General features: G+C 29.7%; 5 protein-coding genes, 2 long non-coding RNA genes and 1 pseudogene across 14 annotated transcripts; 5 read left to right on the top strand and 3 right to left on the bottom strand.

The window, feature by feature from the left end:
• Positions 1-4,283: 4,283 nt before the first annotated feature.
• On the top strand, positions 4,284-6,101 carry maf-S (MAF bZIP transcription factor K). 2 transcript variants are annotated; one of them, XM_011070613.2, is made up of 2 exons: positions 4,284-4,457; positions 5,446-6,101. In XM_011070613.2, the coding sequence occupies exons 1-2, from the start codon at positions 4,431-4,433 to the stop codon at positions 5,809-5,811; spliced, it is 393 nt and encodes a 130-aa protein (XP_011068915.1). In that variant the 5' UTR covers positions 4,284-4,430; the 3' UTR covers positions 5,812-6,101. The 2 variants fall into 2 exon arrangements, with proteins under 2 accessions (XP_011068915.1, XP_011068916.1); XM_011070614.2 differs by lacking the exon at positions 4,284-4,457 and adding an exon at positions 4,484-4,592.
• A 1,011-nt stretch (positions 6,102-7,112) lies between these two features.
• Positions 7,113-10,165, bottom strand: Mt2 (tRNA (cytosine(38)-C(5))-methyltransferase). Its single transcript, XM_011070615.2, has 2 exons — positions 9,871-10,165; positions 7,113-8,517 (listed from the first exon to the last, which is right to left on the bottom strand). Exons 1-2 carry the CDS (start codon positions 9,923-9,925, stop codon positions 7,493-7,495), a joined length of 1,080 nt encoding a protein of 359 aa, XP_011068917.1. The 5' UTR covers positions 9,926-10,165; the 3' UTR covers positions 7,113-7,492.
• A 245-nt stretch (positions 10,166-10,410) lies between these two features.
• On the top strand, positions 10,411-11,364 carry LOC147909119 (uncharacterized). Its single transcript, XR_015545645.1, has 2 exons — positions 10,411-10,886; positions 11,199-11,364. It is a non-coding gene; the product is annotated as an uncharacterized LOC147909119 (long non-coding RNA).
• Positions 11,365-19,819: 8,455 nt separating this feature from the next.
• On the top strand, positions 19,820-28,135 carry ema (C-type lectin domain containing ema). 3 transcript variants are annotated; one of them, XM_087407651.1, is made up of 15 exons: positions 19,820-20,310; positions 20,379-20,441; positions 20,533-20,661; positions 20,788-20,921; positions 21,940-22,097; positions 22,276-22,505; positions 24,500-24,689; positions 24,923-25,579; positions 25,660-25,786; positions 25,884-26,038; positions 26,133-26,294; positions 26,402-26,540; positions 26,691-26,994; positions 27,066-27,196; positions 27,262-28,135. In XM_087407651.1, exons 4-15 carry the CDS (start codon positions 20,807-20,809, stop codon positions 27,705-27,707), a joined length of 2,814 nt encoding a protein of 937 aa, XP_087263777.1. In that variant the 5' UTR covers positions 19,820-20,310; positions 20,379-20,441; positions 20,533-20,661; positions 20,788-20,806; the 3' UTR covers positions 27,708-28,135. The 3 variants fall into 3 exon arrangements, with proteins under 3 accessions (XP_087263777.1, XP_087263776.1, XP_011068918.1); XM_087407650.1 differs by having other exon boundaries at positions 19,820-20,441; XM_011070616.2 differs by having other exon boundaries at positions 19,821-20,441; positions 21,940-22,088.
• Positions 28,136-28,842: 707 nt separating this feature from the next.
• Positions 28,843-36,539, bottom strand: Hrs (Hepatocyte growth factor regulated tyrosine kinase substrate). 4 transcript variants are annotated; one of them, XM_087407652.1, is made up of 12 exons: positions 36,267-36,539; positions 36,116-36,200; positions 35,875-35,950; positions 35,486-35,674; positions 35,134-35,408; positions 34,987-35,062; positions 33,874-33,921; positions 33,294-33,470; positions 30,922-31,277; positions 30,520-30,833; positions 30,129-30,427; positions 28,843-29,870 (listed from the first exon to the last, which is right to left on the bottom strand). In XM_087407652.1, the coding sequence occupies exons 1-12, from the start codon at positions 36,301-36,303 to the stop codon at positions 29,292-29,294; spliced, it is 2,511 nt and encodes an 836-aa protein (XP_087263778.1). In that variant the 5' UTR covers positions 36,304-36,539; the 3' UTR covers positions 28,843-29,291. The 4 variants fall into 4 exon arrangements, with proteins under 4 accessions (XP_087263778.1, XP_011068926.2, XP_087263779.1 ...); XM_011070624.2 differs by having other exon boundaries at positions 28,843-29,903; positions 36,267-36,537; XM_087407653.1 differs by lacking the exon at positions 33,874-33,921 and having other exon boundaries at positions 28,843-29,903; positions 36,267-36,536.
• Positions 36,540-39,486: 2,947 nt separating this feature from the next.
• LOC105143179 (histone-lysine N-methyltransferase SETMAR-like) lies at positions 39,487-43,901 on the top strand. Its single transcript, XM_087408294.1, has 3 exons — positions 39,487-39,586; positions 39,999-40,184; positions 43,639-43,901. Exons 1-3 carry the CDS (start codon positions 39,487-39,489, stop codon positions 43,899-43,901), a joined length of 549 nt encoding a protein of 182 aa, XP_087264420.1.
• A 20,308-nt stretch (positions 43,902-64,209) lies between these two features.
• LOC147909118 (cytochrome c oxidase subunit 1 pseudogene) lies at positions 64,210-68,182 on the top strand (annotated as a pseudogene). The gene is made up of 2 exons (XR_015545675.1): positions 64,210-67,553; positions 67,968-68,182. The product of XR_015545675.1 is annotated as a cytochrome c oxidase subunit 1 pseudogene (transcript).
• Positions 68,183-68,486: 304 nt separating this feature from the next.
• Positions 68,487-69,542, bottom strand: LOC105154853 (uncharacterized). Its single transcript, XR_847249.2, has 3 exons — positions 69,253-69,542; positions 68,915-69,093; positions 68,487-68,825 (listed from the first exon to the last, which is right to left on the bottom strand). It is a non-coding gene; the product is annotated as an uncharacterized LOC105154853 (long non-coding RNA).
• Positions 69,543-72,089: the final 2,547 nt, after the last annotated feature.

Below are 72,089 nucleotides of genomic sequence, written 5' to 3'. Positions count from 1 at the left end.
TCCATTGTATAATAAGAATATATTACGCACTGTTTCGCCAGCATGTTCATTGCCATTACTTCCTCAGGATAAACTATTTTGCACTTAGTGTCTTCACTCTAATCCTCATTCTGGTCACTATTATAGCCATTATCTTCCGATAATGCGTCCTCATCATTGTCCATTATTGCCTCAAAATTCGCATCTTCGAATACTTCGTCGACGATATCCATTAGATCTTCTTCTGTATTACAATATTATATTTTCCATTATATTTTCCATCGGTATACTGTACGACTTTAAGAAAGCTTCTAGACTGTACTCTTCGAGACCCAAATTCATACTGTAACCCTTCTCTTCAACCGGAGTAGGTATCGTTTTTTCTAACTTTTTTTAGGAATGCTTCAAAATTATATCCTCATAAACTTAAGAAATTTTAAAATTCTAAAGTTTCATTTAAAGTGTTTCAATTCCATTTGTCTCATATACGTATAAAAATACAATTACTGATACTTTAATGGCAGCCTGATATTGCTCGAAATTGCCCTTCTCTTCAACCGAAGTAGGTATCGTTTTTTCTAACTTTTTTTAGGAATGCTTCAAAATTATATCCTCATAAACTTAAGAAATTTTAAAATTCTAGAGTTTCATTTAAAGTGTTTCAATTCCATTTGTCTCATATACGTATAAAAATACAATTACTGATACTTTAATGGCAGCCTGATATCGCTCGAAATTAATATCAGTCATTTCTATCGCGACCAATTTTTATGTATTTATCTTAGACATGCTTCTACCCTCATAAAAATTGATGAAAAATACAATTCTATCGCATTAGAGCAATTAGTATTATTTCAGCTAATAAAAATAATATTTTACAGTATTATTAAAAACAAGTTATTATCATAGTTGTCATCATTTGTACATTACTACTATATTTAACATTAATTATATTTTTTTTAAGTGTTTCGCCTCTTTCACAACATCTTTGAACAGATATATTCTATTACTATACATCCATTAGCATTATAGGTGTTTATGGTTCTTCGACGAAAGCCGAAGTTCTATATTCCAGTTCCCGTACGATTACAGAAATGAAGGATAGTAAGTGAAAGTTCGGATTCGAATGGGTGACCGCGCATGGGTATTACATCATAAAATTAGTTCTCGAATTCATAAAATAAATTTTTTTTATTATAATTTTGTCGTATATCCTGAAATATGATGCTAATTAATAATACTTATTTTCACAATAAAATTTCAATGAAACTTTAACGAAATTTTCTCCACCATTATTACACTATTAGCTCTTTCGCTACGGCGGTTCGGTCTGCCGTAGCGCCACCACTGAACCTCGCGCCCCCGCGCCGAAAGTGTATACACATTGCGCGTGGACAGTGTATCTTGGAAGAAAAGGGATTTTTCTTTAAAACAATATATTCATAATTTCTACATAAAAGATATAAACTTATTTAATGGGTATAAAGATAAAAATTTAATGGGTATAAAAATGGCTATCCAAAAAATATCGCGATTGTTGTCAGCTTTTAGCTGGCGCACGTCGCTGTGAGTCACATCGTGCATGCCAGATATATCCGTTCGTCTCCAGGAGGCTATTATGCGGATGCCGAATATATCCGGCGTTCGGCTCCGCGGGTTATCATATGGATGCCGGATATATCCGGCGTTTGGAGCGAAAGGATTAGTGACACTACTTGTCGAATTTACTTATTGCATTAGTGACACTAGTAGTATATTTTTATGCTGACTAGATCAATTCAAGATTTTATTTCCAACTCGAAAATTAATCGAAATTGGAGTAAAAAATCCGTCGAAATCAATAGAAATTTCGAAAACTTTCAACTTTTATTTTCGACATCGAAACAACGTCTTTTTGAGAAATTATTTCTGACTGGGTCTGTGTCAAAACGCTGTTGCGTATGAGGATTCGAGCTTAATGTAGAGGATTCTGTTTTCAATCATTAACCAAACTTTTCTCTATAATTAAAATTTTTAAGATTTTGTAAAGTATTTGTAACGTAAATTTTTAATTTTTTTCTCGTAGTGAATAACAGAACGCAATCTCTATAATAGCTTGCCGCTAGGTCGGAGTGAACAATGTAAACTATCAATAGATCAAAAAATTAATAGTTACATTGAGTAAATTAATTAGATAAAAGGAAGAACCCTTGAGCATCCGTGGTCGATTTCAGAAGAAGAAGCATATCTACATCTAATAAGGACCTTAAGCATCTGCAGCGGAATACCCTGCCACGCTATACCGCAATACTAACTTTTTTCCGTACACGGGAATTAAAAATTGCCAGTAACAAAATACCTCTGATTTTCCTCATTTATAATACCTCATTTATAATAAAATCAAATACACAAGTTGAACTTCGCAGAAACTTTGAAAAGTTAAAGATGATACACAAGCAAGAATTACGTTCATTCCAGCCTAGTGGCAAGCCATCAGCAGAGATTAAAATTGAAATTGCATTCATTATGATAAAATTTGAAATTCACATATTACGTACGTACATTTACTTTATGAAATTCTAAGAGAGAAAAGTTGAGTGCCACTCGAGATAATCCCCTTAAACATTAATCTAACTTTGACGAATGTTAAACGCTAGGGTCATTCACGGATCTGTAAACGCTAAGGCGCTCCACACAATAAAAAGAATAGGGAACAGAAAACAGAGAATAAGAATTTCAACCTATCAGAAACTGTGAATTCCACAATACATGATTTCGGATAAATTGAAATTTCTTATTCTTTGTTCTCTGTTCCCTATTCCTTTTATTGTGCGGAGTCCTTAACGCTACCAATACACTACCTCGGAAGGAATAGCGTTGATAGCGCGTAATTGTGACGTAACATACTACCATTAGTGACGTCATGATCGTGTTTATTATGTGCAGCTAAATAGCACGAATAGCGATTCTGCCCGAATGCACCCATAATAGCATCAATGATTAGTTCCGCCGTTTTACTTCAAAGCCAATGAAAATTTTGACAAGATTAACGTGACTCTCTTATAGGAACTCTAGGTGTAAAATCAATATAAATAAGCCAATTACATGCCTTTTTATGAAACTTATTTTCAAATATTTAAGGATATTCAAGGGATCTTATGATTGACTTATTGATCACTAAAAGACGTGAATATGCTCCATGGGACACTCGAGGTTTATTCGCATCGCATGTTCCAAATTAACCCAGAGAGCACTTGGATCACAGGTAAGATGGCGGTTGGAGCACTTGCATTCATGTGCTCCAATGTTCATGAACGGAGTTAGGACAAGTGAGCATGTCACCTAACCTTATCCATGAGACTACTCGACAGGTCAAACATGTGCCTCGTTTCGTTTCAGGTATTTTGTTACCTCGATAATTTGAAAAGCGTTTTTATACAAAATAAATGTGCTTTTACTAAATATAAAAGTTACATTATATTTTTATATTATATTATATTTTATTTTATTGTATTAATGTTTTTAATATTTTTATTATTTTTTATTATTTTATTTTATTTTCTTATTTTATTTCATTAATATTATATTATTATATTATATTTTTATATTTATATCAAAAACACATTTATTAAATGCGTTTTTATGCAAAATGAATCTGATAGCGTTTTCATCTTCACTGCACTATCGCCCATCAGTGCAACTCTCAGACAGTGTAGCATGTTTCCTTGGCTGGTGTAGGCGAACTCATTCAGTGTAACATGTTTCCGTGACTATAGTGCAGTGCAAATTTTATGCACGAAGTAGGTTTTACTACACGATCTCAAAGAAACGATATAGAGCCAGTGTAACATTAAAAATTTGAAAATGAAAGTCAACCGGCAGCAGAATTAAACACGATGCAGCATGAAGTAATGTACACTATGATATATACACTTTTGTAGTGCAGCACTGATGCAACACTTACACGCACTGGTGTAGTGCGAGATTACACTCAGTGTATCCCAAGAGAAAACGCTATTACAATATTAATGGAATATGTAACGTCAACCAATAGTAGTACATTATCCAACACAAATGGAAACAAATCCGCTCGGGTCGCTATAAGATAATTTAAATGAAAATTACTAATTTATTATCCATTCGTCTATTCGATTTGCTTACACTTTTTTACACTTTTTATATTTAAAATAAGATAGATAAATATTTGTCGTTGAAAAGAGAGAAAGCGAAGATGTTAAGTATAAATGGCGTAAGCAAGTCGAACAGACCTCATATCTCCACATAAGTCCGCGGTGTAACTATATATAGGCTATTGATGTTTTTAGAACGGTATTGGTAGCAGAAGAGCGTCTTTCAGATCTACAAGAATGACTAAGCATATTTATCGAGAAAACGCAAAAGACGGAAGGATTTGGGCATTTTCGAGGCTATTTTGTTCTCGGCCCTGAAAAATTATCAAGTTGAAAATAACCATGGATGGAAAGAGATCGATTAAGATGGTACGTAACCATGATTTACTTAGCATCTTTTTTTTCTTTCTCTCTCTCTCTCTTTCTCTCTTCTGATATTTTAAAAATACAAACATTCACAAGGAGCAAGAGTTACATATAATTTTCCATTATTCACCTTAAATGGTAATTATGAAGGATATGTGCTTTTACTCATCGATTTTGATGAAATTAGGCTGATTTGACGCATTTTTTTTTACGAAATAAACAAATCTAACAGAAAAAAGTTGCTCTATCCCGCGAACCAAGATATAAAGTATTAAAATTGACGACTATTCAGGTTAGGAAATCTGTCATATCAATAGTATAAATAGAGGAATATAAGTGTGGCTAGAATGAGACTTTCTGTTTCAATTACACAAATTTTCTGCTTTAAAAACAAATTCTACTGCATAAAAACAAAAATTATATTAAAAAATGATTTGTCTTTAAAGCAAAAAATTTGTATTTTTGAAGAACTTTGAAGCAGACAATTTGTATTTTTTAAAACAGAGAATTTATTTTTAAAGTAAAGAATTTGTGTTTATAAAACTGAAAATTCATGTAACCCTTTATGCTATCGTTATGACAGATCTTCTAATCTGAAGTCAGTACTTGTTAGAGAATTTTTGCAATATCATTTATCCAGATACAGTGAATGCTAAGGTCAAATTCTATCTTCTTAACAACTAATTAAGGAAAGGATAACGTGACTTTAGCGTTCATTATATTTGGACTCATGTTATTGCAAAAACTCCTTAATATCTTGGTTTCTGGAACAGGTGATACTTTTTTCTGCTAAATTCGTTCATTTCGTACAAAAACGTATCAAATGAGCCTAATTTCATCGAAATCAGTAAATAAACCTGTCTCCTTCATAATTATCTTTTGAATATAGAATAATTTTATCATATTCAAATAAAGTAGTTCAATATTACACTCCACATAAGATTCTTTGTTTCCATTAAGTAATTATATTTTTTGTATTACCTGTTGATAGGATCCACTGTCGCCTGGCCCATGTCTAGACATTAGTGACGATGAGCTTGTTACGATATCAGTACGGGATTTAAACAGACAGTTGAAATTACGAGGACTGTCCAGAGAGGAAATTGTACGTATGAAACAAAGAAGGCGCACACTGAAGAACAGAGGCTATGCAGCCAGTTGTCGCATAAAACGTATCGAGCAAAAGGATGAATTAGAGTCTGAAAAGACTCAAGAGTATCGCGATATGGAAACTATGCAGGAGGACAACAACCGTATGAGGGAAGAGATAGATTCCTGGCATTCAAAGTATCAAGCACTCAAAAAGTTTGCTCAAGAAAAAAAAATTATTATCCCACCAGATCTGGAAAACATATAAGATATTTAGATACTAATTAACAAACACGCACACACACACAACATATATATATATATATATATATATGATTTAATAATAGAATGATTTGGTGAATGTGTCAATATTATAGTTATTTACAAAGTTTTTTAGTTTTAAAATTGTAGAAAAAATTTAATTTTGTACATATATGTAAGAACTTATAGAATTCAACTTATTATGCTGTAGGAACTGTACAATTTAGATAGGGGAGACTGGGGACAGATGTAATCATTTTTTTTTAGAAATATACATATATTTCTTTATTTATAACATATATGTTTATTTCTTTTAATGCACATAACGCAACAACTATTTAGATTTATGATACTATTTGCAAAGAGGTGTAATTTTAGACTGTTTATGAATAAAATATCAAAATCCGAATTAGTACATCTTGCTCTGATTTGGAACAAAATGAAACAGAGCTAAGGAAAGTAACATGTTCTAAAAACAAAATTATCTGTTTTAAAACAGAAATTCATTGCTTTAAAAACAAATTCAGTACTTTAAAAATAAATTATCTGTAAAATAAAAATTAAATCTCTAAAATAGAAATTATCTTCTTATTTTTGTTTTTAAATCAGTAAATTTACTATTGAAAAGCAGTGAATTTGTATTTTAAAGCAGAGAATTTGTTTCAAAACAGTGATTTTGTGTTTTTAAAACTGTAAATTTGTGTTTCAGAACAAATAATTTGTTTTTAAAGCAGTGAATAATATCTATTACAATAAGAAATATTTACGACGCATCCGCGACCAAAGAGCACGAAGATGTGACCTCAGCGCGTGCTTGCATCGCAATATTTTGTGGCTGAGAAGTTTCCTAACCTGAACAGTCGTCAACTTAAAATATTTCGATTCACGAAGCAGAGCAACTTTTTTCTTATCAAATCTTTATTTTTGTGCGAAAACACATTGATTCAATATATTTTTATCAAAATTTGAGGTGAGCAAATTCTTAACATTTATCATTAATTGCAATGGTGTTACAATGGCTGCGTTCAACGGACTCAACAATTGAGTGAGCACTCGCTGTTATTAATGTATTCTTCTAAATCTCATCCAATCAGCATTTCAGATCTGGAAGAATACATCAATAGCAGCGAGTGCTTACTTAACTGTTGAATCCGTTAAACGCAACAATGTACTCTGGTGATGCGATACTTTGAACCCCAAATGGATATTGTAAAATTTACATATGTAGATATATTTGAAACCACTTAAAAATATAAAAAAAACATGCACAAAACTTGAAAAAACGTTAGAATTAATAAAATGAAAACATGATAAAAAAACATTTTATTTGAAAATTTAAAGCAAAAAAGTATATCATAAATTTACACTTACATGGCTTATCTGAGCCCTACATATTCTTTTACATGTAACGCACATTGATGTCAAACACCTCGATACCGACTATTTTGGTTCTTCATCTCATCTCTTATCATTTAAAAGATATATGCATTGTTACAACTGTCCCTAGTCTTCCCTATTTTAAATTATAAAGATATCACTCACTCACTCACTCACTCACTCACTCTCTCTCTCTCTCTCTCTCTCTCTCTCTCTCTCTAAATGAAAGAATATGACTTAATATGTAAGAAATATTGCAAGAATATTAAGTTATGAGACGAAAGATGGAAAAAGCAAATCCATTGATTTTTTTATACATCTTCATGTTCAGTACATAATAAAAGTATTAATCTGCTAACTACATGAATATTAATTGAATTTCCTAGCAGACGGTATTTTTGTCTATCTGTAATATGTTCTGGAAAATGAAAATCTTCTGGGAAACACATTAATCGACATATTTCTTTAGGTGAGAAAAATCTAAGTTTCAAATCTGACAAAATTTGCATTTGCTTATTCGAATCATTTTCATAATTAGTAATTTCATTATATTTTGATTTGATTATTTCATCTGTAAATGGGCAATATACAGATCCTGTACCTTCTGCATAATAACTGTATCCTTTAGTGAAGCAACAGGAACCATTGCTCTCAGATGTTCGTATATCTAATATCCTTGCTCTCTTTTGTAATAACTTAGAAGGCACCAAATATTTTGAATCTTCAATATGTTCCAAAATATTATTTAATGTGTAACACAGTCTGCCAGATTTCTGATTAATTTTACCTTCTTTCTCCGCTAATACTGAGTGTTTACTTTTTGGTAGTAATTCAAATAATTCAGGAAGTAAATTATTCCCTAACGATGATTGTTTAAAACAGAATTTCAGATTATTTCTTTTCGCCAGTAAATAATATCTGTATCTACTGTTTGGCATACCAAATTGACATGGACTTAATATTAATTCTCTATAGACGTAACCACAACTTTTTATGCATTCTACTAATTCGTCTCTCATTTGAGATACTTCAAAACCTTTAACATTCTCAAGCAAAATATATTTTAAATTTTTCAATTCTGGCAACAAGTTCAAAATGTGTTTCAAGGAACAACTTCTGTTATCAAAAGCATCCTTTTTTAACCCTAATCTAGTAAAAGGCTGACACGGAGGACTCATAAACATAATGTCCACATTTAACTTGTTTAATTCCTGTGCATTAATGGATTGAATATTTCTATTCATAAGAACAGTTTCCGGGAAATTGTGATGGTAAACATCATTTGCAACAGGATTTATATCAATTGCTGCGACAACTTTAGCTGCAATTCCACTCTCTGAAATGATACAATAAAGATGAATTAGTTAACTTTATAGTAAACTTACATGTCGTTCACAATTGTCATCTTATAATTTCTGATTTCTTTTTCTTAATTATCTGCTAATTCCGAATTACTCTTAATGTAATGTCTTTAGATCTTTGGATTTGATTACTAGAACTTTTTTTTTACTTAATTGTATTGGAAAAAAGATTAGAACGATCAGAAATTTCTATCTCTTTATCTGTTTTTCATCGCATTAAAAAAGACTCGAACAATGAGTCAAAACATTTGCAAGTTTGAATTATCTGTATTATTCATGCTAATACTATGTAATTTGTTAATAATTTGTTCATATTTTTACATTAATTGCTATAACTTTTATTAGCATTTTTTATTTGTTCTTGATTTATTCTTGGAACCAAGAAAATGTATATCTGATTTTATTATATATACAGAGTGTCCCGAAATTTTTTGTCAAGCGCTCTTGTGTAGATAAAGTGGACTAAATTGAGTCAAAAAGTCCTCTATCATTTTGCATTAGTTAACAAGATATTAATTATTAAAAGTAGCTAAATATTGATTTTCAATAATTTTTTACTCAAATACTATCAACTTTGCAGAAAAACAGCGAAAGACAAAATTTCTTTATTTTCTTGAAAATTTTTTCAGAACTTTTTTTAATACCATATTTATTCATGTTGATAAAAATAGTTGCTAATATAAGAAAATGCACTAAAAAGTTGATAAAAAATTCAGAAAAAAATTTTTAGAGTTCTATGAGAAGAAAATAAACAATTTATTTTGATGATATTTGAAAAAAAATTATTGAAGACCAATATTTGGCAATTTTTAGTAATTAATATCTTATTAACTATTGCGAAAATTGCAAAATGGTAGAGGACTGTTCGATTCAGTTTAGTCCGCTCTATCTATACAAGAGCACTTAGCAAAAAATTTCGGGACACTGTATAATTATGTTAACTTACACTATTAAAAATTTCATAAAATTTATTATATATAGTTTAAATTATGTTTAATATAAGTATTTAAGTTACACAATTTAAACTTTATTTTATGACATTATATTAAATTTAATGTATTTATAACTGAAAAGTATATTTATGTACATGTACATAAAATTTAATGTATTTTTCATAAATTTAAAGTACACGTTCATTACATTTAAGTAATTACTGTAACTTAATTTTCAGTTAAATCTGTCATTACTTTTAATTTCGTTCATTATCCCGAACTTCATTTACATGCAAAGGAAGTTCGTGGTTACATTTCTAACAGTGTGCTATAATATAAAAACACGATTCATTATATATAATTATACAATAATATTTTTCGATTATTTAAATTTACCACGTAACGCATAATGCATCCCTCCAATCCCGCTATATAACTCCAATGCCTTCATTATTTCGGATTCACTTTAGGTAGGAAAACAATATTTTATATTATGGACGGTTTTCTTCTTTACAAGAGAATGGCCCCAACTCCTACCACGGAATCGAACGGTTAAGGCTGCGACACAGGCCTTTGCATAAAGCATAACGTATAAGAGAATTAACCAATCTGAATCCTTTCTTTCTTTTCACTTCAAGGAAAAAAGAAATTTTTATTGATTGATGCTCTTATGCACTGTGCATTATGCGTTATGCAAGAGTGTGCTTCCTGCTTTAGAATCAAGATAAATGGAGAGCACAAACTCTTTCATAAAGCCGGTTCTACATTAGTTGCAAGCCGATCGCAAGTTTGTTGCGACAGCCAATCCGAAGCTTGCATTTTGAAATCAACGCTTCATATTGCGATCGGCTTGCAACTAATGTAGAACCGGCTTAATGCATAAGAAATTGAACCAATCAAAGTCTTTTGTTTCCTTCCTTTTCATGAAATAAAGAACTATGATTATTTGAATTTCTTATGCTTTATGTGTTATGCATTATGCAAGAGTCTGTGCTCTCAGCTATAGCCACTCCCTGCGGCGAGTAACAGGAATTAGGGCTGCCGCACACAAAATTCCAGTATGCGTAAGTGGAGAGCCTATAATCAGAGTGGCGCTATACGAGAGATGACGTCATGTTTTAGCGAAATTCTGCGAGAGAAAGAGATATACGGTCTCAGTCTGTCAGTTTCAGGGTTAGGTGCAACAGTATTGAACGACATAGATACGTAAAGATAAAAATAAAATTATCGAAATTATTTTAGAAATATGGTTGGATGTACAATACCGTTTAACAATTCCGTGTAACAATTCATTAAAAAAAAGGATATGTTATGAAAATAATTCCGAAAGACACAGAACGCCAAATAAATTGGTTAAAGAGTATAAATGGCAAATATAAAAATGGGACACCGTAAAAAAATCTGTATGTGAGGTAAAGTAATTTATTTTTTATAAATAATATATTTAAAATATTAAAATAAAAATATAACATAAAATATACACAGATTAATTATAACATCTGAAGACACAGTAGTGTCTTGGCACTAAGTATATGTATAGTCACATTAGTTACCAATTTAATTCTTTCTCTTTTTGTCGTAATCTTTTCAGTTACATATCATTGCATTGTGAGTCTAAATCAAATAATATGATAATTACGATATTTAATATATAGTATTTTATGAAATGGTATATACATATATAATATTTTTCTGAATTTTTGATTTTTTTTATATTATTACAGATGCATTTTGCTCCTAAAATGTGGGAACAGAAAATGGATAATAAACTAGCATTTAATAGCGCAAATAATGTGCAATAAATAACGTTTTATATAAAGTAATGTGCAATATTAAAAAATGTTGCAATAGTACAAAATAAATGAAATTTTATAATAAATAATATAAAAAGTTTCATTATTTTATATACAATATTATATATATTATTATTTTATATACAATATTTATTTATTATCATTTTTTAATTTGTCACAATTTTTGAGCATTTTTTAGCATGAATTTAAAATTTAGAAAATAATGCGTTTAAAAAACTGGAGAGAATGGCTAAAACATGGCGGATCAATCACAAGTGATACCCGTATGACGTCACTCTGATTGTAGGCTCTCTATGCGTGAGATGTAAACTTAAGCCGATGAACCAATCAGGATACTGCTTTAAATTACGTAATCTAACAGAAATGGAAATAACAGTAAACTTATCCATTTAAGATTATTTCTATTTCCAATAGAATACGTAGACCTAAAGCAGTAACCTGATTGGCTTATCGGCTTAAGTTCATGTCTTACTGTTACTATTGCCAAATGTTGTGTGCGACAGCCCTAAGGCCTGTTCTATAATAGAATTACAAGCAGTAAGAAATTAACCAATCATAGTCCATTATTCTTCTCATACTTAACTGCAATTGGCCAATTTCTTATGATTTGCAACTCTATTGTAGAACAGGCATAATCCAGCTAGCAATTCGGCTGGAAAATAATCTGAGCCGCAGACTTCAAAAAGTAACGGGAGTGTTTATACTAGCCGTAACCGTATGCTGTATGTTGTAATTTGTAAGAATTAACTAACAATCGAGTATTCCCCTTCTTAGGAAACTAAATTCCTGCGGTTCGGAAATCACACATACAGGAACATTGCTCCGACTTCATATTGTGTACCCATATTGATTTTGATTTATATTTTTGTCTTTCTGTATACTATATATAGACATTCGTGTTCTGCTTATATTGACTTCTGTATTTATCTGAAGACTTAATTAATTACCTTCAGGGTTATGTTGAAATTCCATTATCATTCCATTCTTGTTATTTACTAAATGTTAAACAAGGATGACATAACATCCGGAGTCACTCAGATGGGAATCCGAACACGCCTTAGCATGTTAATTAACTATGCGCTTGTAGAAAATAGTTTTCTCCATTTAAACTAGCTTAACGAAGTTATAAGAATATCTATGTACACGCACACATGCAAGCATCGGCGAATCCGTAAAAAAAATAAATTTGCGCAACAGAAAACGACGGAATCGGTGGAATGAAGCCACGACCAATCACGAACGTTCCGCAGTTCCGCATCTTATGGGAGCACACGGTGCGGTCTCTTAATGGTACGGTCCCATGATGCAGAATTGGTGCAATACGGAATTGGCGGAACGCTCGTGATTGGTCATAGCTTCATTCCGCCGATTCCGCCGTTTTCTGTTGAGCAAATTTATTGTATTTCTTTTGCGGATTCTTTTGCCGATGTTTGCATGTGTGCGTGTACATAGGTATTCTTATCACTTCGTTAAGCTAGTTTAAATGGAGAAAACTATTTCGCATGGCTGAGGCGTGTTTGGATTCCCTGAGTGTTCTCCGGATGTTAAGTCATTCTTGTTTAACATTTGTTAAATAACAAGAATGGTAATGGAATTTCAACATAATCCTGAAGGTAATTAATTAAGTTTCCAGATCAATACAGAAGTCAATATGATCACAACATGAATGTTGCATATAAAGTATACAGAAAGGCGAAAATGTAAATCAAAATCAACATGGGTAAACAAAATGAAGTCGAGGCAATGTCCCTGTATGTATGTGTGATTTCCGATCCGTAGGAATTTAGTTTCTTATATCCCATAGAGCGGAATTTGCAGATGCACAATCAATGCAAGCCAATGACAAACGATCTAATGAAACTAATCTACGAGAAGGCTCTTGTGATTAATCAACGCTAATTGCGCATACCGGAAATTCCGCGCCATAGGAAAACACATTTTAATGGAACAAAATCGACGGAATGAAGCCATGACCAATCACAAGCGTTCCATCAATTCCTCATTCATCAATTGCGTCAATTCCGCATCATGGGATCGCACTCTAAGGGTGAAATCACACAGTGCGGAAAAGGGCTGCGGAATAGAGAATGCGTCATTGAAACAACCAATTAGCGCTATTCGGAATAAGGCAAAAGAACGCTAATTTTTTACTTCTATTTTCTTTACGTTTTCCATACCGTGTGATTTCACCCAAAGTCTTTAAACTACAAGGGTTTAATAATATTCTTCGCAATAAGCGGGATCTACAATAGAAGTCGTAGCGGTCGTAGAGTCTTAAGTTGTAGAAAATTAATCAATCGAATATGAGAAGAATAATCTACTATAATTGGTCAATTTTCTATAACTTAAGACCCTATAACTTCTATTGTATTGGGTCATCTAAAAAGTATCCGCGGTTTTTTGTCACTAGATGGTGTTGATGGTCAACACCATCTAGTGACAAAAAATCGCGGATACTTTTTAGATGACCCAATAAATCCCGCAATTAATAAACAATATTTATTATTAAGACCGTATATGTGATAATACAAACTATGACAACCAAAGCCTTAATGGCTGCGTTCAGTAGAACGTTTATTTTGGAACTGTTGGAAGTTTTTTTCGCACTGATTGGGTTATACTTTTAGATCAAGAGAAATCTCAGCATCCTATCTCAACAAAGAATCATAAAACGATTGCAAAACTGTTATGTTTTGCTGAACATAACCAATGTCTGTTCTACAATTGCGACAGGGTCGCAAATCGTAAGCCATAAGAAATTGGTCAATCACAGTTAAATATGAGAAGAATAATTGACTATGATTGAATAATTTTTTACGGTTTATCGCTTTCTATTATAATAAAACAGGTCTAAACGGTTTAAATGATCCGGGCCGACGTAATATTGGGTCATCTAAAAAGTATCCGCGATACTTTATCACTAGATATTGGGTCATCTAAAAAGTATCCGCGGTACTTTGTCACTAGATATATGACCATCAACACACATCTAGTGACAAAAAACCGCGGATACTTTTTAGATGATCCAATATTTTGATTCCCGGCCGAGGTAATACTTCCCGCATATGACGATTATTTGGCACAAAATCAGACATTTTCACACAACCAAAAGAATATGACGTAAAAACAAAATCACTGATGTTTCAAAGCGGTTTGTTTACCATATATCTAAGCTTGGTTCATGACGTTTAGGTTATGTCAGAATCGACCAGCACTTACTGCTGGAGCCATCTGTTGACAAACAGCGGGAACTTAGTTGCGCACCTAATATTTTTCGCAATAAGAACTAATTATTTAGAGATTTTAATGTCATTATAATTAGGATCGTTTCGAAGATGCAAAAAAGCATCAAAAATTGCTAAATTGCTAGTTAATTTTAACTCGTTATATTACTGTGGTAGTTTAATAAAATTAACATTCCAAGACCGAAAAATCATTTCGGTGCGCATTTCAAAAGGATTACATAGTATATATTGGGTCATCTAAAAAGTATCCGCGGTTTTTTGTCAAAAGTATCCGCGGTTTGATGTGTGTTGATGATCATATATCTAGTGACAAAGTACCGCGGATACTTTTTAGATGATCCAATAAATTCACACAGAACCATAGAAGCATTTAAGAACCAGCTTGACCGTTTAAGAGTGCCATCACATGAGGCACATAACCTGTATAAGCGTAACCTGCACATTCTAATAATTTTATTAGAATATGTTATATTTTATTTACTAGAATACGCCAGTCTAATTCGCTCTTCACATTGGGCGTATTTCGCGGAAGATTAGAGAAATGCGACCAATTGCTGATTAGAATTTCTGTTGTACAGAATTCTGATTACAGAAAGGTTGCAATACTTTTTCTTCGATGCGTTTCGGAACACGCAGTTGCTCTCCAAGTGATTGATTCTTGCTCATGGATCTATAAAGGACCAATCGCTCGGTAAGCAAGCTGCATTCCGAAATTGAAAAAAAATGCAATCTTTCTGTGACCAGCTGTACACCCTATAGAAATGCTAAACGAATTTATGACTGATTTTTGTAACTTACGCATCTCGAAAAATACGGCTCATTGGAAACCTGTTCATCGCGTACATATGGGCGAATGATCGAATGAATCATTAAAATTGAAGTCTTGTGAGACCACCTTTAAGCTTTCGATGTGTTTTTACATGAAACGAAAGAATCTAGCAAAAAATGCATCGCTTTGCTCTGTGATCCGAGATAAGCGTTAAAGTTGATGACTATTGAGGTTAGGAAATCTGTTAGGCCGGAATCAGACTATGCATTGATGATTGAGATTAAAGATTAAAGATTGAAATTCACTTCAATGAGGACAAAGAAGTTTTTGCTTGTATTCATAGTCAGACCTTGTACTTGAGGCTTCCTTAAATTTATCTTTAGATGCTCAGCAGCCAAATAAATAATTCGTAGAGTATCTAAAGATAAATTTTTTAAGGAAGTTTTAAATATAAGGCCTGATTATGAATACGAATATTTGGCTCCTTTTGTTCTGATTGATCAAACTTCAATCTTTCAATCTTTAATCTCATTCTTCAATGTGTAATCTGATTCCAGTTTCATAGAGGCAAAATGAGGTCTATAATTGTACTGTTCCACATGGGTTTCGACTAGTTTGGACTTTCCACACGATGCAAAGGCGCATGATTTCTATAATTGTACTGTTGCAAAATCGAAACCCATGTGTTGTTTCAGATAGAATAAGCTAAAATGAGTCAGAAATTGGATTCGACGCATGGTGGTTCCATCATGTTTCGGCGTAACAACAAAATAACGTAAAAAGCATAAAGTAACTAAACAGAAACTTTCAAGTGAATATGATTGGTCGGTGCAAGTTACGCTTACGTAAGTATATATGAGTATTCGCATCCGCCATTTTTAGTCCTTTTCCCATTCTTTTGCTCCTTTCCTCAATGTCTTGCTCTCTCTCCACTTTGCCGCTAAACTAAGAAGATTGAAAACAGAAGAGAGAAGGTTGAAGAGAGAACAAAGAGTGGGAAAAGTACTAAAAATGACGAATACGAATACCTATATTATTGTGCTCTAACGCAAGTAACGTCGCATATGACAGCACCCATATTCATAGTCCTTCCTTGAGGAATAAGAATTTCTTGTTCCTCATTTCACGTTTCATAAACTTTTCTTGACTAAACAAGAAGCCTTATTAACTTGCTTTTCTTAAGAGAGGTTACGAGTTTCCTTGAGAAAAAAGTGCAGCAATAATCAAGCAAAAAAAAATAAAAAAACTAATCAAAGTTTTTTATTTCCTTTCTTTCCGTAAAATAAAGGACTCTGATTGGTTGATTTTCTTATGCCTCATGTTTTATACGTTATGCAAAAGTCTGTGCTCCCCTAATCCACCCTAACCAAACTTATTTTTTACTTTCTCGTAGAAAGTTGTACATTTAAGAAGCAAAGTTCTAGTAGATTTATAACCTTCCATGCAAAATGAGGCTTGCCTCGCACCAACAAATGAATTTGATTAGGGTTAAGTTTTTTTGGAAAAATATTCAAGCTGACACTGTCTACGCTGCAACTTTTTAATAAACAATAGTAGGTTCGCGGAGCAGAGCGACATTTTTTTCGGCCAGATTCTTTCATTTCATGCAAAAACGCATCGAATGAGCCTAATTTTATTGATTTTTGAGGCGAATCCCCTAAACTGTATAATCACCTAAATATTATATAAAATATTATTAAATTATAAACTAAGTATTTTTAAAATTATTATATTTTATGTACCTGCACGCACATATGTGAAATGTCAAAAAGGCTACTCAAACTAGGAATGAAACCGATTCGGATTAATCTTTTGAAGAATTGATTTTTTTTTACTTAAAAAATCGATTTTCTTGTTTCGATTAAATTTGCAGATTAATTTTTTCATGGAAAAATCAAATTGATTACGAACATACAATCATTGTATTATTTATGACTAATTGTCCTTATTTTTTTTAAAGACGAGTCATGATTGGTTTACATATTTGTTTTGAGAATCCCGAGGCAGAAGTGTAAGAAATTTACTAGATATACACACATCAGAGATATCAACAGCGTCAGGGTTATGTGGTTCAGTGAGCGAAAGTCTACCAACTCGGAGGAGAGAACAGGCTTTGAGATGAGGAGCGCCCTGATATTTTTCTCTATTGTCATCAATTATTTACAGAAGTAGTGTGTCAGCATTGTTAGAGTGAAATCACACAGTGCAGAATAGGACTGCGGAAGAGAGAATGCGTTATTGAAACAATTACTCAACGCTATTCCGCATTTGATATTGTAGAATAGCGAATGTGTCACTGTCTTATAATAAATCATTGTATTTTGAGAGGTTAAAATAATTTGATGCTGATTGATATGATGGAATTGCGTAATATCGAGACGAAGCAAAAACTGAGTGCATAAATATAGATACCAAGATCAAAAAAACAATGATGCATTACGTACGATTTCAGTGTGCACTTTTCCATCATGCCAATTTTATGTGCTATGTTCACACAATGCGGAAAAACGATAGTAAACTGCGTTAAAACAGTTTAAAAAATTGTCATGAAATTGAAAATATTAATTGTAAAACATTAAATACTACAACTAATAATTGACAATTATGAGAAAACTTTTACAATTTGAGAAAAATTATTAGGTGTTGGAATTAATTCGTAGCGTTTTTTAATGAAAGAATGTTATTTATTTCACATGAGCATTAAAAAATACATTAATGAAAGTACTTCCCATCACTTGTAAAACGCTACGAATTAATTCCAACACCTAATATATTTTATTTTAATAAGCAAATTATTAACATGAAGTTAGTAGTTTTTAAATTATATTCATGTTGGATATATCTTTGACGCATCAAGTAACGCAACATAGCACACAAAACTTGCATGATGGAAAAGCACTGATTGGTTGCTTCAATGACGCATTCTGTGTTCCGTAGTCCTATTCCGGATCGTATGATTTCACCCTTAGCAATGTGTCGCGCAGACGCGCAATCGCGCTCGCTGCTGTTATTTTGCCTTTATATTGTACAATATATTGGGTCATCTAAAAATATCCGCGATTTTTTGTCACTAGATATATTGACCATCAACACCATCTAGTGACAAAAAACCGCGGATACTTTGTCACTAGATATATGACCATCAACACACATCTAGTGACAAAAAACCGCGGATACTTTTTAGATGACCCAATATGATCCATGTCATCTAGTGGAATAATTTGAATATGATCTCGCTGCTGCTCGCCACGCGTTGCCGTTATCTGATCGTAAGTTATCAGATCGCTTCCTTTTATTAATGGTACGCTTTTTGCTTCTTCTTTATTATTGGGTCATCTAAAAAGTATCCGCGGTTTTTTGTCACTAGATGGTGTTGATGGTCAACACCATCTAGTGACAAAAAACCGCGGATACTTTTTAGATGACCCAATAGAAAATATTGTATGTATTCCGCTATAAGCTTTGTAATTAAAACTATGTTTTAACAATAAATTTGTATAAATTTGTTCGTATATTTATTTAATAATTCCAAATTTAATCCCATCCTCGTAAGCGATGGGTTTAGTTTGTATGAAAGATTAGATTGAAAGATTGATTTTTTGAAAATCGATTCTTTAATGCTCGATTTTTTTCATGAATCGATCTTCACATTTATGATTCAGACCGATCTAAAAAATCGATCTTTTTGATTGAATCACATATTCCTCACATAACTCAACTAATACAATACGGCTTACACAATGTTATCAATCCATAGAAATTAAATTGTGTTGCCTAGGGCATTTTCGTCACTATCATCACTATCCCCTTTTTTTTTATGAAAATTATCGTGTAATCTCTTTATATTGTATATAGGACTCTAATGTCCGTATTCATAGTCAGACCTTGTATTTAAGGCTTCCTTAAATTTATCTTTAGATACTCAGCAGCCAATGAAATAATTCGTACAGTATCTAAAGATAAATTTAAGGAATCCTTAAATATAAGGCTTGACTATAAATACGAGTATAATATCTATGATGATTACAAGCGCGTGAACGTCCAATTGACCGCAGTAGGAGCTACGGTTGGAGGAAGCAAGAGCATGCGACGCAACAAACCTAAAGCCTTGTGTTCACGATGCTAGAAATTGGTTCTAGAAATCCAAGGCCTCGAATGAAGAATTGACCAATCGCAATAGTTATGTGATCAAATTGTTCAAATGTGATTTGTTAATTTTTTCTCTGTCCGAAATCTCAGACCGATTTCTAGTATCGTAGACATCGGGCTTAAAATCTGTTTTCTGTGATTGAACTAGTGTACACTTTTGGATCTTGAAGTGAGATAGGTATATGTTTTGTGCAGCACGTTCACACTTATCACACACACACACACACACACACACACACACACACACACACATTCTCATACTCTTTCAGTCATACTTCAACCATGCTTTCATACTCGCTTAAATTCACACACTCCATGACCAGATGGCGCGCTCACACAAAACACCTGAATTACCCATCTAGATACGTATTCCTTTTTTGGCTCTCTTAACGGTAACATACGAGTCGAGTTACACTGTCGCGATAGAAAATTGTATGTGCTATTGAATAAACGAACATTTTTGTTATTTTACAAATTCGAGTTTCCTCCAATACCATAATTCATTATATGTAGCAATCCGTTTGATATTTGTAGAAAGTGAGAAAGAGAATGCTAGTGCAATCTAGTGCAGGAACAGAAAACAGACCTCTAGAGTCAAGTTTTGGAACGCACCCCTGCGAACAGTCCATAGACGGGAGGGCAGAGATTTAGAAAGAGACATCATCTAACTGCACGCATCATGTTATCCCTTCCATGACCTAACTCAAATGGCGATGTAAAATATAATAAAGTTCTCTCGCGCGACAGTTATGCTGCACACGTTGCTATTTCATATGATGGACAAGATCTCGACAAAAGGGTACATCTCTACAATTGTGGCGTGAAAAAGAGAAAGAGAGAGTTGCTGCAGGTACATTAGGTACATACAGCTTGGGTGGAGTGCGAATGCAGGCATGTCTATACGAGATAACTGAAAATGTTTCGCAGTCGGAGCTGGTTTGGTGGCGGACTTTGGAAGCCCAAAAACCCACATTCCCCGGAGCATCTTAAGTATGTATATACAAACGATCGATCAATATACATAATACTTGTATCAAATGTAAAAACATTCTTGCAAGTGTGTATTTGTTTATGTTGTCAGGTACTTATACAATGTCTTGTCAAAGAATCAGACTGTGTCTGAGAACAATAGAGGTTTGCTGGTCGAAACATTACGTTCGATAGCTGAGATTCTTATATGGGGTGATCAAAATGATAGTAGTGTGTTTGAGTAAGTAGAGATAAGAATACTATTTTTTTTATTATTATATTATCATGAATGATATTATTCTAGAACCAAATAATAGTGCTAATATATAGTACATAAAGTATACAAATTAATATGATATATTTACAGTTTTTTTTTGGAAAAGAACATGCTTTCGTTTTTTCTGCGCATTATGAAGCAAAAATGTGGGAGCTATGTATGCGTTCAATTGCTTCAAACGTTGAATATTTTATTTGAAAACATACGTAATGAGACATCCTTATGTGAGTTTTATAAAACTTTCTTTTATGTTTATATAAGGAAAGTCCTCTATTATGAGATAGGCGCCTAATATAAGATAGCAGCTTTTCTGCTAAAAAAAGTAATAAATGCTATCTATTGATTCCACCATGAATTTATTGTTCTTGGATTGAAAACTTAGTAGAAAATTCATAATTAGATTATGCCTATAATCATTGTAAAACAAGATTTTAGAATTTGAATGTTTCAGTTTGATTGAGATGAGCATTTAAACCTTGTTTATTATTTAATAAATAAATATTTGACAATAAATTCATCATGTAGAATAAGGTCTAATAGAAAAATACGGGATGTTGAATTATTTAATTGCAGAAATTAGATTTGATAGAAAAATATGGAATATGTTGAATTGTTTAATTACAGAAGTTAAATTTGATGATCGTAAAACCATAAGGCGTGGAAATCGTAATATGAGATACCCAAGGTATTCCTAATATGAAACCGATGCTCTTGTTATAGTAAAAATGTTATAGTAAAAATCGTTGCTAAAGTATAAATATTATTATAAAATAATAAAAAAAGACAACCGGAATGAATGTCGAGTGTCTATATCTGCGATGCTTGATTCCAACTACCTGAAAACGAGTTCTGGATATAATCTATCTATTGCATGCTTATTTTCCGCGCACACTGGCTGTGTTTGTTTGTATTTTAGAAACATTAAATAAAGTTTTTTAATTGCAATACTGATATATACTTTACGTTTTATTATCGATTTCTCGGGGCATCTCATTTTAGGAGCACAATTTTTTAACTTTGCGATTTGCTCACTTTTTACATTTCTTTAATTTCCAAAAAAAAATAGAATTTGAATTAAATTTTATGTAACGTTATTTTAAGTTTCTTAAATTCCCTTCAAAATGACCTATTTTTTTTAAATTCTGCCTTCTAGCATTTACTCAAAACGAACTCTGTATCTCATAATAGGGGGGCCTTTCTCCTCTAAGTTCCTAAACAATTTGTTAAAATTTATTGTTTCAGATTATCTATTAAGTAACAATCATGTAAATAGTATAATAGTGCACAAATTTGACTTCAGCGATGAAGAAGTAATGGCATATTATATTAGTTTCCTGAAAACATTGAGTTTGAAGTTGAATGCACATACAATACATTTCTTCTATAATGAGGTAAACGAGGTACACACATGATATTTTGTGCTCATTTTTTAAGTTATGTTTTCGTAACTTGTGTTCATTGATTGTATAAATAGTAAAGTAATATATAATAAGATATATGCAAACATGTCTATGTTGGAATTATCCACTGATTTTTGTCACTGACAAAGTTATTATAACAAGTTTTTTTTGTCATTAGCATACCAATGATTTCCCACTGTACACAGAAGCGATCAAATTTTTCAATCATTCAGAAGGTATGGTGCGTATAGCTGTAAGAACTTTGACTCTAAATGTGTATCGTGTTGAGGATGCATCTATGCTAGCTTTCATAAGAGATCGCACTGCTGCGCCATATTTCAGTAATCTCGTATGGTTTATCGGTGACCATATTATAGAATTAGACACTTGTGTCCGAAATGATGCCGAGTAAGTATCGATATTGAAACATTTTTCTGTTACAATATCTATAGTAGTAATAATAACAATAATCCTTAATATACACGATTTTCTGATCTTCTATACACAATGGATCTAGAATTACTTTTCTCTCATTACTTTTACAAGTATATAAAAATTATTGAATGATTTTTATATATATTTTAACATTTTTAGAAAGTATCCATAAATTTGTGTATTAAAGAATTATATATATATAATGTTATAATTAATTACAGTTGGCAAAATGAGAGAAATGCACTTTCATATTAAAATTCAAAATTCAAAATTTCATATTAAAATTCAAAATTTTGAAATACAAGTAATTTAAGGAAAAATGTTTTATACTTTAAAATTCTAAATTACAAAATAAACAAAAGTTCAAGTATTGACTATACAAAAAGTGCTATTCAGTAATTTGAAAATGACAATTTTTTAATATATATAAATAGGTATTAATTGTAGTATATCTTGGGTATACATTGCGTTTACATTTTCAACGTTCGTTTTATTATTGATATTACAAGATTGTATTACAAAAACTTACAACTAGTAACTAGAAGAAACATTTTACTTAATTAACATTTGACACAAATATTATAGCACTTTAGCACAAAATTATTTAAATTAATTTGTTTTAATAATGAAATTCCTGCAATATAAAGCAATATATTCTACAATGTACTCTTTGTTTTCTGTTTCTTGTTTTTTACTTTTTGCTTTTTTCTTTGCAACCGTTTTATCAACAATTGTATTTTTTGCTATGTATTTCTTGTTTCTTTCGAGGTTCGCTAACTTCTCGGGCGATATAAAATAAAAAATCAGATAAGAAACAAAAAGACAAGATGTAAAAAATAACAAAAGGCAAGAAACAAAAAGTACATTGTAGAACAGGCTTAAGAGAATTAGAAAGTTGAAAATAAAGAAATAATAGAATTTCACAACAGAAAAATTGAAACTTCAAATCAAAATGAACTTCAGAAGTGCTCTTATCTTAAGGATGTGCATAAATGGAGGCTGGCAACACATTAAATCTATTTTCTAGATGCTAAACTTTTTTTTTAGGGAAAGAAGGATAAATATCACATTATAATTAGGGTCAGATGTTCTTAGTATTTCAAAAAAAAAAAAGAAATGACACGATCGTGTATATTAAGGAATAATAATAATAACATAGAAAAGTAGAGATCTTGAAGCCGGTACATCGAAAAAATACATCGAAATTTCGGTAATTGAAAGCGAAAGAAGTTTATTAATATAATTAATATTAATTGTAATTGAACTCTGATACCAAGCTCTATGTCTGAACGTCTTTGATTCATTCGACATTCTGACACTCTTGTATATACATACACTCTCGAACAATACACAATCTCACTTTTTAAAGATTTAATTAGATTAAGCCTTAAGTCTATGAAATCACTCCGAATTCTCGAACGGAGAAAAATTGACCAATTACATTAATCATGCGATTGCATTATTTAAACATGATTTGTTAATTCTTTGTTCAAGATCTTGACATCATGGAAGACCTTAAAGTAAATTATTAAAATTAAATTTCAATTTCAATGAAATTAGACAAGATATTATATTCCTGAAGATGCACAGCAGAATAATGGCACACATTTCAGCCCTAAATACAATTTATAAGACATGAATATAACATTTGGTAAAATTTGATTCCTTTTTTTTATTTGTTATTCTTATATTTTTTATTCTTATATTGTAATAAACAACTTAAAAAAAGTATTTAGAACCAATTTAATTAGATTTAATTAGATTTTGGTGTCAGTTTATTTCTTTCACTTTTAATTACCGACTTGTTTCTTCAATATACCAGTTTCAAGATCTCTATCTTTCTATAAACTAATCTAATAGTTATTCTCTGACAAATCTTATTTAAATTAAACCCCACAGTAATAATAGTAATAATAATAATAATAATATCAATATCAATAATAATAATAATACGTACTTCTTTTTAGTCATCAAAGTCAAAACAGATTGTCAGATTTGGTTGCCGAACATTTAGATCATCTTCATTATCTAAATGATATTTTATGTTTGAATATACCAGACTTGAATAAAGTTTTATCAGAACATTTATTACATAAACTGTTAGTCCCATTGTATGTCTATTCTCTAATGAAATACAAAAACACGTGCCAAACTCAGGTAAAAATCAAATTTTTATCTCTTTTATTATAAAAGTAAATAATTAATATATGAACTATTTTTTTAAATATAAATATGAGTTATAAAATATGAGTTTATTTTTCTTGTTTCGAAATATTTAATGTTTTATCCTCTTCATGCGAGTATTTAAAAATATTAAAAGTTAATGAGCTTATTTTTGTGTTATAAGGAGATAATATTTCTTTACAGCAATAATTAATTTGAATTTTTAGGATGAAAGAAAACACGTCAGTGTTGTGGTAGCGCTTTTTCTACTTTCTCAAGTCTTTTTGATAGTATCGCATGAACCTCTTGTACATACGTTAGCGACTGTAATGCTCATGTCCGATTTAGAGACGATTCAAGTTGGAACAAATAGTGTTCTCGAAAAATTTGGAGATATAATATCGAATAAATCTGTTACTTTCTCACTTCCGAAAGAAACATTGAAAAAATCTTGGGAAATTTTAAATGAAATACGCTCAACATCTAAAGAATTGCAAGCTCGGGAAAGCAATATAAGAAATATAAAAGAAGTAGTTAAAAATGCAATTGACGAATTGCAAGAATTTCATCACCCAAGCACGTCTTTTGACGATACTTCAACCCCTATAAATACTCCTGTTCTTACGAATACATCATTAAATATAAGTAATTCAAGTGAAGAGGATTTAGAGGAAATTAAGCACGAATTGAATGTAACGGATGAAGAAAAAGAACAACGTTTGGCATTGGAGAGCCCTTTACCTCATCAAAGTCAAAATAACGTATTTGAATCTTTAACAAAAAAACCATTTCTAGAAACAATAACCAATTCCTTATTATGTACAGAAAATGATTATGCTGCATTATTCGCGCTTTGCTTATTATATGCATTAGCTAATAACCAGGTAATTATAAATTCTGAGACCTGTCTTATTTATTAATGTTTTTTTTTTTATAATAATAAGTCAATTTTGTTGTTTGCCAGGGTATAAGTCCTAAAATTCTGGATATAATGTTATCTCCATTTCATAATAATACGTCGACGAAAAATTCCTATAATGAATTACTCATGGATAGGTTGATTCATATTATAACTTTGAGTTGTCAAACAAGTGAGTTGTAGCGATAATTCCATTATAATTTATGCGAATTTAATATTTGCATATACCACAGTTTCCAAGTTTTATAAGAAAATTAATTCTTTTTTAGATTCCAAAGTGAGACTTGTTACATTGGAATTAACTATCAAGCTATTAACACAACTGACAGTATCTGAAGGACAATGTCTATTACGAGAATCGCATCTAACAGTTATTGAAGCAGCGAAAGAACAAAGCACATCTCTGCTCAAAAATTTTTACAAAGTGTGTAAATTATTGAAATTGTACTAAACGCAAGTTTTGTCTTTTGACTTACAGATACATTCTGTTAAAAATATTCTATATTAATTTTGTTTAGAGCGAAGACATTTTTTTGGACATGTTTGAAGACGAATACAGCGAAATACAAAAACGACCATTAAATGTCGAATGGTTAATGATGGATAGCAATATTTTGTTGCCACCTACAGGCACACCTATGACTGGAATTGAATTTAGTAAAAGGCTACCATGTGGTGAGGTAGGAAGAAACACAAAGAAATATATTTTTAGATGAACATATAAATCTGCAGAAAAATCACACACATTATATAATAAGAGAATAAAATCATGAATAATTGTGTGCAGGTGGAAAGGGCGCGTCGTGCGATAAGAGTTTTCTTTTTGATAAGAGAATTATCTCTGATACTCAATATGGAAGTGGAAACACAATTACCACTGACTAATCCAGCTAATTGCGTACAAGTTAACAATGTTCTTGATCTAAGTAAGAGCTATCTTAACCACATGGTTAATTATTAAAAAAGTGACAGTTTGCGATATTTGATATACAATATTTTTGTTTATTCATTGATCATGATTATAAGTAAAATTAGATAAACAACACAAGATTTGTTATTTATAACTTTGTTTACAGATAACAGTGATTTGATTGCATGCACTGTCGTGTGGAAAGATGGTCAGAAAATTCGCCGTTTCTTAGTCATTGATGTTATGCAATTAATTCTTGTGGAACCTGATATCAGTAAGCTTGGATGGGGTGTTGCAAAGTTAGTTGGTTTTTTACAAGACATTGATGTGACCGGCGACAAGGACGATTCAAGATGTTTGTACCTGACAATTTACAAACCATTAAGTAACAGCACGGGCAATCGTATACCATTGCTGTCGGCTAAATTTATTTTCGATGATCATATCCGATGTATGGCGGCTAAACAAAGGTTGGTCTTGTAGCAAATGTCAAAGTCGTATTATCATTTCAATTAATTAAATCGCTCAAATAATAATTTAGGTTGACAAAAGGACGAATAAAAGCAAGACAAAAGAAGATGAATCAGATTGCAAGATTGTTGGATATTCCAACGAGTATATCTCATTGTTCAACACCACCCAATTATGCTTTGCGTAGTTTGCGACATGAACGTAAGTTTAAAACTAGAATTAGTCAGCAGAATCTTCGTAAATGATGATCGATTCAATTCTTTCAGGTATAATCGGACGTGGTCAGAGACTACAGAGAGATCAAGCAAGACCGATGTTTATGGTAAATAAAGTTCCTGGATTTGCGGCACAAATGCGTAGAGAGAATATTAAGCCGGTACAATCGTCGAATTCCAAACGTGATGATGCAAGTTCAAATGAGAAGATTCATGAAAATAGTTTGCGATCTAGAGATGCCTCTGGTTCACCTAAGATGCCAAGACCGCGGAGCGAGGAAATTCCTCTAGAAGATATGTGTATTCGGAAAGCTTCTCTTACGTCCAATGGACTAAATGTAACGCACATATGTCCAGAAAGGAGGGACAGTCAAGGTGCTTGCTCGAATAATGAATCCTCGTCTGTAATTAGGAAACATTCTGAAGAAACGTCTTTCACATCTCCGCAAAGGCAAGAATCAAAGCCACGTAGAAAAGGTCAAGTGGAAACTGTGTGATTAAACTAGGCAAACTAGTGTAATTCAAACTAAACGTATCTTTAAAAAAATCTTAAGAGGATGAATGAAAATGTGTACATGCCATACTTCTAACTTAGCCAAAAAAAGCCTGCTTGACTAAATTAAGAAAAAAATTTAGTGTTTATGAATTTTATCTTATAACGAGTAAAATTGTAGTTTTTATGATACTTTTATCAAATATGTGATAATAATATCAATGAAAGCTCTTATGATGACTAACACAGAAAAAAATAATGAGGTGGAAGCTATTAATAATATTGTCATACTTTTCTTTGTGTTAGAAATCACTGAGACTGCCCTTATTTATATAGACATATCTCTTACATCTTAATTTAACTTCTAAAATTTATTTGCGCTACACTATTCCATGTAACTATCACTTTAATGGTAAAGAAATCGTGCAACAATTCTTGTAATTATTTCATATATGTATATGTATCCCTGTTTTGAGAAGATTACAATTTTTCTATATAATTTGAAGAGTAAAGAAAGTTATATAAGGTTCTTTAGATGATATTAATCATTTATAAGTAAGAAGCAAAGCCTATACTAGTCGAAGTCTATCTGGAGTGCTTTAAATAATTTCAAATGACTTGATATATCACGTTTGTGACCGAATTTGTAAATTACCGAATTGATTTTTCGGACTTGGAAACGCAATTGAACTACCATATAAGTATCACAAATATAATATCACAAATTAAATTGATTAGCAATTTTAATGTCATGCTCAATGACATCATTTTAAGATGTCTTTCTTAATGTATTGAAAATCTGTAAATAAATTTATTACAAAAAATATTACCTCGGTCGGAAGTCAAACCCAGATCTTTAGTATTCTGTGCGAGCAATTCGAGATATAAATGTATGGTATATAAATTCACATGAAATTATTTAAGCACTCAAGATCTAGTTTCAACCAGTATAGGCATGTTTCTTATTGTGTATTCACATTATATGATCCTAGTAAATCATTTATTATTGTTTAATCATATTATATTTTAAATAAATAAAAATCCCTTCAAAAATTAACCTTTTGACTGTAAAGCATAAAAAGTTAAATATTTAAAAATTGAATACAAAAATATACATTAAGTAAATTAACTATAATAACTTATATTAGAAATTGTATCTTTATTTTGCATTTATGTAGGAGTATATCCTGTACATGCATAGTTACATGTTTATAATAAACAATTTTTTTTCTTTTTTTTTCTTCAAAAAACAATGTAGTATGAAATAGTTTTCGATATCATAAAATGCACAATATGTATTATATAAAACTAATCTGCAGCGAATTCGTATTTTCTAACTTTCTAATGACATAATATTTCTTTAAATATATATTCGTATTTTATTCTGATATTTCTTAAAAACATTTTACTATTATGTCAGTAATCAACAAATATAAAATTATGACTTTATTACCAGAGATAAAATTTTTTATTTGTTAAAATAAGCAAATGTTATCTTAATATTTAATAATAATGTTCTTTATAATGTTAATTTAAAAAGAAATTTTTTTCTGTCTTTAAGTATATTGTACATAATATTCAATTTAATTTAATCGAAAGAAATTAGCTCTGCTGTTCTAGGTTTTGTTTCTTCTGCATCTTGAGGAGTTTCGTTAGTTGTAATTGCGACTGGAGGAGCAGGTTGAAATGACATCGATTGCACAGCAGGAATTTGAGCCATTCCTTGCATTGTTGGTACATTAGGCGTTTGAGAACCAGGTAAGGTTTGACTCGCTGCAGGAACAGGTCCGCTGTTAGCTCCGACGGACGGCACTTGAATAACACCTGAAGGTTGAGATGATATAGCAGTATTGGAAACATGCGTTGGTATTGAAGCTCCTTGGGTACCAGGTAAAGTAGATGATTGTGATCCTATTTGCGATGACAGACCAACTATGGCACCAGTAGGTACGTGACTACCCGAAGCCATCGGACCTGATGAAGAGCCCATATGTCCTTGAGGTATTGGAGGCAGCCTGATTTGAGTTAGAGGAGAAACCTGCTGTGGCATTTGAGACGAGGCGCCTTGTTGAGGTGATATATGTCTGCCTGCTGAAGTTTGTCCCGATGACATATGTACTGTTGGGCCTTGCGGAGGTTCTATTTGATGATTGCTCGGTGGCTGAAGCTGTTGAATAGATGGTGTCATTTGAGGCGGTATCTGCAAGAAAAAGTATTCTAAAGCCCATGATTTTCATAATATATTATCTAAAGATTAAAGGTTACTACGAAATTTATAGATGCATTTCATTCATTGAATCTCATTCATTTCATTGATGAATCTCTTGGTAACTTTTAATCTTTAGATAATCATATATTATGAAAATGGGCCAGACTTTTTTTATCAATAGAAAAGGCAAAGACATTTAAAAGTTTACAGACTTACTATTCCTGGGCCTGATATAGACACATGACTTATATTCTCCTGTCCTTGGATGGATGGATCCGGTGATTGTTGTTCCGGATTAGAAAGTGATGGCATCATATGCACTGGCAGAGTACTCATCGGTGGCATGTTATAACCCTGCATAGGATATTGACTCATAGCTGGTTGTCCATACATATAAACTCCTTGATTCGTAGGTGACATCGGATTGTAATTAGTTCCTGGATTCGGATAGTGTACATGGCGAACAGGCGATCCTTGAGAAGGTCCCATAAAATCTGGAATACCTTGATAACTTCCTGCAAAAAATAGAGATAAAATAAATAACTTTAATGACAATAAAATAGATTTAAAAATGCGTAATTGTAAATAACAAAAAATTGAAAATTACCCATTATATATTGTTGTTTCTGTTGCTCTTGACGCATTTGCATTTCTCTTTCTTGTTCTTGAATCTTTCGTAAAGCTAGTTGACGTTGATATTGTAAATATTCTTGCTTCTTCTTTCGCATGATTGCCAGTTTTTGCGCCATTAGCATCTGTCGCTGTCTCTCGGCTTCTTCCGCCCTTCTACGTAATTTCTCTTTATGTTCTTCTCGCAGAGCGTCTAAAGCAGCTCTAGCATCTTTCATCTGAGTTAATTTATCTTGCAAACCTTCATAATACACTCTGCTATCATCTTGTTCTTGAATATATCTTAATAATCTACAAAAAAAATCATTGTTTTCTGTGATCAAAATTAAAAATTCAATATATTAAAAATAAAGTTATAGTTTGTGTGATTTAGATATACCTGGAATGCATAGCTGTTATATTCATAAATAAAGTTTGAACTGAACTATCATTAGCAATAGATCTGCCTCTCGAGGAGTTGCTTTTCATCCTATTTACAAAAATTTCAACTTGAGATCTTAAACCTCTTACGAATTCTTCCATTTGAGTATCGATTTCACCATTTTCCTGTTTTATTAGTACTAGTTTTTGAGGCATTGGACTGCTTATATTAGGTGCAGAAGGACTAGTCACATCCACTCTTGATCCATGATCCTCGTTTGCAGTTTGCCTTTGTTCCCAATACTTACGATTTAGATATTTAGCAAGTTCAGGTTCGATCTCGTCGTCATCTTGTACCTGTGATGGGCTAGGACCCTAATAGAAATATTAGACTAAAATTTTATATCCAAGATAAAATAAGAACTTCACAGAGAATGTTAAATAGTAATAATAGCAATTCATTACATAATAAGATAGGCTGTTGATAAATATAACAATTTTATTGCCGAGATAATATTTTAATAATAATTTTTCGCAATAAATTTATTTACAGATTTCAGCATATCAAGATCTTTTTAGTGAAAGTTTACTGAGCCTACGATCAAATTTAATTGTACTACAGTAATATCTATTCTGCGTTTTAAAATTCCGAACAAAATTCGCACATTTCAAATGATTATAAATATATGTACGTATATATGTATGTATGTATGTATGTACAGAGATACAAGGTGTCCCATAACTCTTATTAATATTTCTGAGAGTAAGTTTCAAGATGAAATTTTGAATTAAACGTTCCTTTCCCAATTTTGACCCAAATCATTATTTACCGAGTTATTAATGATTACAGTTGATCAATCAGATTGCGCTCAGTCGGAATATACATAGCGCTTACTGTACATTTTCCCGATTAAAATTTTATTACAATTTTTCATATTAATAAATTACAGTAGGAAACTTACCCAATTTCTGATTGTTTTTTTATTTTTACTTATTTACTTATTTGTTTATTTAATTTTTAATTCTTTGTTCAATTTAGGTATTTAATTTCCATAGCTAATCTAGCAGCGATGAAGAAAAACTAACTACAGGATATTTACATGGATATTTAAAGATTATTAACAAAAAACATTAAAATAAATTGTTTATAAACAATTTGAAAAAAATTGACTTGACATGCATGATTCTTACGTATTTTATTTTGTAAAAACCGATGAAGCTATCAGTTTTTACTTAAAATCAGTTCTTTAAGAAACTGTTTAAACAATTGTTTGTAAACTATTTATTTTGATAATTTCTTAATATTGGCATATATCGTAAGATTCATACATATTTTTTCTCTTGCAATTCGATGGCACAATCATTTTAAATTTGGAATTAATAAATACGTGTAATAATTTAACTTGTGTAATTAATTTTATCGTCAATAGTCATTTTTTATCTCCTTGTTACATATCAATATTACGAAATTATTAAATAAATTGTTTACAAACAATTTGTTCACATAATTTCTTAAAAAAACTGATTTTAAATAAAAATTCATATCCATCGATTTATAATTACATAAGAAATATGCACGCCACGTACATTAAATTACATAAGAACCATGCACGCCACGTACATTAAATTTTTGAAGTTGTTTAAACAAATTATTTAAAAACATTTTATTTTAATAATGTTTTCTGCCAATAATTTTCTTTTAATATCCATGACAATTATGCCACCCACACACACACACACACATTAAATAATTAAACAAATAAATAAATAATAAAAAAGAATAAGAAACAAGTTAGAAATTGGATAAGTTTCTAACTGTAATTTATTTTTATTTATTTATGTCTACCCATTTATTCATTTATTTATATATTTATCAATTAATATAAATTATAATAAAAATTTAATTGGGGAATGTAAGCGTGAGGAGCCTCATGATACGTTGCATATTCCAGCCTCTGTATTCTCTGTAATTTATTATAAATCATTATGAACACAACAACTGCATAATGAGTTAAGTTGGTATGAGACTGCATTGAAGATTGAGATTGAAAGATTGAAATTTGGCGCAATCTGATTGATCAACTTTACTTAATAACTCGATAAATAATGAGATACGTGTACATTCCTTTTCAGGAATATAGGCCCTGAGTCAAAATTAAGAAAGAAACTTTTAGTTTAAAATTTCATCATCTTTCACTCCCATAAATATTAATTAAGAGACACCCTGTATACTATATATACAAATTCACATGAAATTATTTAAGCATTAAATCCAGCTTCGATCGTTACAGCCTTTATTCCCTAGATTGTTTTCGCAAGTACAGTCCAATAATATTCTTATTGTTTATAACAATTTTATGTAATAGAGTTTAAGTTTGCAACAAAACTTACAGGTGATGGTGGTGGAGAATATGTTGTTCTAGATATTGAAGTTGAATTGGATTTTAAAACGCTTGTAGCACGTTTCTTTTCTTTTTCTTTTTGTTCAGCTTCACTCTGACTTAAGGCTATTGCTAAATTTAATTCTTCCTCTTCTCGTAGTTCTTCTTCTGTTTTTCGAACTGGAACCTATAAAAACATAAATATACATATTATGTACGCGTGTGTGTAAAATGAATTGCTATACAAGTTGCGTTCCATTTAACACTCACAATGCTCGTGGAATCATTTCATCCTTATCGTTTATTAAATGTTAAACGAGGACAAACGAAGCTCACGAACGTTAAGTGGAACGCAGCCATAATATGCAACATTAAAAAAAACCACGTCAGAATTTTAATTCAAATTTTCGAGAATAACTTCCTTCCTTTAAATTTAATTTTTCATAATAGCATAATATAATATAACCTTCATATATAATTATTTGAAATAATGGACAAAAGTATGCAAGATAATGGAGAAGCATGTTTAATTACAAATTTGATTATAAATAAAATCTTAAAATTGATTGTTATACAAAATATGTACGTACATGTGTGAGTTTTGGCACACGCACATATGTTCCATTCAACTGCAGTATCTTAAATACATTTTACTATTTTAAATGATAGAAAAATATTTATTTCTTTTGAAATCATATACGATTTTATGGTTTTGAGAAATATATATAATATAATGTAATGACAATACTTTTTTCATTATATAGGGTGTCCCAAAATAATAAATAATCGCCAAATATTTCATGGACAGGTAGAATGGACTAAACAGAGTCGAAAAGTCCATTTTGCAATTTTCGCAATAGTTAAGAAGATATTAATTACTAAAAATAAAAATTGTCGAAAATTGATCTTCAATAATTTTTTACTCAAATACTATTAACTTTACAGAAAAACTGCAAGAGACAAAAATTTTCTTCTCATAAAACTCTAAGAATTTTTTCAGAATTTTTTATCAACTTGTTAGTATTATATTTTTTTATTTTTACAAACATGTAAAAAATACGGTATTAAAAAATTCTGAAAAAATTTTGAAAAATTCTTAGAATTTTATGAGTAGAAAATAAACAATTTTTGTCTCTTACAGTTTTTCTGTAAAGTTATAAATTATAATTAAAAATTATTGAAGACCATTTTTCGGCAAGACCAATTTTTAGTAATTGATATCTTGTTAATATTGCGAAAATTGCAAAATGGTAAAGGACTTTTCGATTTAGTTTAGTCCGCTCTACCTGCCCATAAAATATTTGGCGATTATTTTAGGATACTCTGTGTTCAGGACATGAATGAGATTTCAAGTACGATTAAATTTTTACTGGATTTTTCTTATAGGATTTTATCTAAAATAACAAAGATATTTCAATTAAAGATATTTCAGATATTCAAGTTAAGTGGAATAGTCTGTACATAACATAATAACCTTCTTCAAAGAAATGTTCTTATTAATAATTAAACTTTTATAAGCTTATATAAATTTTTAAATTTAATTTAAAAAACTGATGATCAGTTTGATTGTAGATTATATTTAAGTAAAGATAATTAGTGTTTTATATTTACACATAATGTTATATTAAGTACAATGACATTTATATATATAATATTATTGTTATTGCAATATAATTATAAATTAGTAAAATAAAAGTATTTACTTGTTGCTGTTGAGCCAAAGTACTTTTGAGATATTCTGCTGGAAGGTCGGTATCTTTGGCTTGCGTTGTAGATGGTCTATAAAACTGCAACGTTTAAAAACTATCCAAACAATATATAAGTTAAATAAAATAAGAAATTTCACTGACTTGTTAACTTGTTCATAACAAGCTTCACAAACTCGTACTTCTTTCTCAATTCCAAATTTTGGCAAAGTGGAGACTTTACTCGAACACTGGCCACAAAAAACTTGGCCACATGCTCTGCAGTGATGCTTCCGTTGAACCATGCTGAAAGTTACACGACACCGATGGCAGACTTCACCATCTGCCCATGCAGGTGCAGTATCTGCTCTAAACATAGCGTCGCTTTCTTTCAAAGCAGGAAATTGATAACCTTCGGCTTTCATTATATTTAATGTATCCTGAGAAAAATAATAAAAAGATGAAATAAATAAATAAAATTGTATGATGATAATTATAACACATAATAATTTATCACTTGAACTGTCCTATATTTGGGACTGTGACGAAATGCGTGAGCCCAAGCTTGTATTAGCTCTAAAGTTTTTAGTCTAACATTTTCATGTGGAGAAGTTTTAACTAGTTCTTTTAGTTGTTCCATGTATTGTTTGGTAGCTATCTCATCATGAATCAATGTCCCACAATTTTTTACGCAAGATTCCAGTACCTGAATACATTAATAAACATCAATAAAACAGCAAACAATAAATACAATCTTTTTTTTAAATTATGATATGTTGGATTTATTTTTTGTGGCTAAACTAGTGTACACTTTTTTAAGTTAAAAATGAAATAAGTATGTTTAATATTTGTCAAAGTGAAAAAGAGACTTCTAATGCAGGAACAGAAAACAAATCAATTTCTTACCAGTAAGGCATATAATGCTACATGCGGATTACTGTTTATCATTTTCTTCTTTATAGCAGTGAGTGCAGCTTTTGGTCTAAATATATAAAATATTTAGAAACAGATAGCAGTAATATATTTAACATGAGTATTTTTTTAAGTAAGGTGCTTTAAAGGAATACAATTGACAAACATATGCTATATGCTAAGTAAAAATCTTAATAATTAAGTAAAATAAACTTTTTACAAAAATTATGCTTACTGAACATCGCTCTGACGTATAAGATCACAAATCTGCATAATGGTAGGCCAGTCTGGTTCTAACTGCAAATGACTTGTTGCCTTATCTACGAGTAGATTAATGAGTGACTAAGAAAGCTCCGACATTTTGAACAAATTTCAAAGAAGCTTACCTAATAATTTATCAAAATTCGTCGAACTGCGAAACATTTTGTAACTCTGATGTAATGCGTGTTTTCGCCTTCCCAGAATTTTTAACCACTATACACGAACAATAACCCGTACCAGGCAATCAGCTTGCAACAGCTAAAAAGCAACTTTGACACAATCCTACTTTTCACCACTTTTCTTGTTCCAGTCGTTTCTCTCAGCTCTCGGCTTCAGCTAGTTCGGCTCTTCGTCACAGTAGAGACCCTCTAATCAAAGTCTGGCCACCTTCTCCCTTATTTGTGATTGGTCCGACATTTTTCATTCCAATTTAGCCTGTGGCACACGATGCTTGTTTTCTTACTAAATTGTTAGCTGAATTAGAATCTTGCCACCGTATTGGCTGCGATGCTATCAGTGCCAGCAAGATTCTAATCCAGCTAAGGATAAAATCACATAGTGCGGAATAGGACTGCGAAATACAGAATGCGTCATTGAAGCAACCAATCAGCGCTAAATCTGCACTTTTCCATTGTTACGTCCCGAGGTCCAACCGTTGGTAATTGATACCTGGACAAACCGGGGACCAATGGCGGGTAACAAATCGAGAGTTGCGCGTCCTTTCGGTTAAGAAGAAACCTACCTAGAAACCGGTAATCCCTTCATGAATCTTGCTGGTGGTTCGGTCCGTGGTGCGGGACACGCGCACTCAGATTTTGTCAGATTTTTTCCGGACCGTGTGATTTCACCCTATAACAATCTAGCAGGAAAACAAGCATCGTGTGCTGCAGACTTTAAGCTGTGTTCCAAATATACTGCCAGCATTCAAAATACTATAGTTTACGTTTTGTGTACTATAGATTTTCAGTACTAAGGGTCATTCCACACAACTTGCATAGCCGAATAATCTTATGCATAAAGAAAAATATCCAATTATATTTCTGTCATAAAGACAAACGTAAAATATGATTGGATGATTTTCTTTATGCATATGTTTATACGGCTAGTTTGTATGGAATGGTCCTAAGGGTGAAATCACGGTGCGGAAAAGGACTGCGGAATAGAGAATGCGTCATAGAAGCAATCAATCAGCGTTCTTCTGCGTTATTCCGAATAGTGCTAATTGGTTGTTTCAATGACGCATCCTCTCTTCCGCAGCCCTTTTCTGTACCGTGTGATTTCACCTTTATGTGTTATGCAAAAGTCTGTACTCCCGCTTAAATCATAAACCATAAGAAACTAACTATTAGGTGTACAAAAAAGTTCTGAGCTTTTTTTTGTAAAATTCAATCTTTATTCAAAAACAAATGAAAAAATATTAATCAGCGAAATATTCTCCGTTTGCATCAACGACCTTTTGCCATATTTCGGGGAGCTTGCGAATTCCTTGACGATAGAAACTCACCGGCTTCGAAGCGATAAAGTCATCAATGCATTTTCGTATCTCTTCTAATCTCACGAAATGTGTATCAGCCAAATGATGCTGCAGCGACCGGAATAGGTAGTAATCGGAAGGCGCCATGTCTGGGCTATACGCCGCGTGCGGAAGAAGTTCCCAGCCTAACGCAAAGATATGGTCCTGAGTCGCTTTCGCAACATGAGGTCGAGTATTGTCATGAAGCAAGATCACTTTACGACGTTCTTGGCCAGTAAATGGCCTCTTTTCTTCTAATGCATCACTCAAATTGGTCAATTGTTGTTGGTAGCGGTCTGCCGTGACTGTTTCACCCGGTTGTAACAACTCATAGTACAACACACCCTTCCAATCCCACCAGATACAGAGCAAAACCTTCTTGGCGTGGATATTGGGCTTTGGCGTCGATGTCGAAGGTTGACCAGGATCAACCCATTTTCTACGTTTAGGGTTATCATAAAGAATCCACTTTTTATCGCCTGTAATGATTTTGTGCAGAAAATCTTTTTTCCGGAACTTTGAAAGTAAAGTGAGTGCAGTGTCACGCCGTCGATTTTTGTTGTCTTCGGACAATTCATGCGGAACCCATCTGCCTTTCTTCTGAACCTTTCCCATCGTATGTAATCGTACGGAAATGGCTTGCTGCGTAACGCCAAGCTGTTCTGCAAGCTCCTTTTCAGTTTGCGCAGAGTTTATATCCAGCAGTGCTTGCAATTCGTCCGTTTCAATCTTTTCAGGGCGTCCAGCACGCGATTCATCTTTAAGACTGAAATCTCCTTGGCGAAACTTTTGATACCGTCTTTTACATGTAGCATGACTTACAGCGTTCTCTCCATATGCAGCATAAATCATTGCAGTGGCTTCAGCAGCATTTTTCTTCAGATGAAACGCGAAGTGGATGGAAAATCGAATATGCTCTTTTGTTATTGCCATCGTGAACACTACTGATTTTTGAGGTTATGTGCATCAAACGCCAAACCGTATGGCATTTTAGAAGGCCAAATGTTAACGCTTTAAAACCGCAAAAGGGCGGGAAGATATATAAAATTTAAATTGTTATTTCGGTTGTATCAAATCTAAAGCTCAGAACTTTTTTGTACACTTTTTTGAAAAAAGTTTAATTATATGTATTATAAATTGTATATATTTATATTTATTTTTGTTTATTTTAGTATTATAATATTTGTGTAATTTTTACAATTTGATTATTATTTAGATAACTTATAATATTAGGTGTAGTAAAAAGAAATCCATTATTTTTCCAATAGATGGCTTTAGTAATCTGTATCACGCGTAGACGAGATACAGATTACTAAAGCCATCTACTACATGGGCTGAAAAGTCCCGGGATTTTTCAATAGGTGGTGCCACTAGAAAATGAACATGATTCATTTCGAGAGATTCATCTGTCACTAGTTTATGTATGAAGTTTCATGACATTTCGTTCATTCGTTTACAAGCTACAGTCGTTTAAGTGGCGTTACTTTCGCCTTCGTAAAAAAAATGGAAAAACAGGAATATCGTATCTTGATCAAACATTGTTTTTTGATGGGAAAAACTTCTGAACAATCATTGAAATGGTTGCAGAAATGTTATCCCACATCTGCTCCTTCGAGAACAACAGTTTATCGGTGATTTAATGAATTTAAAATGGGTCGTACAAGCATCGAAGACGCACCTCGCTCTGGAAGGCCAAAAGAGGCTACGAATGCGGAAATCGCAAAGCAAGTGCATCGAATCGTTTTGATCGTAAAGTGAAGTTGCGCGAGTTAACTGAGGCCGTGGGCATCTCAAAAGAACGGGCGGAATACATTTTGCACGATGTTTTGGAGATGAAAAAGCTATCGGCACGATGGGTGCCGCGTTTGCTGACCATCGACCAAAAACAGCAGCGCGTTGATGATTCAACGGTCGGTTTGGCGTTGTTGCAGCGTAATCGAGCGGACTTTTTTCGACGTTTTGTGACAATAGATGAAACGTGGATCCATTACCATACGCCTGAGTCCAATAGGCAGTCTGCAGAGTGGCTGAAAAGTCACGAAAGCCGACCAAAGCGGTCAAAAGACCAACGCTCGGCCGGGAAGGTTATGGTCTTCGTTTTTTGGGATGCGCATGGCATAATCTTCATCGATTACCTGCAGAAGGGAAGAACAATTACGGGAGAGTATTATGCAGCGTTATTGGACAAACTGAACGACGAAATAAAGAAAAAAACGGCCCCATATGGCGAAGAAAAAAGTTCTGTACCATTACGATAACGCACCGTCACACACGTCCTTGAAAGCGATGGTCAAATTGGACCAATTACGATTCGAATTGGTTGCTCACCCACCGTATTCTCCAGATTTGGCCCCCAGCGACTATTATCTGTTCCCAAACCTCAAGCGATGGCTCCAGGAAAAGAGATTCACATCGAATGAGGAAGTCATCGCGGAAACCGAGGCGTATTTCGAAGGCTTGGACGTTTCGTACTACAGAAAGGGCATCGAAATGTTGGAAAATCGCTATACCAAGTGTATCGCCCTCGAAGGCAATTATGTTGAGGAATAAATATAACTTTACACAAAAAACGCTTGTTTTCATTAAAAATCCCGGGACTTTTCAGCCCATGTAGTATTGGAAAAATAATGGATTTCTTTTTACTACACCTAATATAAAGCATAATATTGAAAATATTAAGAAAATTTATTTAAAAAAATTTTAAATAAATATATAAAATTAATATATTATTTTTATAATGAAAATATATAATGTTTTTATAAACTATATTTAAGAAGAAATATGGATAAAATTTCCATAACTTTGACTTTTTATAATAAACCATAAATAATGAATTAGAAATTCATTTTAAGTCACTTCAACTAGAAAATTAGATTTAATTATTCAATGATATTATTAACAATAATATCCCTCTTGTTTGGTTTTAGTTAATAATAAATTTAAATTATAAATTTAAAAATTTATAATTATGAATTATAAATGATGGTTAGTTTTTGGTTTGAATGGAGAATAGGGAAAAATTAAAATTTTATGTTTAGAGTGAGTAAAAATATTATTATATTTATATAATAAGTAATTAGGATAAAAATAAATAAAGAAGAAGAGAAGAGAGAGTAAGTAGATGGAATATGCTTAAGTTTTTATTTTTATTCTTATGTTTATTTTAGATATAATTCTTAGATTTTTATGGTTAAAATCAATAATTTAATTCGAAGTTAAAGTGTAAATATTACTTTAAGAATTTAGATTTAATAAATTAATAATAGAAATGGTTTATTTTAGTGTAGTGTAGTGAATTTATTATATTTATAAATATTATTAATAAAGTGGATAATTAAATAAAAATAATAAGATATATAAAATAAATATTATTGTTTTTTAATGCAATTAAAATGTTATAAATTAAATTAATTAATATCCTTTTTTAATTTTATTAATTAAAGTAAAGAAAGGAGGAGAAGAGAAGTTTGCTTGAGTTTAGGTAGATGATTAGTTAGGTCATTATTTATAAAATAAATTTAATTTTAGGTTAAAGAGAATTAAGTTTTAAAATTAATTTTTTAATTAAATAGATGTGATGAATATGTTTTTTTGTTTATATTATTTTTCAATCAAGGGAATATTCGTTATATTCTGTATAAAGGCCAATGATTAGAATGAATAAAAATAAGAATGAATAGAAAATAATAAATGGATTAAAATTTATGGATATATAAATTAAGGATAAAAGAAGAGCAATTTCAATATCAAAAATTAGGAAAATTAGGCCAATAATAAAGAATTGAGTTCTGAAGGATAATTGGGCACTGGATATTGAGTTGGATCCACATTCAAATAGAGATATTTTTTCTTAATTTAAATTAATTTTTTTAGAGATGATAAAATTAATAAAATTAAAAATAAAATAGAAGATAGGATAGATAATATAATACTAAAGTAAAATAATATTTATGATTATTTATATTAATTTATTTTTAAATTTTTTAATTGGAAGTTAAATGTAATAGTTTTATATTATATAAATATAAATTTGAAGATTGTTTAATTATTAATATAAATATAATAATTTATTTATTATATATAATAAATGAAGAAAAAATTTTTATAGTAAGATAAGAATTTTTTTAAGAGATGGATTATGCGGAGGCTATTTTTATTAAAAAATGTTTATAAATGTTTAAATAATAATAATAAATAATAAGTTATGAAAAGTTATATTAAAATCTTCATCAATAAATGAAGGTAAATAAGAATAATCAAACAATATCTACAAAATGTCAGTATCATGATGCTGCTTCAAATCAAAAGTGATTCATATAAGATGAAAAGTGTATTATAAAAATCGGATTAAGCATATTGATAGGAATAAAGTTCCAATGATAACATGGATGCCATGGAAGCCTGTCGCTATAAAAAAGATTGAACCATAAATCCGCTATAGTAAAAAGGGAATTAATGTATTCAATTAATTGAAGAAGAGAAAAGTAAATTCCTAAAATAATTGTTATTAATAGACTTTTTTTCTTTCGTTTATATTTTTATTAATTAGAGCATGGTGGGCTCAGATAACAGTTAGGCCCGAAGAAATTAAAATAATAGTATTTATAAGAGGGATATCGAATGGATTGAATGGAATGATGCCTTTGGAAGATCATAATTGACCGATTTCAATTCTAGGGTCTAAAGATGAGTGAAAACATGCTCAGAAAAAAGAAATAAAAAAAAATTTCTGAAATAAGATTATGTCTTTTTATGCCCCTAAATACGTAAGTTGAATGACATCTCTGGTAGGTGGCTTCCCGAAGCACATCCCGTCATCATAGGTATACACAGATTAGAATGTTTGGGGTTGATAGGATAAGGAATGTCTATAAAAATTGTGAAATCATCTGATAGAGCAAATTAAATTGTTAAAAATTCCGAGGGAAATAATAAGGAGTCAAGGGCTAAATGTAATTAAATGGAAGGGGTGATTATGATTTATCATAATGAAATTTAAGTTTCTCTACTATATAAAGTAGATAAAATTGAGAATATATAGGCTTGAATATTAAAGATACTGCAATTTCAAGAATATAAAGATTTGAGTTAAGAAATAAGAATAGGAGGATAGCGGGATTAAGGATATTGAGTCCTGATGAGCCAAGGAGAGTAAGTAGTAAATATCCGGCAATCATATTTGCTGTTAAACGAATGGCTGGGGTAAAAGGTCGGATAATTAAACTAATTGATTCAATAATAAATGGTATTAATATAAAAGGAGTACCTAATAGAGTTAGATGATAAGTTATTTAAATAATTAGTGATTCTGAATAGCATTAATCTTACTCAAAGTCTTAGAGAAAGGGAAAAGCAGAATCTTATGTGACTGAAAGCTGTAAAAATGTATGGAAAAAGTCCTAAAAAATTATTGAAGAAAATAAATAGAATAAGTCTTAAGAAAATAATAATGTTTGAAAAAGAATGGTTAATTAAAATTTTAAATTCATTAAATATGAAATTAATAAATAAGTTTTTAAATTAATAAATAAGGTATAAGTGATACGAGATGGGGAGAGTCAAAATTGATAAGGGAGTATAAAAAGGAAAATTAATATACTTAGTCAATTTATAGATAAAGAGAGAGATGAAGCTGGATCAAAAATAGAAAATAAATTTATTATCATGTTCAATTTCAAAAAATTTATTTATTAATTTGTTTTAGGTTTAATGGATGAGTTTCATTATAGTGGAAGTTAGGTGAGGGCATAAAGAATAAATATAAAAAGAAAGTTAAAATTAACATTACTATAGTTAGAAAAATTAATATAGGTGTTCGTATAATAGATGTTCATATTAATGGTATTATTTGAAAAATAAAAGAATATTATTTAATTAATATTTTTAAAGTAAAAATTTAATGTTTTATATTTTAACTAATTCTTTTCATTAAAAATAGATTTAAATACTATTATAATTTATAATTGTTTTTTTCGATTATGAAGGCGTCGTGCATCACGAATATGCTCCTGCAGGTCAGACGATCAACAAAGAGTACTACGTTGAAATTTTGAAAAGATTGCATGATGCAATTAGAAGAAAACGATCGCACTTTTGGCAAACCGGTGACTGGCTTCTTCACCACGACAATGCTCCAGCGCATGCATCAAACCTTGTGCAGCAGTATTTATCAAAACACAGTGTTGTACAGCTTCGCCAGCCTCCGTACAGTCCCGACGTAGCGACTTTTGGCTATTTCCTCGATTGAAAATGCCGCTTAAAGGACACCGATTCGACGACAAGAAGACTGTTGAAACCAATGCGACGAATGCACTAAAGGCGATTCCAATAACTAATTTTCAAGACTGCTTTGGAAAGTGGAAGCATCGATATGAGCGTGTTGTTCAATCAAATGGGGATTACTTCGAAGGATGCCACCAACCGGATGACGAAGAATAAGCCAAGCGCCGAAAAATGGAGGTAGGTCGGATACTTTTGGGACAGACCTCGTATACTATTATAATTTGATTTAAAAAATCAATACTTTTTATTCAGTCATTTAATGATTTAAAAGTAAATATAAATATAAATTATGATTATAATTATTTTATATTAACTAAAATATTATATAAAAAATATATTTAATAAAATAAAATAAAGTTTTTAAAAAATTATATAATATATAATATATATAATGTACAATATACATTAATAATATAAAATAATAAAAAAAATTAATATAAAATTATTTAATTAAATTTATTAAATTAAAATAAATTATTAATATATTTATTGTTATTATAATATATTATTAAATCGGTTGTTAACATCAAGGAGGCGAAATTCATTCAGTATAAGTTGATTGGTAGGAATTATGAATGAATCAAAATCAATATTTTAAAAAATCTGAATATTCGTATCTTCAATATCATTGGTGACCTACGGCTTTACGGATAAATTATTATTGAAAATTTCATTAGTAAGATACAGAATTTTAATTGAAAGGATGGCAATAAAAATTAAAATAAATATGGGGGGTGATAGTTCAAATAATTTCAATTATTTGATGTTCTAGTAAGAATCAATTAATACATTTATTGGATAGTGATTTAAATATAATAAAATAATGTTGTCATAAAAGTTAGAATAATTATTGTAGAATCATGAAATAAGATTATTATATCATAAATGGAAATTATATCAGAAATGGGAATTTGAATTTTGAAAGGAAATAGATCAAGTATTAATTTTTAATAAAAGATATAGTTAAAAATCTTTATAATTTGGAGTTTAAATCCAATGCACTTTAAGTCTGTCATATTAAATAAAAGTTTTTTAATATTATTATATATAATATAAATATTAGAATTAAATTAAGATAATTTTTTAAATTGGAGAAATTTAAATTGAAGGAGAAATTATGATTTAAAGGGGGGAATTTATTTAATCATTCTAATGAAGAATTAAGAAAGAATATGTTAATAATAGTAAGTCATTTTTTAGAGGATAAGGCTTCTCAAATAATAAATAATAGGATTGATAATCTTAAGATAGAAATTAAAGATCTAATAGATGAAATGATATTTCAAGATAAGAATGAGATAAGAAGGATAATCTGAATAACGGTGTGGTATTCCTTTAAGTCCAAGAAAATGTTGGAAATTATTAATTTTATTATTACATAAGGTATTATCTCATTTAAATTTCCTAATAATCGAATATCCTGAGTATTTTTCATAGAATGAATAACAATCCCCGCAGCCATAAATAATATAGACTTAAAAATTGCATGCACTAATAAATGATAATATGCTATTAATCTAAACCCAAAACTCAAAATTATTATCATCAACCCTAATTGATTCAAAGTCGATAATGCAATAATTTTTTAAAAATCATTCTCAAAATTAGCTATAATTCTAGACATAAATATAGTAATAATAGATAAAAAACCTAAAATCATTCTTACTTGTCTCTATTAAAAATCTATTAAAACGAATCATTAAATATACTCCAGCAATAGCCAATGTTGAAGAATACATCAATGCTGATATTGGGGTAGGAGCTGCCATAGCTAACATAGTAACCATTCAGAAAAAGGAATTTGAGCCCTTTTAGTGATAGCCGCCAATATTAACAATAATATCAATTCTACGCCTCCTTTAAACATAACCATCTCTCATTTAGCTATTATTCTTATTAAAATCCTAATATCACCAATCCGATACACAAAACTGTAACCATCCCAGAATTATAAAATACATAATTTTATGATAATAAATTACTAAACAATAAGAAACCCCTAATCCATCCCACACTACTAAAATTCTAATTACATTAGGCCTAATTACTATTAAAACTATAGACAAAATAAACAACAATAAATAATTAAATCGATTTATATACTTTTCTAAACTTATATACACCATTCTATATAACATAATTATTGAGAAAATTAATATCAAATCTAATAAATAATACAGAAATTCAATTAAAATAAATTCAAAATTTCAAATTTATAGCATTAAACTCAAAAACTGATTATTCTAAAATAACTATTAAATCTAAATAATAAAATCTAACACTCACTATTCTCAAAATTATAAATATTCAAAATATTAGGTGTTGGAATTAATTCGTAGCGTTTTTAATGAAAGAATGTTATTTATTTCACATGAGCATTAAAAAATACATTAATGAAAGTACTTCCCATCACTTGTAAAACGCTACGAATTAATTCCAACACCTAATATATATATACATATATATATATATATATAATATATATATATAAAATAATGCATTTAAAATAATTTAAGACTCAAAATTACACATACGAGTATCCTTAATCCCACAAATTAATATTTTCCCTTAAACTACTTAAATTTTGTATATCTTACAATATTTCCTAAATATTTGCTCATTTTTTAAAAATTATTACATAAATATAATCAAGTTTAATAAATATATTAATAAAGGAAAAAAAATATATAATTAAAACTATATATTCTTTTAAATTAGAATTATAAATCTTATTTTCATAATAAATATTTTTCCCATGACAAACATATGAAAATAAATACAATGAATAAGTCCCTCCCCTCCTAAAAAAACAAACTAACATTAAATATACTAATATACTAACATCTCAATTTAAAATTCTTATTAATATTATTATTCCTCCTATAAAATTTAATGACAAAGGGAAAGAAAAATTTATAATACAAAATAAAAACCATCATATAATAACTGTAGGTAAATTACTTACCATATTCTTATTTAAAAACAATCGTCTCTCAGATCACTTATAATACAAATTTACCATATAAAATATTCCAGAAGAGCATATATAACCCATGAGAAATTATCATCACATAGTTATTATTCCCCAGTTATACCTACTTTAAAGAAAGTTATCAACCTACATAATATTAAATTTATATGAACTACTAAAGAATAAGCTATCATATTTTTTATATCAATCTGAACTAAACATAAAATTCTTATCATAATTCTACCAATAATCCCAATTCTAAAAATAATGTATCCATATTTAATCCTAACCTTATAATATATTTCTAGCAATCTAATTAATCCATACCCCCCCCCCCCATCTTTAATAATACCTGACCAAAATTATAAACCTATAAATGGGAGCTTCAACATGAGCCTTAGATAATCAAATATGAAATAAATAAACATTATCTTAATAAAGAAAACTATATAAATCATTAAAAATCCTCAAAAAATAAAATCATAACTCCCCATAACCATTATTAATCTAAACTTAACAGTTGTTATTCTACACATATGTATGTATATTAAAAATATATACTAATAAAGGAAATGAAATCAATATATATATATTATTATATAATAACCACGCCCTAAAACGCTCAGGATTACTATCCCAATAAATAATTTTAAAAAAAGTAAGTATTAATCTAATTTCAAATATTAAATAAAATAAAATCATATCTATAAATATAAAAAATATCATTAATACTATTAATATATTAATATATTAATAAAAATTAGTAACTTTAATTTAATAAATTCATCTAATACATAAATATTAAACCTAAAATTCGTAATCTCAATATCATTAACATTATTGAATAATAATTATACCCTACCCTTATTAATATTAAATCACTCTATGTTTTTATACATAAATATAAAAATTAATATAAACTAAATAAATAACATAAATTATAATAAAATATAATCATATTATTAAACATAATTATAAAATTTATAAATATAATTATTATAATAAATTTTATCATAAAAAAACTTTTAAAATTTCTATCTATAAAACTTCATCAAATATTATAATATTATAATAATATAATGGAAAAATATATATATTATATTATGAATAATAATATAAAAATTCATTTTTCATTTATATATAAATCTTACCCTATTTAATTCACTTTTATTCACCACTCTATTAATATAAATTTCCTAAAATTAAATGTATAATATAAATTTTTACGATTTATTATAATATAAATCATTACCCATAGATCGAATCAATCATTACTAATAAATCCAATCCTAATGCTCTCTCACAAACCCTAAAAATTAAATAATAAATTAAATAAAACTCTATCCCTACTTGTACTATAATAATATGTATAATTATTGACATATTCATTACCAATAACTCAATTATTATTAATATAATTATTAGGTGTTGGAATTAATTCGTAGCGTTTTACAAGAGATGGGAAGTACTTTCATTAATGTATTTTTTAATGCTCATGTGAAATAAATAACATTCTTTCATTAAAAAACGCTACGAATTAATTCCAACACCTAATAATATGTTTATATATTAGGTGTTGGAATTAATTCGTAGCGTTTTTTAATGAAAGAATGTTATTTATTTCACATGAGCATTAAAAAATACATTAATGAAAGTACTTCCCATCACTTGTAAAACGCTACGAATTAATTCCAACACCTAATATTAATACTAATAATAATAAAGAAATTAAAAAAACTTGCATATAAACTATAATATCTAAAAAAATATTAATATTAATTAATATATCTGATTAGTAATAAGGCTCATAAATTTTACAAAACAAAGAAAAAAGAGGGCTACAAGCCGAAAATTATTATATAAACATAACAACACATAAACATGACAACACAGAATGTAAAAAAATAAAAGAAACAGAAATGTTTTAAGTTAAAGATTTAATATAGAAAGCTAGCAGACGTTTCGATCGCGATCGGATCATTTTCAATATTAAAAACATACATAATAGTTACAGTCGGAAACTAAAACATAATAAATTATCTATTTCGCTCTGACACTGGTAACAAGAAAACGAATATCGTAACATGTACATATTTATAATATATAACGAAAAAAGAACGTATCCATAATAAAAGCTACTTGCAGTCAATCATTAAAATGCTTATAATGTCAATTTTAGTAAATGAAAGTCTTTTGATTAAAAGTGAACGGAAAACGCAAATATGAGTCTGATCCTGCAGAAAAATATAATATAAGTGAAACTATAGCGCAAGATTGAAATAATATGACATGAATGTAAATTATAATATAATAGACTTATAGCGCTATAGATAACAATAGTAAAAAAAGAAGAAAGAAGAGAAAAAAAGCAAAAAAAAAAACAGATCAACCATTAAAGACTAGCATACTAAACAATCTAATATATAAAATGATACATAGAAAAATTAATGAACGTTAAGATTGCAAAAAGTATATCAATATATGAACTGAACTTTATAAAATAGTAACAGCTAAAAATAATATGTATGATACCTTTAATATAACATATCTTAAGTCAAAAATTAAAAGAGTTTTGGATGCAAATAGTATGTTAAAATTAGAGACACTGCGAAAAGAAATGAAACAAAATCTTGTCTCCTCGATGTTCTGAGACATAATGGAATCACAAAATTGACATTCAAAGAAGGAAGGAAAACGATAGTGGGAAAGTGATGGGAAGAGGGAAATAAGAGGGGATAGAAATGTAGATGAAAACGTGGAAAAAATAAGACTAGAAGGAATTAAGAAGGAGAGAAAGATTGAATAATAGGTATTAGGCAGGATAAGATCCAGGCAAAGATTCTATCGTTTGTCTATTTAAGCCTTGTTTTTATAAATATGTTTTTTTATGTGTACCATTTCAGATATCAATTTCTTATTATATGAAGATTCACTAATATCTCTAATATCTTAACTTCATTCCATCTGAAATTGAGATTGAGATTTACATATATGGTGGTCAGAAATGATCGATGGAGAATCCGTTTTTTTGTTAGTATCTGAAATATGTTCACGTATCCTCATATTCAATTTTCTTTTGGTTTGTACTTTGGCCAACATAGTTAGCCTCGCAATCACATGAGATCTTATAGACTACATTTTGATTAAAAAGCAATTCTAACTTGTCCTTCCCTCTCTTTATAAAATTTTTTAAGGTATTAGTAATAGAAAATGCTATTTTATAGTGAAACATGTTGGATATAGGTGAGAAACTTTTGGAGATAGATTTAACATAAGAAACTGTAAACAATTTTTTATTGATTTGTAAATTATGTAGTCTGTTTATTATGTATGTGAAATTTCAATCGATTTTCAATTGTGGAAAAAATAAAAGAGAAAGGATAGCCATTATTGAAAAAAATATGTATGGCTTCAATTAGATTGTTATGTTGAAACCGAGGATGTGACAATAGAAATATTTTATCTATGAAAATGATAATTATGCCTTTTTTATGGCAAAGAGAGTGATTGGAATGGAAATTCAGGAACCTTTCCGAAAATGTAGTTTTGTAACATGTATCAAAAATAATTCTTTGACTATCAATAATTAAAGTGGTGTTAAGAAAATTCAATCTATTGATAAAAAATTCAATCTCCATATTAAATTGTAATCTTATATGTAAAGAAATTAAAAATAGTGAGTGTGTCATCAATATTTTCAGGAAATGCGAGAGCGATGTCATCGACATATCTATAGTAAAATAATGGATGTAAATTCAAGATGGCAATCTCTTCCAAATCCTGCATTACAATGTCAGCAATGATAGGAAATAATGGTAAATCCATTGGAGTACCAAAAACTTGTTTGTAAAATCTATTATTAAAGGTAAAAAAAGTAGAATTCAAAACAAATTTTACCGCAATAATAAGTTCCTCTTTTGGAATATTTATTTTTGTGGAAATATGGATCCATCTCTTCTCATGCTATTAAAAGCCAAATCTATAGGTACATTTGTAAAGATAGACAGCACAATGAAGCTAATACATAATCAGAGTCAAAAGCCACGCCATTTAATTTTTCTACTAGATGGAAGCTATCTTTAATATAGCTAGGAACTTGTGCTCTTAATAATGATGTTGTGTAAGAAAAGAGAAAAATAGTATAAAGGGCTGTTTAAAGATGATATACTCTCAATGGGTTACTAACTTTATGAATTTTAGTCAATCCATATGCTCTAGGAATATTACCATCCGAAGTCATTAATCTTTTATATATCAATTCATCGATGAAACTATCGACCCTCCATCTTGTAAGAAGCGCACGTAAATCTTGTGTCAATTTTTTTTCCTTACTAATAATAGAATAGGTGTCAACATCCGAAAAGATCTTCTGAATCTTTATTGAACACAACAGTGACATTCCCCTTGTCTGCATTGGTAATAAGTAAATTAGGATGATCATTGATAAATTTTTTTGTAAAATATAGTCATTCTAAAATTAGTTTGTCACTAAGAGAAAGAAAAACTAAGAGAAGGAAAATTGTTATAGAATTAGAATGAAGTTATTCCTAACAAAATTAACAATATTCTTAGGGCGACCAGTTATACCATTTTCAATATGTTTAATGAATTCAACTAGGACTTTTTCTTTAATATTTTGATTAATAGGAAGACTAAATTTTTCACCTAGTTGCAACAAATATTGAACCTCAAGAGGAATATTAATACTGCTTAAATTGACAAATCAGTTGTTTTGTAACATCTCCAAAGGAGAAGTTTCACTAAATTCTTTTGGATGGATGTAGATCCTTTTAGTATTAGAATAATCAGCCTTAATGTTGTGTGAGTATTCACTAACAGTGAGTAGATTCTTATTGTTCGAATTGTTACATCGAAAGATCATTTATAAAGAGAGGAAAGGACAAGTTAGAATTGCTTTCTAATCAAAATGTGGTCTATAAGATCTCATATGATGATTGCGAGGCTATCTATGTTGGCCAAAAGAAAATTGAGTACGTGAATATATTTGAGGATACGTAAACATATTTGTCAATATATTAACAAAAAAACGAGTTCTTCATCGGTCATTTCTAACTACCGTATAAATCTCAATCACAATTTCAGATGGAATGAAGTTAAGATATTAGACAGTGAATCTTCATATAATAAGAAATTGATATCTGAACCCACTTATATCTATATTCTATATATCTATATTCCCACTTATATCTATATTTATAATCATTAAAATATGCTCAATTAAACCTTCGTCATTGCGAAAAATTAATTTAAAAAAAATATTTTATTAAAGTATTCAACCTCCTCCCCTCCACCACCAATTAATAAATAATAATATACGAAAAAAATTAATAAAATAATTAAACACTCCCTAAATTTCCCCTCTCCTATCAATATCTCTTACTGATGAAACTTTGGTTCTTTACTTAGTATTTTTTTATTAATTCAAATTATTAGAGGATTATTTCTATCTATTTATTATTGCCCTAATATTTCTATTGCTTTTAATAGAATTATCCATATCATTCAAAATGTCCCAAATGGATGAATTATATTATACATAATATTCATATAAACGAAACATCATTTTTTTTATTTGCATATATTTACATATTAGACATAATATGTTATTTATTATAATTCTTTTAATTTAATCCATATTTGAATTTCAGATGTTGAATTATTTTACTATCAATAATTACAGCCTTTCAAATACGTTCTTCCCTGAGGACAAACATCTTTTTAGGGAGCAACAGTATTATCAACCTTATATCAACCATCCCATACATTGGAAATATATTAATTATATGAATCTGAGGAGGATTCTCCATTAATAATTCAACTTTAAATCGTTTCTTCTCTTTCCACTTTATCCTTCCATTTATCATCATTTTATTTATTTTTATTCATTATTTTTTTTACACTCAACCGGATCCTCAAATCCCACAGGAATGAACAGAGATCTTTACAAAATCCCCTTTTATCCTTACTTTATCTTTAAAGACATCCTAAGATTTATCCTCACTCCTTTTTCCTTATTATCATTCTCCAGTATTTATATATTCTCCAGTATCTATATATTCTAGGCCACTCAGATAACTTTACCCCCGCAAATCCTATAGTAACCTCCATCCACATTCAACCAGAATGATATTTTTTATTTGCTTATGCTATTCTTCGATCCATTCCCAACAAATTAGAAGAAGTTATTGCTCTATATCAATTTTATTAATTCTTTGCACTCCCCCTTATTAAATCTAAATACTTTACTTCATCCTCAACTATTATTTCTAATCAACTAATCTACTGAATATTCATTAATATATTTATTCTATTAACATGAACCGGAACCCAATTAATTAAAATATATCTTAATTAGTCAAATTCTTACTTTAAATTATTTTTCATTTTTTATTATTTTATCTCTAAATCATAAAAAAAGAAAAATTGTTATTTATAACCAATACAAATAATTTGTAAATTCTCATATCAATTTTTATTTTATACACTTTTAAATTTATTTTTATCTTTAAATTAATTAAATAAAATAAAATTTTTATTTAAATAATTTAATATATAAATAACAAATCAATATATATATATATATATATATATATATATATATATACTTACATATAATATATTTTTTTATTAAATAATAATTAATAATTATTAATATATTATTAATTATATATATTATTTTTTTATTTATATTCCTAATTATAAATAAATAATTAATTAAGGATCTTGAAATATAAGTCTATGTTTTGAAAACATATTAAAGAAATATAAATTTTTTATAAATTTTTACTATTAATTTTTATCATAATTTACTTTACTTTTTTAGTCTTCTATTTTCTCAACTCCCCATTCTTATTATACATCTAACAAATTTTTTAACTATTCATAAACTAATCTTATTTAATATCTAAACAAAAATTAAATAAAATTCACCATTCATTATCTTCCTAAAATATACATACCAAATCTAATTTTAATCTATTAACTTCTCCCCACTAACTAATCCTTACTCCACAATAAACAAACACAAACATAAATTTAAACATTAAAATAAAAATTATATAATTTAAAATAAAAGGTAAAATAATTTTTCAACATAAATATATTAATTCATCATACCGCATTCGCGATAAAACTCCGCGGTAATTAAAATAATTAAAAATACTATCAAATTAATATACAGGGTGGGCCATCTATTGGTACGTTTTTGAATTTCGTCGTATGGCAACACCGAACGAGCTACAGACCCGAAATTTTGACAGTTTATTAGTCATACCGTCCGCGGCACGAAACAATATGTTTTCTCTTGAAGAGCGTTTTGAAATTTTAAAAACTTATTTTCAAAGTCAGTGCTGTGTCGCCGAAACTGTACGAATTTTGAAAAGAAATATGGGTCGTGATAGAGCACCCACCGAAGGAGCTATACGCAAATTGGTGAGGAAAGTTCGTGAGAAAGGGATGTTAGTGGATGACATTATATTACGACTGTTTTGAGTGAAATTGGCGCCGAGGTAGTCCAAAATGTCATTAATAATTGGGGTGACCGAATGGCATACTGTAAGGCCAGTAGAGGGAGCCACATGAACGAAATCGTTTTTCATTCTTGACGCGGATACTTTTAGCTTCACAACAAAAAAAAATTAATAAAAAATATCAATGTATGCTCATTTGATCGCATTTTTAAAAACGTACCAATAGATGGCCCACCCTGTATAATCATATTCACAATAAAATAATTAAATTAGTAAACATACTCACCACCAAATACCTAAAAAAAATAATTATACCATATTCTGTTATAAAAATGCAAACCTTCTCCTAAAATATTCTACATTAAATTCAGAAACTAATTTCGATTTACCTTCTACAAAATCTATTGGCCTACGATTCAACTCAGCCATTATTCTTATTAAAAATACTAAAAATAAAGGCATAACTATAATTCCATACCACACATACACATATATCTGTCACTTTAAAAAATCTATAAAAGAATACCTCTCCCTCAAAATCATTAACACTAAAAAAATTATAACTAAACTTCATAAGATAAAGTTTGAGAAATACTCCAAACTGTTCCCATCAACGAATATAAAGAATTAGAAAATCACCCTATAAATATATAACCTATAATAAATACATAAGTATAACTTATAATAGTTAAAATAATAATTAAAATTAATAATGAATAATTTAAATAATAAATATTAGTAATATATCCATATATCAATCAATTTATTATTATCATTATAAATAAAATAATAGGATAAATATAATATATATAATAATTTGACTTATAAAAATTTCCTTTCTAAACAATAATAGCATCCCTAAAAGGCTGCAATAATCCCTCTAATCCTATTTTATTTGGATCCTTACGCTCTTGAATATACTCTAAAATCTTAAAGCGTTAAAAAAAACCACCCTTATTAATACATAAACTCCTAAAATAACTAATCTAACCAAATTTATTAATATACAATTTATATATCTTAAAATTATTATTTATATATTATATTTATATTTAATATTAAATTTGCACTATTTCTGCCAAAGTGAAAATAAAACAAATAAAATTTTAATAATTATCTATTATCTATCATTATAAAATTAAATTTATATATATATATATATATATATATTGTATATATATACAGGGTGTCTCTTAAAATGGGTCGAAGTCACATTGGGGGCGGAGAATGAATCAAAGGGAACAAAAAATTCTTATATCATTTTGAGATACTCGCTGTAGTTTTTGAATTAGAAAAGAAAATGTCTAAGCCAATATATGAAGCGCTCTTTCCCCCTTCTTGCGCACCGCCGTCGTCGCCACTCGACTGTGGGCCGTTCTACGAATTCGCGCGGCGCGGCTTAATTGCATATTGGCTTAGACGTTTCCTTTTTTAATTCAAAAACTACGGCGAGTATCTCAAAATGGCATAAGAATTTTTTGTTTCCTTTGATCCATTCTTCACCCCCAATGTGGCCCCGAGCCATCTTAAGAGACACCCTGTATATATATATATATATATACACAGGGTCGCACAGAGCGCGGACCGGAATGGCTTAGCAGGCGCGCCGCGCTGTTTGAGCTTAGATGTTCGTGACAGTAAAGCCCGCTCCTTGCGGCCCGTGTATTCGGTGGGCCCTACTTTCGGCAATAATAGGTCGGGAGGGACGCTATTATACCTAATTATTTCTTATTTAATTTTAAATAAAAAGTCCTTCGTTTAATTAATTCTACTTCTACTAATTTATATTTAATTTTAAATTAAAGTTCATAAAATTTAACAATCTTCCCAACTAAATATATATATAAACTCATTTAAATAACTCATATAATAAAATATTAATAAATTTATATATAAAATTCTATAGGGTCTTCTCGTCTCATAATTCCATCTACAAATTTTTACTTAACCACTAAATTCAATATCACTAAATTAATTTAATTTAAGACAGCTTAAATTTCATTCTTATATTCATTCTAATTTCCAATTTAAAAAATAACATATTATGCTACCTTTGTACAATCAATATACTTACTTAATTTTTTTCAATCATTGAGCAATAAATATCTTTTATTATAATCAAAAAACAATGTTTCTACTAAACAATTGAACTTAATCATTTTGCCTAATTCCTAAAATCAATATTTCTAAAATACTAATATTTTTATTATTTATTAATTATCAATATTTTACTTATTTTATCATTATTTCTTACTTTTAATAATTGAAAGTATTATTTCCTTACTTAATTAAATTCTTTAATTAAATCTTAAAAAATCATTATTTTATTATTTAAAAATATTTCATTTTCTTAAATATTAATAAGAAATATTTAATAAAACTACAAATATACTTATATTATCATTAATTAATAAATTATTAAATTTTTTTATAAAATTAAAATTTTATTAACATTAATTTAAATAAAAATCATCTATTATTTTAATCATTTTAATCTAAATTACAGATTATCTCATAATTTCTTTCCTTAAATAATAATAATATTTTAAATAAAAATATATATTACATCCCTGATCTGATATAAACTATTTACCATTAAATTAAGACTAAATTAAATTTAAATATAAAAAACTATTTTTAAAATTAACTAGAATATCTCCTCTAATAACTTATTTTTAATAATTATTACACATTAATTAACACAAACTAAATAAATTTTTTATTAGCTCTTTTAAAGTTCTCTTCGCGAAATTTAATAATTTATAAATTATATTTTAAATTATTAGGTGTACAAATAAGTTTCTGCCGTTTGACAAAAGACGGCGCCATTAGTAAGCTATGGTTAAAATTGTCTGATGTAAAACATTATATCGTAAGGTTGGACATCTGTCAACAACATAACCTTGAAATACTAGCGATTTTGTATTAGCATCATATATTTTTTTTTGTACGAAAATACCGAGTTTTGAGCCGAATAAGCGTCATTTGCGGGAACTTTTGATTTACTTCTTTAATTTGAGAAAATCTGCAGCTGAGGCTCATCGATTGCTTGTAAAAGCATATGGTGAGGCTGCCTTAAGTGAGAGAAGTTGTCGTGAATGGTTTCAAAAATTTAAGAACGGTGAATTTGACGTCGAAGACAAAGAACGTAGCGGAAGGCCGAAAATGTATGAAGACGCGGAATTGGAAGCATTATTGAATGAAGATTCGTGCCAAACGCAAAAAGAACTTGCACTTACATTAGGAGCGACTCAACAAACAATTTCACATCGTTTGAAATCATTGGGAATGATTCATAAGCAAGGGAATTGGGTTCCATATGAACTGAAGCCGAGAAACGTTGAACGCCGATGTTCCATATGTGAAATGCTGTTTGTCAGGCATAAACGAAAGGGTTTTTTACATCGTATAGTCACTGGTGATGAAAAATGGATCCACTACGATAACCCAAAGAAGAGGAAATCATGGGGATCACCTGGCCATGCTTCAACATCGACAGCCAAGCCGAATATTCATGGAAAAAAACTCATGTTGTGTATTTGGTGGGATCAGCTTGGTGTCGTGTATTATGAGTTGCTCAAACCGAACGAAACCGTTACTGGGGCTTTCTACCGAACACAATTGATGAGATTGAGCCGAGCACTCAAGGAAAAATGCGCCTACTACTACTCCAGGCATGACAAAATTATTCTCCTGCATGATAATGCTCGACCACATGTTGCGGCGCCAGTTAAAACCTACATGGAAATACTCAATTGGGAAGTTCTACCCACCCGCCGTATTCATCAGACATTGCCCCTTCCGATTACCATCTATTTCGATCGATGGCGCATGGCCTGTCTGAGCAGTACTTCACATCATATGAAGATATCAAAAATTGGATCGATAATTGGATAGCCTCAAAAGATGAAGCGTTCTTCCAACGCGGTATCCGTATGCTACCAGAAAGATGGGAAAAAGTAGTGGCTAGCGATGGACAATACTTTCAACAAAACATTATGTATCGTTCTTTCACAATAAATGCTTAATTTTTGATTAAAAACAGCGGAAACTTATTTGTACACCTAATATAATTTATAAATTATGTAATTATATTATTAAATTATAATTTATAAATTATATTTTAATGAAATCCTGATACAAAAGATATATTCAATTACTTTTATATATTTAAAATTACTTTTATACATTTAATTAAAACCTATTTACATTACTTTTTCCCTATAATCATTTACGAGGACAAATCAATCAGTACCCGTGTTAGTAATGAAGACGCAAGCTTTTCACAAAATTTTTTTCAACATAATCCCCTTTTAGGAGGATACATTTTTCCCAACACTTCTGCTATTTTTTTAACCCCTCAGAAAAATACGATTTATCGAACTCTGCAAAATAGGCCTCTGTTTCGGCCTCCTCATTCGATGTGAATTTCTTTCCACCGAGCCGTTTTTTCAAGTTTGGAAACAAGAAGAAGTCATAAGGAGCTAAATCCGGAGAGTACAGTGAATGCGGCAGCAATTCGTAGCACAAATCGACCATGCTTTGAAATTGATAACCGTATCCGCTTGTTGTTCATTGTGAGCAATCGCGGCACCCATCAGGCTGACAGTTTTTTCATTCCCATGTTATCATGCAAAATATTGAATGCCGTTCCGACACGCCTACAGCCTCTGCTACTTCATACACTTTCGTTCGGCGATCAGCGAGAATCATGTCGTGGACTTTTTCAACGATTTCCTCAGTAACGTCTGCCAGGCGGCCTGGGCGCTCCTCATCAAAAACAGACGAACGACCACGTTTGAATTCGTTGAACCAATATTTGACGATTGTCATAGATGTTGAAGAGTTCCCATAGATGGCATCCATTTTCGTTTTTATTTCTTCGCACATTTATCCATCCAAAAATAAGAAACGAATCATGGATCGATATTGCTCTTTTTTCATTGTATCGGAAAACATCAAACACGCTCACTACGAATTGCTATCGAATCAAGACTATTGCATGAATCACTCTGAAATTTTGTATGGCGTCGTTTGAAAGATGGTAATACACGATGGTAATGCCAATTTGCATCAGCAACGTCGCCTGTTTTGAAACACGGGTGCTTATTGATTTGCCCTCATATAATTATTTTATTCTAATTAATAAAACTAAATAACTTTAATATATCTTTAATTACTATTTAAAAATTTTTCTTTTCCCATACTATATGTATATTATTTATATTATAATTATAACTAATATTAACTAATTAAAAATTAATTCTAAATTCCTATTAAAACACATCATTTATCCCCACACTCATCTAAATACACATTCCTGTACATTTATTTTGTTACGACTTTTTATTTATTTATGAAAATGATGGGCAATTTGTACATATTTTATTTAAATTTCAATTTATTAAATTGATTATTAAATCCTTCTTTATTTAAATACTTAAAATTTTTAATTTGTAATAATTTATTTAAATGTAACTCATTTTTTCCTAATAATTCTACATTTTGAATTCAGATTAAAAATATAATTTATTAATTATACTTCCTAATAAAATAATTTTTAAACAACGATATATAAAATTCCTATTAGGATCATTCTATCGTGGATTATCATTTATAAAACAAATTTCTCTAATTATTTAAAATACCACCAAATTATTTAAATTTAATGTTTAACATTTAATTTTTAATCACTTTAAATTTCATTTATAATAATAAGATATCTAATCTTAATTTCTTAATTAACTTAATTATTTATAAAATTTGTTATTTTTTTTATTCAAATTTAAATCTTTACATATTTCAGCATATATTTAAATTTATTTTAATAAAATTATATTCAAAATTCCCAATACCTTTTTTTATATACTGATTAATAAAAATTTATTTATAATTTAATAACCACTATAGCTGGCACTAAAATTTATAATTACTTAATTATATAAATTACTAAATTTAATTGCTTAAATTTAATTATTATAAATATTTTTTACAATAAAAAAATTATTTAAATTTTTTTTAACTTATAAAAATTTATTTATATTTATAATTATAAAATAAATTTCAAAATATAAATTAAATTTTTTATACATTATTTTTTATTAAAAATTTTATTATTAATTTATCATTAAATTTATTATTAAATTTTATTTTTTCATAAACTTACATAACTCATAAATATTGAATAAAACAAACAATCAATTAAAGAATAAAATAAATAAATAAATTTAGTAAATAATCCTATTTATAAATAAATATATTATACAAACAAAAACTAATAAAATAAAAACACTTAAATAAATACATATCTAATAAATAAATAAAAACAAACAACTAAATAAATGAACAACTAATAATGAAAACTATAATAAATAAATAAAATAACAACTATAATAAATAAATAAAAACACTAAATTATATATAATATGTATATACACATATTATACAGGGTGTCATGAATATACGGCCCCACTCGTCCCGAGCAGGTAGAGTGAGCTAAACTGAGTAGAAAAGTCCTCTACCATTTTGTAATGCGCAATAATTAATGAGATATTAACGTTTAAAGATAGTCGAATATGCACGTCCTCCCGACCTATTATTACCGAAAGTACGGCCCACCGAGCGCGCGGGCCGCAAGGAGCGGGACTTACCGTCAATACCGTCGCGAGCATCTAAGCTCAAACGGCGCGGCGCGCCTGCTAGGCCATTCTCGCGGCCTGCGCGCCATGCGCTCGGTGGGCCGTACCTTCGACAATAGTAAGTCGAGTGGACGCGCGTATTCGGCTATCTTTAAACGTTAATATCTCGTTAATTATTGCGAGCATTACAAAATGGTAGAGGACTTTTCTACTCAATTTAGTCCACTCTATCTACTCGAGACGAGTGGGGCCGTATATTCATGACACCCTGTATATCTAAACAAATAAATACAAACAAATAGATCTTATAAAAAAATTCTTTTTAAATCCCATCCATTAAAATAATTTAAATAAATTGTCTGATATTGAAAATTTAAATAACTTTCGTAACTTCTATCACTTTCTAAAAAATGTATATAATTTATACTAAGAGCATATAAATGAATGTGTTCATGCATATAAATTAATTGACTTACACTTATTAAGTAATCGATCCAATTATCGATCCAATTTTTGATATCTTCATATGAAGTGCTGCTCAGACAGGCCATGCGTCATCGATCGAAATAGATGGTAATCGGAAGGGGCAATGTCTGATGAATACGGCAGGTGGGTAGAACTTCCCAATTGAGTATTTCCATGTAGGTTTTGACTGGCGTCGCAACATGTGGTCGAGCATTATCATGTAGGAGAATAATTTTGTCATGCCTGGAGTAGTAGTAGGCGCGTTTTTCCTTGAGTGCTCGGCTCAATCTCATCAATTGTGTTCGGTAGAAAGTCCCAGTAACGGTTTCATTCGGTTTGAGCAACTCATAATACACGACACCAAGCTGATCCCACCAAATACACAACATGAGTTTTTTTCCATGAATATTCGGCTTGGCTGTCGATGTTGAAGCATGGCCAGGTGATCCCCATGATTTCCTCTTCTTTGGGTTATCGTAGTGGATCCATTTTTCATCACCAGTGACTATACGATGTAAAAAACCCTTTCGTTTATGCCTGACAAACAGCATTTCACATATGGAACATCGGCGTTCAACGTTTCTCGGCTTCAGTTCATATGGAACCCAATTCCCTTGCTTATGAATCATTCCCAATGATTTCAAACGATGTGAAATTGTTTGTTGAGTCGCTCCTAATGTAAGTGCAAGTTCTTTTTGCGTTTGGCACGAATCTTCATTCAATAATGCTTCCAATTCCGCGTCTTCATACATTTTCGGCCTTCCGCTACGTTCTTTGTCTTCGACGTCAAATTCACCGTTCTTAAATTTTTGAAACCATTCACGACAACTTCTCTCACTTAAGGCAGCCTCACCATATGCTTTTACAAGCAATCGATGAGCCTCAGCTGCAGATTTCCTCAAATTAAAGAAGTAAATCAAAAGTTCCCGCAAATGACGCTTATTCGGCTCAAAACTCGGTATTTTCGTACAAAAAAAAATATATGATGCTGATATAAAATCACTAGTATTTCAAAATTATGTTGTTGACAGATGTCCAACTTTACGATATAATGTTTTACATCAGACAATTTTAACCATAGCTTGCTAGTGGCGCCGTCTTTTGTCAAACGGCGGAAACTTATTTGTACACCTAATAATTATTTTTATTAATTAATATTTTATTTTATTAAATTATAATAAATATAATTTTAATTTAATTATTTTATTTATTAATTTATTTATAAATAATTATATATATTTTTTAATTTTAATTTTTTATCTATCTTATTTTATAATAAAATCTTTTCATTGTAAATGAAATATTTTTTTTAAACTAAAAAAATCATTTAAATCATTTAAGTTAATTAAATTAAATTTATGAAAATAAAAATATTTCAAATTTTAATTTTCTCATTTGTATGTATGTATATACAATAAATAAAAATAAATATAATATAAATAAGTAAGCTAAAATTTAAGCTTTTAGACTCATATTCTAACTATAGAAAATTATAGTTTCTCTTATTTATTAACTTTTAATGTATTATTTTTTATAAATTCATAATATTTTATTTTAAATAAAGTTAAATTATTCTTCAGTATATTTATTCATAATAAATGAAAAGAATAAAGGGCTACGAGCCTAAAATAATCAACACAAAATAACAATCTGCATTAAACAGTTAAAAAATGACTGACTTAACTGTTTAATGCAGATTATTATTTTGTGTTGATTGTGTTGTGTTTTAGGCTCGTAGCTCTTTATTCTTTTCATATAAATATTTTTTGGCTTTCCATTTTTGGCTTCCTTTAATTTCTTTAAATTTTCCTTAAATTTTTTCCATTAAACATATTATTAATATTAATTACCATTCAAAAAATTATTCCTTTTTATATAATATCTCTAATTAAATTCAATAATTTTCTTTACTTTATATATAATCTTAATTCTATGCTTTATTCTCTCGCCTTTCATATATATATGTTTAAATATTACTAATTTTAAAATAATTATAGCTTACTGTTCAATTAATCAATCAAGATGAATAATTTTAATAATTTATACAAAAATTTTTTCTTAATTAATATATTTTATTTTTTATTCAATTACTCTTTTATCATTAATGTTTATTTTCTTATTATTTAAAATATTTAAAAATTCTTCTACCTAACAATAATATTAATTTTAATCTAATATTTTTATTTATATTATTAGGTGTTGGAATTAATTCGTAGCGTTTTTTAATGAAAGAATGTTATTTATTTCACATGAGCATTAAAAAATACATTAATGAAAGTACTTCCCATCACTTGTAAAACGCTACGAATTAATTCCAACACCTAATATTTAATATAGTTGGCTTCAGCTGACTTTTCTATATTTTTTATAAAATGATATTCAATTTTTTTATTTATAAAATTAAATAATTGATTAATTATCTTAATAATATTTAGATCCCTGTTTATTTATAATAATATATTACTTTATTCATTACTTTATTCATAATTTTTATTTAAATTAAAATCAAAATTAATTAAAATAAATAATAAAAATAATAATATTTATAACTATTTATTATTTCCTTTATTTTTGTCATCTATTATTATTTTAATTTAAACTTAAAGATTTTAAGTTATAATTTACACTTTAAATCTTCAAAGTTTAAAATAATTTTTTTATAAATCTTATCTTTATTTATTAATTATATTTATTAATCATTTATTATGTATGTGTGTGTGTGTGTGTGTGTGTGTGTGTGTGTGTGTGTGTGTGTGTGTGTGTGTGTGTGTGTGTGTGTACATATATATATATTTATATTTAAATTATCTTTAAAATTTTCAAATTTGCAATTTAATATTTTTTTTAATTATTATATAATATAATATAATATTTTATTTATTAAATTTAAATATAAATTTTTCTCCCATTTAACTTTTAATGTTAGAAATTTTTTAAATAAATTTCTTAAATAAATTTACAATTTATTATTTAAATCAAATATAACATTTTTATCTATTCCATCTATCTAATATTATTTATTTTATTTTTCTTATTTTTCTCTTCCATTATTTTATTTTTATCTAAAAAAATTAAAATATTTTCTCTTATTTTTCTATATTTTATTTATAATAAAAATTTTTATTTTTTATATTTATTATTTATCTTATTTATTTTTATTTTTACCCTTTTTCTTATTACACGTATAATAAATATATATGAATAAATGTTTATTTTCTACTAATCATAAAGACATTGGAATTCTTCATTTTATATTAGTTATTTGATCTGGAATAATTGGATCAGCAATAAGTATACTCATTCAATTAGAATTAGGATCTTGTAGAAATTTTTTAAATTAATAATAATCAAATTTATAATTCTTTAATACGAACCATACATTTATTATAATTTTTTTTATATAGTTATACCTTTTATAATTGGAGGATTCGGAAATTTTTTAGTTCTCCTTATACTCGGCTCTCCTGATAGCTTACCTCCAAATAAATAATATAAGATTTTGACTTTTATCACCATCTCTTACTCTTCTTATTTTAAGAAATTTTTTATATTTAGGAACAAGCATAGGATGAACCCTTTATATCTAATCCCCCCCTTACATCTAATATATTTCACAGAGAACTATCAATTGTTTTAACTATTTTTTCCCTCCATATTGCAAGCATATCTTCAGCTTTTAGGGGCAATTAATTTTATCTCTACAATTTTAAATATATACCTAAAAATTCTCTTACTAGATAAAATTCCTCTTTTAGTTTGATCAATTCTTATCACTGCAGTCTTATATATATATTACTTCTTTCCCTCCCCATTTTTGCCACCATTATTATACTTTTAACAATCCGAAATGTAAGTATCTCCTTTTTTGTACCTCCTCTTCCGGAAGAGGAAATCCTATTTTATATCAACATTTATTTTTTCGGGCATCCCGAAGTTTATATTTTAATCCTCCCAGGATTTGGATTAATTTCTCACATTATTATAAAAGAGGCAAAAAAGAAACTTTTGGATCATTAGGAATAATTTATGCTATAATTACTATTGGATTCCTAGGATTCATTGAGCCCATCATATATTTACTATCGGTCTTGATGTAGATAGGAGCTTATTTCATTTCCGCTACTATAATTATTGCAATTCCCACAGGTATTAAAATTTTTAGATAAATCTCTACTCTTCACGGTATAAAAATTAATTATAATCCTACCCTATGATAATCCATAGGATTTATTTTTCTATTTTCGATAGGAGGATTTACAGGAATTATACTTTCAAATTCTTCTATTGATATTATTCTCCACGATACTTACTACGTAGTAGCTTACTTCCATTATGTATTATCCATAAGAGCAGTATTTTCTATTTTTATAGGATTTATTCACTGAGTCTCTAATCTCCGGATTTAGATTAAATAATTTCTATCTAAATATCAATTTATCTCTATATTTATTGGAGTTAACCTGACCTTCTTCCCCCAACATTTTTTTGGACTTAGAGGAATACCACGCCGTTATTCCGATTCATTCTTATCTTGAAATATCATTTCATCTATTGGATCTTTAATCTCTATCTTAAGATTATCAATCCTATTATTTATTATTTGAGAAGCCTTATCTAAAAAACGATTTATTATTAACATATTCTTTCTTCATTAGAATGATTAAACAAATTCTCCTCCTTTAAATCATAGTTTCTCCTTCAATTTAAATTCCTTCAATTTAAAAAAATTATCTTAATTTAATTCTAATATTTATATTATATATAATAATATTAAAAAATAATAAGATTGGAAGACTGTTTATGTTAAATAACATTATTTTAAATACGAAGCGCTACTATGGTCTGAGTATAAATATTCATATAAATATATATATTCATATAAATGAATTAATTTCAGAAATGATAATTATGTGCCGATATGATTGTCGATCTTTCAACGCAATCAATCTGAAATATTAATAATCCCTCCAAATTTCCCAAATTAATCTTAAAAAACTGTAATAAACTTATTGCGAAAAAATCATTTCTAAAAATCATCGAAAGAATCATTTCTGAAATTAATACATTTATATGAATATATATATTAGTTCAACATCTCAACACTCAGACCGTAGTAGCGCTTCATATTTAAAATAATATTAAAAAACTTTTATTTAATATGGCAGACTTAAAGTGCTTTGGATTTAAATTCCAACTATAAAGATTTTTAACTATATCTTTTATTAAAAATTAATATTTAATCTATTTCTCTTCAAAATTCAAATTCCCTTATGATATTGGGTCATCTACAAAGTATCCGCGGTACTTTGTCACTAGATATATGACCATCAACACACATAGTGACAAAAAACTGCGGATACTTTTTAGATGACCCAATATAATAATCTTAAAACGTATTTAAAGTTTTACAACCGATTAGTTTGCATCTGACCACGTGCTACTCACATATTTACTATAGTTCCGTTACGAATTTCAATATAATATTTTAGAGACATATTTTTAAGACTTCAAGTATTACAAAAATGCAAATAAGAAAAAAATCGATTTTTTGAATCCACAGTGGTGTTCCCCCTTAAGAAATTGACCAATTACAGTTGAATGCGAGGAGAATAATGTCACGTCCGCAATTCATCTTTCTTGTCCAATAATTATTTTTGAACAGACTTGCTAACAATAGTACACGCCCGAGTAGTACACGCGGGCATCTCTTGGAATGTACCTTCTCTCCACACTATATTCTCTTCGCTGTGTTCAGATTCTTCACCGGGTGGGTGATCGCTGGGTAAAGACTTAAACACAATAGGCACAGGCAACAGGGAATAATGAGCCGTTCAATCAGAGCTCTGGTGTGTAAATTCGATATTACATCTCAGAGCTCTGATTAGATGACTCGTTATTTCCTGTTGCCTGTGTCTATTGCCTGTGCTTATTGTGTTTAAGCCTTAACTGAGTGAGTGGGCGGAGCTTAGCAAAAAATATCGGAGTGATTTGGAAATCCGAACGCATTCTAAAACAAGAATATCCTATAGGCATCGGTTACAGCAAATAGTAACGTAAATATATCAAATTTAATATGAATTACATATATAATTAAATTACATATAACTAAAATATATGTATTATATCATCTAAAAAGTATCCGCGGTTTTTTGTCACTAGATGTGTGTTGATGGTCATATATCTAGTGACAAAGTACCGCGGATACTTTTTAGATGACCTAATATATGATAAAAAATATAAGATAAATATTTTATCAGTATCTAAGTCCCGATCCATAAAACTTAATAGATGATTAAATACTTGGCCTCCTTTGAGTATGGTTTATACTATTTATAACATACAGGCATAACCTGAAATTTAAATTTTCGTATAAATGCACGTCAAACATGCTGGGATAGCACAGGAAGTGCTTTAATGTGCCACTCATACCGGCTTAAGGAACTGGATGGTTTTTTTTATCCTGCCAGGGATAGAGTAGGAATCTGAACGTTTCATCTAAGGACTCAATAAAGGCACTCAAAAGGAATTTGAACGCTTTCCGAGTGTCTGGGTGGAGAATCTGAACGCAACCCTTGAGACCCTAAAAGACTCGCCAACTCGTCACATGACTGTGGGTGAATCTGATTGGCTAGGATATGGATCGCACATTTGTGCTCCATGAAGATGTACTATAACTTCAACCTATTCTATTTATTATGCATCCAGATGTTTTAATAAATCCGGTGAAGGATACACATTGGTCAAATTTCCCAAGAAGATTAATATTGAAATGCATGGGCAGATGCTGCTTTAAGCGAGATCGCTTTAAGATCTTTGAATAATTTAAGATTATGAAATGAGTGTTCATCGTAATAATGCTATGCAAAATCTAAATAAAAATAGTTTAAAAAGTGCTTCTCCATTTAACGCTTTCCTCATTTCAAATATACTTTGGGTCATTAGATATATGTCTACGTTGAATTTTTATTTTCTGTGGAGCAAATACATATTTTAAATAAATATTTTGTTTTTATTTTCTGTAGTATAATACACATTTTTACACATTGAATTTGTCATTATTTAATGAGTATACATAAAAAGATTAATTTAAACAATTTTTAATTGAAATTATATGGTTACAAGAATAATGGCAAAAACATGATGATATCGAACCATAAGATGTTATTTTGTTACTTCCTTCTAGCAATTTATCACCAATATATTGGGTCATCTAAAAAGTATCCGCGGTACTTTGTCACTAGATACATGACCATCAACACACATCAACTGACAAAAAACTGCGGATACTTTTTAGATGACCCAATATCTCATGGCTCAAAGTGTACCTAAAATGTGGAAAGCATTAAATAGAGAAGCACTTTTTCAACTATTTTTTATTTGAATTCTGCATAGCATTATTATGATGAACACTCACTTCTCACAATCTTAAATTATCCAAGGATCTTGATGCATTCTCGCCCAAAGCATCTGCCCATGTATTTTGATATTGGTCTTCCTTGGGAAATCTGACCAATGTGTATCCTTCACTGGATTATTAAAACATCTGGATGCACAACAAATATGTAGTATCGCCAAAATATATAAAATCTAAATCTATGACAAGAGAATTACATTATTAATGGAACAGATTCCTCTAACTTGCATATTACTTATTTTTAATAATGAAGCGTTTATTGATTCAAAGCTTATTCGTGACAGTATATACATTGCTTTTTCTTCACAATTTTACATAGATGTGATAAATTAACTTACCAAAAATAGTTAAAACAATAGGCAACAAAAGCTACTCCAACATGTAACACGCGTACACATATTCTATCAGAATAGGTTGAGTTATAGTACATCTTCATGGAGCACAAATGTACGATTTATACCCCAGCCAATCAGAATCACCACAGTCACGTGACGAGTTGGCGAGTCTCTCTTTTTAGAGTCTTTACCCCACACCTATCAACGACGGTACGGTCAATGGAAGGGGGCTTTAGGGACGCCCATGGAAATAATTTAGAGAAATCGTAGAGTAGTAGTGCGCACCATACAGAAGAGCCACGAACTTCTTTCACTGGCCTAGTTTCCACCGAGGGTTTAGTCCGAATCAGGGGGTCGATTCTGTATCTTCAAATAAAGTGAAAATTTCATTTGTTCACAAAAGTGAACAAATTTTTCTAGGTGGTGACCAATAAAATTATCAGTATTCTAGTAAATTCGCTTACCTTTGTAATTTTTATTTCAAGATATAAAATCGATTCTCAAGGCCTCTATTCTTGAAAAGCGTCGCATACGAAAAACTAAGGAAATACAATAGTATGCGTTACATATACTATAGCATTTCTCTAGTTTTTCGTGTGCGATACTTTTCAAGAATAGGGCCCCAGAATGTAAAAACCAACCAACCACAATCGAGCATTTTCCTATCGTTCGATTGATCGAAACAGGGAAATACTCTATTGTAGTTGGTTGGTTTTTATATTGGGTCATCTAAAAAGTATCCGCGGTACTTTGTCACTAGATATACGACCATCAACACACATCTAGTGACAAAAAACCGCGGATACTTTTTAGATGACCCAATATAATCTGGATTAAACCCTCGATGGAAACTAGGTTACTGTCCGACAAAATCACCACTCCAGTTTTTTTAAACGCCGCGTGCGAACGTAAGTCTGAACGCGACTTTCTCGCATTTCATTTCTAAATCAAAGAATTCCAATCCTAATTTTAAATCCAAATCAGAGACTCGAATCGGACTGAAACCGAAACCAATAATCGGGCTGTAACCGTTATTTTTGTCGGACCGAAATCGATAACCGGACTGAAATGCGAAGCTAATAGATCGAAACCGTAACCGGATCGAAAATGTTTTTCTGGTTTTTCAATCCAGTTTTCAGTTCGGATTTTTTAATCTCTTCGGTATGTACGATCGACTATAGTCTGCAGCCACCAAACATATTTCCATGATGTAATCATACATATTCCTACGGCCGAGCGTCGACTATGGTGAACAACAAAAACAATGCGTTCCCCTTTTACAGTCGAAAGAGAGAGAGGAATGCTCGCTTGTGGTGATCAGTTTTTACATCACTTATAAAAATGGATAAAGACTGTCCTTAACTTCCATGACAATCAGTAAATAATTGTAAAAGACACGAGAAGACCGAGAAGTTTATCAAAATTTGTTCAATGCATAATCTATTTTTATTTCACGTTTCTCTTTTGCCACTATTTACTGACTCAGAAAGGGCCAAGGGGGAAGTAACGATAGTCTTCGCCCATTTTTACAAATGTTTTAAAGCAATCTTATTATTTGATTTTACTTAAATTCTTTTTATTTATAAATGTTATGTAAGAAACTTTAACGTGTCATTTCTCACTTATGATCCAATGTTGCCACTACCACAGCAATTACTCAGGAGAGTCTCTTAAAGAGGAAAAGGATTTAAGGGCAATATTAGAGTATTTTAAGTAGCAATATTATGGACACAGAGTGTCCACGGAGTGTTACTTTCTTATTTCCTTGCTTGATTATGATAATTTACGTAAGAATAATATGTTATTTTATAGAAAATTCAAAAAGCTGTAAACGACCATTGACGACGTTAGAAATCGCTGACGTAGTCAAAATAGATGACGTCGCAGAAGATAATAAAAGTGAAACAGCAGCAAAAAAAAAATGATCTGTTAACTTTACACTAGGTTAGAGTTAGAATACTTGCTCGTTTCTACCAATGCAATTAATTGTCTTAAAATAAACATGAATTTCCTTAAATATGCAATTTATGTTTGTTGTATTATCTTCCTCTACAGTAGATAATCATATACCGTAACCGAAAAAAACTTCAATCCAAATGATTATGGTCACCGTTATTGGTAAAAGAACCGAAACCGCTTGGATTTCGGACTTTTTCGATCCGTAATCAAAAAAGACCGAAAAAAACCGAAACCATTAATTATCGGTAAAAGAATCGGAACCGAAACCGAAACCAAAAATTGGGTATAGCTTCTGACCATGACCGTAACCGAATCGAAATTTCATTTCTGTCATTGATTCAAACATTAATCCAATTTCTAAATCATAAATCCTAATTTGTAAATTGTAATTTTTAATTAACTTAGAATTAAATCTGTCTCGTGTAAAATTAGTTATCAAGGCATTAACTAGTGTACGAATTATTATTAAATATGCATTTATTGTAATTAATCTCATTCGAGTGTGCATTTCATGGATATCTCCATTCTCTTGGTTAATTTATCTTAACGCTAATAATACGAGTAATATAACTGCTATCGAATATTAACAAAAGGTGATCGCGCGTGCTTATTGGTGCGACTCGAATCAGCTAAATTCGTCCAGAGAGCAGTAGAGGCCTTGGTACCTTAACCATTTCTTTCCACTGACATTCGGGAACACCAGAGGACATTTGACTAGGCACTTCAAGGTAAGCAAGCTTCTTTCCACATTCTGATAATTGGAATTTGCCGCCAATGAATTGCATTTAGCATGTATCCCATGTATCCGCGTTCGCACCTATCGATGCTTGAATTTTGGCGGTTAGTCTGTACTTCACATGGTTACGTAGTGCATATTGCGT

Source organism: Acromyrmex echinatior, chromosome 7 (genome assembly GCF_024713525.1).
Source record: "Acromyrmex echinatior isolate Ae372 chromosome 7, ASM2471352v2, whole genome shotgun sequence".
In the NCBI taxonomy this organism is placed as follows: Eukaryota; Metazoa; Arthropoda; class Insecta; order Hymenoptera; family Formicidae; genus Acromyrmex; species Acromyrmex echinatior.
This window is presented reverse-complemented; position numbering and strand designations above follow the sequence as displayed.

Bases quoted from the DNA above. Each gene is read 5' to 3' on its own strand.
- maf-S (XM_011070613.2), top strand. From the start codon at position 4,431: ATGGATGGAAAGAGATCGATTAAGATG. The intron at 4,458-5,445 runs GTACGTAACCAT...ACCTGTTGATAG, and splicing joins GAAAGAGATCGATTAAGATG to GATCCACTGTCGCCTGGCCC.
- Mt2 (XM_011070615.2), bottom strand. From the start codon at position 9,925: ATGAAGGCATTGGAGTTATATAGCGGGATTGGAGGGATGCATTATGCG. The intron at 8,518-9,870 runs GTAAATTTAAAT...GTATCATTTCAG, and splicing joins GATGCATTATGCGTTACGTG to AGAGTGGAATTGCAGCTAAA.
- ema (XM_087407650.1), top strand. From the start codon at position 20,368: ATGTTTCGCAGTCGGAGCTGGTTTGGTGGCGGACTTTGGAAGCCCAAA. The intron at 22,098-22,275 runs GTACACACATGA...TTTTGTCATTAG, and splicing joins TCTATAATGAGGTAAACGAG to CATACCAATGATTTCCCACT. The intron at 25,787-25,883 runs GTGAGTTGTAGC...ATTCTTTTTTAG, and splicing joins AACTTTGAGTTGTCAAACAA to ATTCCAAAGTGAGACTTGTT.
- Hrs (XM_011070624.2), bottom strand. From the start codon at position 36,303: ATGTTTCGCAGTTCGACGAATTTTGATAAATTATTAG. The intron at 35,063-35,133 runs GTCAGTGAAATT...GCAGTTTTATAG, and splicing joins TGTTATGAACAAGTTAACAA to ACCATCTACAACGCAAGCCA. The intron at 29,904-30,128 runs GTAAGTCTGTAA...TTTTTCTTGCAG, and splicing joins CTATATCAGGCCCAGGAATA to ATACCGCCTCAAATGACACC.
- LOC105143179 (XM_087408294.1), top strand. From the start codon at position 39,487: ATGAAAAAGCTATCGGCACGATGGGTGCCGCGTTTGCTGACCATCGAC. The intron at 39,587-39,998 runs GTAATCGAGCGG...CGTATTCTCCAG, and splicing joins CGGTTTGGCGTTGTTGCAGC to ATTTGGCCCCCAGCGACTAT. The intron at 40,185-43,638 runs GCAATTATGTTG...TCGATTATGAAG, and splicing joins CAAGTGTATCGCCCTCGAAG to GCGTCGTGCATCACGAATAT.